This window comes from Eucalyptus grandis, chromosome 8, assembly GCF_016545825.1.
Source record: "Eucalyptus grandis isolate ANBG69807.140 chromosome 8, ASM1654582v1, whole genome shotgun sequence".
Classification (NCBI taxonomy): domain Eukaryota; kingdom Viridiplantae; phylum Streptophyta; class Magnoliopsida; order Myrtales; family Myrtaceae; genus Eucalyptus; species Eucalyptus grandis.
Window position 1 is genome coordinate 23,542,921 of NC_052619.1, and position 66,038 is coordinate 23,608,958.

Sequence of the window (66,038 nt, forward strand, 5' to 3'; positions counted from 1 at the left end):
CCATTTTCTTCCTGCTTTGGATATTTTCTTATGATGATGACAATGAATTAACGCCATCTTCCAAAAGCTGACAAGTGTCCCTCTCTTGTGTACAGTTGTAGAAAGATATAGTGATAGAAAAGATGCAAACTTCCACCGTCATTTATTTTCTCCATTGAATCAGCACAGGGAAGAGCCATTCAGGATAGAGATGAATAGTTCCGAGTTTCTTATATATTCCATCTAAAATCTTAAACCTACCCATTATAATAAACTCCTTATTTTTTGGAATTTGAAATCTACTCTGCATAGTTTGGAACCTATAACCTTCCTTATCACATATTCCAAGTTTTACCCAGATTCCACTTATATGATTAATTGAATGATTGTAATAAATTATCATTTTTAATTATTATCACTTGTTGCTGCAGTCCACCGATTACAATTTATATTAAACATACAAAGAATATGAAATATTAATAAAGTAAAAATTTTAGTCATAGAATGGAAGTTTAGACTAGTGGTTTCAAATCATACACTAATCATTGAACGTTATTGAATACCACATGATAGTGCGAAAACATAAACAAAGAAATATATAAAAACTTATTTTAAGTTCTAAGTTATAGGTTCTAAGTTCCAGGTAACCTACCCATTAAAAGAGGTTCTCCAATTTTTGAAGTCTGGAACCTATTATGCATATCTTAGAACTTGAAATCGCATAAATTTTTACTATTTTGATTTTTAAGTTTTAGAGTAGGATTTTAGAACCATGTTTACCCCTTATTGGAGGACAGAGAGAATTTTTTATACTACTCTGCTGGCCAAGATGTGATGGATGAATGCGAAATATTGGCATGGATTCTTGATGAGTACCAAAAGTCAACATCGGTTCAATGTTGCCGTCTGGCATGGATTCTAGATGAGTCAACATCGGTTCAATGTTGCCGTCTGGCATAGATTCTAGATGAGTACCAAAAGTCAACATCGGTTCATTGTTAGTAAACCAAATAATGCGAGGTAGGAAGAACTTTAGGTGCTCCCAAGTTAAAACATTTTGTATGGTCCAAAGATCAATTTTGATTTTTTATAATGGGTCACAATATCGTTGAGCACAAAAATTTTGCCCTAGAGCATCTGGTACTTGCTCTAGATAAACGTATTGAAACTGGCTGTTCGCCGGATACTAAAACTAGATTACTGCATGACGCTTAGACTTTTAGTGGATGTTAGAGGAAAAGAAAAGGAACACAAGCTGCTTGTTGCTTGTTGAAAGATCCATTTGCAATCGATCGTATATCTTGTTTACTAATTCAGTACTCTGATCTTGTTACATCTTGCATCACTCTTCCTGTCTTTGAATTAACAACTTCCTGCGGAGTTTCTTACAGCAACTAAAACTTTACATTGACCGGATCAAAACTAATGATCCTTTTACTCCCAAATGTGGGTAGTTCGCACAAGTTTAAATGTCTCTAGCACTGGCCAACATCTAGTTGCAAATTTTTGATATGATCAAACTGTATTTGGAAAAACATGTGAACAAGTAAAAAGTTTATTATCACTTAATTATCAGTGGATTGTACTAAAAATACTATATTTCTGCTGCTTATGGATGAAATGACTCCAACAAAATTGCATTCATGAAAATGCTTAAGGTTTTCAAGTATTGATGGGGCAGAAGCTTTAGTGAATGCATTAGCATAACTTCAGATCAACTTTTATGTACACAGTTCAAATTTCCAAGCACTATAAATTAGAACTACTCACCAAACAAGTCGCCTTAATAACTGTATCCGCGTCAAAATCTGGAAAATTCCGACCTTCGAGGGCGTTGATCATCCAATCCATGAAATCTTGCTCTCTGTCGTCTTTGGGGCAGGACAATCTCTTCCTTCTATGCTCCTCTAGCCACCCCTGAGCTAAAACATCCAACTCTTTTGCTGTCTCGTCCATCGATCGTCTATAGCCACCTGAGTCCAACCAGCCAAGAGCTGGGATCGCATCTGACAACACGAGGACCCCGAACAGATCAAAAAACCTCCTGATCGACCTTTTGCACTTATTTGCCTCAGCCTCGTCACAGTCCGCGTTTGAACCACTGTATCTCTTCCCTCCTACCATTTTCACTGATATGTTGAGCATCAGGTCTGCTAGCCAAGACTTCATTTCCACTATGATCCCACTTCTGGGCTTACCCTTGTCGATCCAGGCCTTAAACAAGTCTTTAATTGCTGTCTCGACCTCAAAAACTCGTATGTGCTTCAGTGAGTCAAGCCGGTGGTTCGAGAGAAGCTCAGTCATCACAATCTTGCGCATCTCTCGCCAGTATTCTCCATAAGGACCGAAGCCTAACATGGCACCGTTGTAGCCCATGAGCCTCGTGGCAGTGATCACTGGCCGATCGGCAAAGGCCTTGTCATGGACGGTGAAACACTCCTTAGCTACTTCCCAACTGCTCACAACAATTGCTCGATGAGAGCCTAATCTTATGGCAAAAATTGGCCCGTACTTTTCGGCCATGGAACCCAACTTTTTGTGCATCAGCTCACTGCCGAACAGAAGAAGGTGGCCGAAAATAGGCCAACCACCTTTGGCTTCAGGCACATGGTCTTTGGACTTGTGTGAGCGGTAGAGAGAGATGGCCATCAGCAGGGCCGAGGTCAGAGATCAGAATTATCAGCAACTCAATCACGATTGCCATGATGAAGATTCCTGAAGTGTTGCAGCAGAGAGTTTATCCGGAAAAGTTTCCTTTTAAGAGCTCATTTGCTGCTTTCCTTGCAGTTTCTAATGCATCAAATTGAGTGCTCAAAATTTTAAAGTCCAATGTAGTTGTATATATTTTGAATGAATCCTTATCTCTTTATTGGATGCTTGGAGCGTGTGGGGACAGAAGCCAAAAGTCAGCCTAAGCAACTTAATTATCGAGCACCACCAAAATATCTGCCCGCTATTAAATAGATCTTCTGTGGCGTGATGATCATCACTTTGACTTGGTTGTTCTATGCGGCTTCTGCTAAATTATCTTGTTCACTCGCGACGGAATACCGTGGAGTCAGGTTTACTTCGCTGTTCAACCTGATCATTCCTCGCATATCAGTAATGTTTGTTAGACACTGATACTCGGATACATTCAATTCTGGTATGGTCCTGTAGTGATGCTCTTCTTCCAGATCATATAATTTTGACCTTTAAGTCCTAGGAATCTTTCAATTTTCATTTCGAAGTGACATACGCATCCTCTGGTTCATCCTATGTGTGACGAAATAAAGGGCCTGAAAAAGGATTTCCAACTTGTGTATTGCTGCGATGAACACACAAAAAAGACGAGGACCATTGCAGAAACTAGCCTTTAAGCAAACCTGTGCGTTGAACATATCCACCAAAAACACAGAGCTACATCCTACTCTCGCAGCGTTCATGATCTCTCCGACAAACCACACCCTTATTACATTGCCAATATAAGTGCAAAAGAAAGCTACTCGAAGATTCTTGTATTTTATAAAGTCATTTGACATTACACTCGTACCCCAATCTCTCTGAGGAAACAATTAAAGGTGAAGAGGTCCGACAACAAAAACTGTTCCATTTCAATCCAACTTTTCTGTCCAAATGACTCGTCCAATCCAATACAGCTCAACTGTGTGAGGCTTTGAAACACACTCAGCCTAAAACAAAAGAAAAGTCACCCTGCTGAAATGGATACCGAAATGTAAAGGCCTTAATCAAGAACGCACTGTAATCAAAAGCACTTATTCGAACTATCTCCAAGAATCTCATTTCAGCATTTCTCATTTAGTAAGGCCTCACTCAATCTGCATTTGTGTCGAGGACACCTTAAACGCGATATCTTTGCCATCAATCAACTCGAACAAACAGGTATCTCTAGACTGCAAGCTACTGTTCTTCGCAATCCAACATCTATAGTCCTCCCCAGAAAATCAGGTAGGCGCACGATTCTCGCAGCCACAATTGATCTGCATACCGAAACTTCACAACCCCAGAAAAGTAATAGTTTGTCTTTTAGAAATACCCTCCTACAAATGTTTATACAGTTCTTGATGCCATGAAAATTTGCAAACTAACAAAATATGAACAAAAACGATTATTCAAGTAATTGGCTTCAAGTTTACTGCTGTAATTGAGTCTTTGTTCTGTTCCTAACTGCAATTCTTAGTAGCCTCTTAGGTGGGAACACGAACATTTAAGTTTGATTTTCAAGAGAGCTTGTGGCTCTCTCATGACAATGTGATAACCATAAAGATCACAAATTCTCCAGCTCGTCTCTTTCATAAACCGTCTGATCAAGGCGTAGAATGATGATGATTTCAAGTGGGGTTGTCTTCATATTCGACAAGGCAGGGCTCTCCATCATGTCCACTGCTTCGTCCGAGACTGTGCTGATTTCCAAACTTTGCAGCAAGCTAGCCAGCACCAAGTGCACCATGTGAAGAGCCAGTGAGGTTCCGGCACAGGACCTCCTCCCCGTGCTGAAGGGGATGAGCTCGAAGTTCTGACCTCTCATGTCCACATTCTCATGTGTCATGAGGAATCTCTCGGGCTGGAACTCGTTCGGGTTGGAACAGACACGCTCATCCCTCTGTATTTTCGCGATGTTGAACGGCAAACGCGTGCCTAACCGACGACCGAGTATAATAGCTTTTGTAGAAAATGTGCAGACACAGGAAATTTTTACGGAGATCTCAGGAGTGAAGATGCAGGTCGAAGTCCTTGAGGAATTTTGGCAAGTTGGGAATTGGACTCAGCCTCTTGAATCAATATAAAAAAGGTTCAAATTCCAAGATTAAAGATGAAAGAGACGAAAAAGTTTGGAATTCGGCATAGTTATACTGCCCACATCCATCCTAGTGACGTGGGTAGTTGTGTATATATATATAAAGAGATTCCATAGGCTATATATTTTAAATTAATCTAAACCTTTGACAAAATCTTGATATTATATGGCCTAGGTTTCTTTTGCTGTACCTGATCATGATACTGTGTAACAACGTGGTACATTTTTGACCCGTGATAAAAGACATGGACCACACGCTTATTTCATAAATCGGCCTGGTTCATCATGTCGATTCTAGAGTATGTTCCTTCGTGCCAAAGAGATCATACTATAAATCAAGGTCCTATATGCGATCTGTTTCCTCTGAAATGCGAGGGCCATGTACCAGTGGGAATGCGGAAGCCGGCAGAGAAGGTGCACTCTTCCGTGCAACTTCTGAGAGCAATCGGCACAGGGGGATACAAACGCAATGTCTCCTTGACGATGGCTTGGAGGTAGGTCGACTTCTTCACATTGGACTCTTCCATGGGCCTGCTCTTGCCGACATAGGTGTCCAGCTCTTGTTGCGCCTTCTTCAATGCACGGCGGTCGTTCACTAGCGGCAACAGTGCCCACATGAGCGCCGTCGTTATAGTATCGGTCCCCCCTATGATCATCTTCTATATTAAAAAAAAAAAAGTATGACCAACTAAAGTGCTTTCACATAAAGGATGGAATCAAATATGATTTGATATGTCATATCTCCTACTCAAATGATTTAAACACAATATTTGTAAATGAACTTGCATCAAACTTGATTAATATGATAAAAAAATTCACACTGATCCCATTTGAAAGCTTGAAGAAAGAGAGGACAAACATAACAAATCTTTGATTTAAGTAAGTTTTTTTTTTTTTAATCTTTGATTTAATCTTCGGTGGTTGCTAAAGTGATAAGCATGTTTGTCTCTTCTGTTCACCTTACTCAACTTCCAAGAGTATTATAAATAAGAAATGAAAAACTATCTCGTATGATTTTCGGTTTTCCTATTGAAGATGCAAAATGTCATTGCTCCGTTGGCGCTTAGTGCCATTTTATTTTTGCTTTCGATATTTTAATATATCTTGAGCTAGCTGATCTTTGACCAATCTCCTCTGTGCAATGATAAAGATTTTATGCTGACAATGATGATTTGACGCTGTCTCTCAAAAGCAAATGCCGGTCGTCTCTCAATGTTAAGATGTAGACAAATATAGTTATACAAAAGATGCAAACTTTGACTGCTAAACCGCCACCACAGATCAAAGGGAAATGTAATAAACTATTGCCAGTCTATCCTGGATTGAAGGTGAGCATACAATATAGAACATGCGAGTGTAAAGGTATAACAGTCGACTTATCTTAGTATACTTAGCATCGCTCTTCATGCCCCTGAATTTACACCTTGTAGAGTTTCTTACGGCAACTAAAAATTTATACAGACAAGATCGAAATGAATGGTTCTCTAGATCCCGTAAGTAGGTAGTTCATACAAGTGTAAAAGTAATTCCATTTTCTGCTAACATCCTTTGCAAAATCTAGATATGATCAAACTATATTTGGGAAAACACGTGAGGATGAAATAAGTTTATTGTCATTAAATTATATGTGGATTTTGCTGAAAGTGCTTTACTTCAGCTGCTTATGGGTAAAATGACAGCAGCAGAATAGCATTCATGAAAATGCTTGAAGTTTTCAGGTATTGATGGGGAAAAAGCATTGTGAATGCATTAGCATTACTTCAAATCAGCATTTATGTACACAGTTCTAGTTTCAAACATTATAAGGTAGAATTACTCACCAAACAAGTTGCCTAAATAACTGTGTCAGCGTCGAAATCAGAAAATTTCACACCCTCGACGACATTCAGCATCAAATCCAAGAAATCTTGCTCTCTATCACCTCTGGGGCAGGACAACCTCTTCCTTCTATGCTCCTCTAGCCACCCCTAAGCCAAAACATCCAACTCTTTTTTTGTCTCCTTCATTGATCGTTCATAGCCACCTAAATCCAACCAGCTGAGACCCGGGATCGCATCAGACAGCATGAAGACCCTCAACTGATCAAAAAACCCCTGCTTGACCTTTTGCACCTCGTTGCCTCAGTGTCATTGCAGTCGGCATTCGAACCAAAGTAGCTCTTCTCCCCAACCATTTTCAAAGATATATTGAGCATCAAGTCTCCCAGCCAAGACTTCATTTCCACTAGGACCCCCTCTTCTGGGCTTACTCTGTCTGATCCAAGTCTCGAACAATTCTTTTATTGCCATCTCAACCTCGAGAACTCGTATGTGCTTCAGTGAGTCAAGCCAGTGGTTTGACAGGAGCTTGATTGTCACAATCTTGCGCATCTCTTGCCAGTATTCCCCATAAGGAGTGAAGCGAAACATTGCACCGTTGCAGCCCATGAGCCTCATGGCAGTGATCCATGGTCAATTGGCGAAGGCCTTGTTGTGGATGGTGGAAAACTCCGTAGCCACTTCCCAACTGCTTACAACGATTGCTCAATGAGAGCCTAATCTTATGGTGAAAATAGGTCCATACTTGTAGGCCAAGGAACCCAACTTCTTGTGCATCAGGACCTTGCTGCTGAACAGAAGAAGGTGGCCGAAAATAGGCCAACCGCCTTCTGCTTCAGGCAAATCGTGATGATCTTCGGACTTGTGTGATCAGTAGGGGGATGACCATTAGCAGGGCCAAGGTTGAGATCAAAATTATCAGCAATTCAATCAGAATTTCCATGAGGAATGATTCCTGAAGTATAGCAGGGCAGTTTATAGCGGAAGAAATTGTGTTTGGACTTTTCAAGTGCAATGGACTTGTATATATTCTAAATGAAGTGGTCTGATCGTTATTGTTTTCTGGAGGCTTGGAGTGTGTGGGGACAAAAGCCAAGAATCAGCCTAAGAATAGACTGTTCTGAAGCAAATAAATCATTGACCACCACCTAAATAACTGCTCTATTAAGTAGATTTTCTGTGGCATGATGATCATAAGTCCCTAAATTGCTTGTTTTTTGCTACTTTTGCCTCATCATCTTGATCAAATGCAACGAAATATCTGTGCTGTCAGGTGTACTTCATCATTCAACCTGATGATTTCTGTCCTATCAATGAATTTCTATATGCAGATTAACTGGAAACTGTAGCTGCCTCAGATTGTTTATTACTCATATAAGTACTTGATTTCTGTTCTGTTTAGTTCTCTGATAGTTGCATACAATCATTTCTGATATGATCAAGGAGAGACTCTCATCTTTGAGATCATGTAATTTTGACCTGAAGTCCAAGGATTCTTTGATTTTTATTTCGAATGGACATACAGGTCCTCTGTTTCGTCCTAAGATTGATGGAATGAAGGGCCTGTAAAAGGATTTCCAACTTGTAGATTGCCAATGGACAAAAGAAGAGCATACGTAGGACACTGCAGAAACTAGCTTTAAGCGAACCTACGCGAAACTACTTGAACTGCTTCTTCCCCTTGAGAGATCATTGGTATGTTCTCTGTTTGGCAACTCATTCATATCTTCCCTGAAGTGCATTTCAAACTCCACCCGAAACAGAGAGCTACAGCCAACTTTCAGTGTGCAAATTAGCTCTCGTACAAACCACGCTCTTATTACATTGTCTGTAAGAGAGCAAAAGAAAAGTACTCTGAAATTCTTGTAACTAGACACCCAAGAATGTAATTTGAAATTCTATATCAGTCATTTGACATCACAGTTATATCCCAAGCTCTCTGATGATACAAGTACCAGCGAAAAGGTTTGACAACAAAAGTTGTTCCACTTCAATTCAACTTTTCTGTCCAACTGACTTGTCCAGTCTAATGCAGGTCAGCTGTCTGAGACCTTGAAGCACACAAATACATAACAAAAGAAGGGTAAACCCATCTGAAATGAGTATGAAGTGTTATGGCCTAAATCAAGAGTGTATTAAAATCTAAAACATTCATTTGAACTATCTTCAAGAACCACATTTCGCATATCTCATTTACTAAAGCCTTGCCCAATCCATGTTGGTGTCAACGGATACCTTAAACACTATATTTTCACTGCCAATCCACTCGAACTTATAGTTATCTCCAGACTGCAAATTATTGCTCTTTACAAAAATAGTCCCAACTTCCATAGAATCCTCCCTGGGAATATGGATACTCGCACAATCCCCCTGCCACAATCGATATGCATACTGAGGTTTCACGGTTTGCTTCCCAGTTTTGATGTAACTCTTAATAAATTGTGAAGGTATGCTATGTGCTGAAGAAAATTAAAGCGAAATTTGGATAATAGCTACAAATGATAATTGAACATATGGAACTTATCTTCATCCACAACCACAGTAACGGGAATTGAAGTCTTTGAAACCAGGGAAGATGCAAGCAAGACCCTTTCTACGAGAAAATAATGCATACTCGTATAATAGCATCCTCAACTTGTCCTTTGGAACTTTGCCTTTATTTGAAAGGACTTTTTAACGAGTGTTCCTGGGGCAATTCTTAAGCAAGAAGTTAAGGAAAAATTCACAGTTTTCCATACACTGTTTTCTTGTATTGAAGTAGTCATTCTCTTGAAAATTGAAAAGTTGCTAATTAAGCACTTTTAACAAATGTCACGGGACACTCGTTAGCAAGATCTTATTAAAGAAAAGTGCCGAATAAGCTTGAGGATTGCTGAACTATTGCCTCCTATACCGGTATTCCATTATTAATTGAATAAGGTGGCTGCACCACCCTAAACAAACTAGGGAAACTATCAGAAAAAGAATCAGGAATTATCCTATCTCAGTTTGGCATGGGTCAACTTTTCTGAAACGCAGCCTGGCTTAATTTGATGATGGTCATCGAGATCATTGCTTTTGATTGTTGATTTAGTCGTCCGATTGCTCTTCATGTGAATAACTTTTTTTTCACTAATATTCTACCATTATTGGGGTAATGAAACAATTAAAGGATAATAGAAAAACCCAGGTTCCCGTGAAATGCATAAAATATAGTCTATAAAAACATCTAACCAAAATTCAATAAAGTCCATAGTAAAAGCGGCTCCAGAACACCACTTTGAAGCGAACATGAGCATCCATGTAATTCGGAGTCTCTTCATAATAATGTACTGGCAATAGTAAAAAGATCACAAATTCCCCTACTCGCCTCTTTCATAAACCTTTTGATCAAGGCGTGGGATGAGCATGACTTCTGTTGGAGATGTGTCTCAGTGCTGCTGATGTTTTGTCGTTTTTCTTTGTTTTTTTTTTTCTATTCAATCAAGTTTCTTTGTTAGCTATTTTTTAGGAAGTGGAACAAGATATTTGTGTGCGGTTATGTTTTGCACGTTTGTGTGCGGTTTCAAAACAGGTTCTTATTTAGCTTGTACTTGACAGTTCTTTTTATTAACGATGTATGAAGTTCAATGTTCTGCTTCATTCCTTCTCTCTTGGTGTAACAGAGAAGTTTATGCTTTTTAGTTGATTATATTAGCAATAACAGTGGTATCAGAGCATCTGTGGGATCTTAAGAGACTATGAAGTGAGGGTAAGTGAGTGAAGATTGCTTCCAATCTGCAAAGAAAAAGGTTGATGGAGGCATGATCTTGTGGATTCTCTGCAATGGCTGCTCTAGTCTTTACTGGGGAAAATTATCAAGCTTGGGCTGTCAAGATGATAGCATTTTTGGAGGGTCATGATCTATGGAGGCTGTGGAGAATGATTATGAGGTTGCTCCACTTCCAAACAATCCGACCTTGAATTAGATAAAGTACCATAAAGAGAGAATCACAAGGAAGGCCAAGGCAAAGTCTTGCCTGTATGCTGCTGTCTCACCCCTATTTTCACAAGGATCATGAGATGTGATTCTGCAAAGGCAATATGGGATTTCTTGAAGGATGAATACGAGGGAGATGAGAAGATAAGGAGCATGAAGGTGTTGAATCTCTTGAGGGAGTTTGAGAGACAGTAGATGAATGATTCAAAGTCAGTGAAGGAATATTCTGATAGGCTGATTGAGATAGCTGAAAAAATTAGAGTCTTAGGGACTGACTTGAAGGATGAAAGGCTGGTTTAGAAGATCACGGTGTCTCTTCCAAAAAAGTTTGAAGCCACCATAGCTTCTCTAGAAAATACAAGAGACTTAGCTGACATAAAGCTTGCAGAATTATTAAATGCCCTATAGGCACAGGAGCATAGAAGACTGATGAGAAGAGAAGAGCCTGTAGAGGGTGCGCTGCAAGCTAGAGTGAAGTCCAATGATGGAGGCAAAGGGAAGAAATGGAATCAGTCCAAAGGAAATGCTGGTGACTCCAAGTTTGTAGCAAAAGAAGGAAATTCTAGTGGGTCTGGCAAATGGAAGAAGAACAAGGAGCCTTGTCAATACTATGGTGGAACTAATCATCAGTCCTTTAGATGTTGGAGGAAGCCTGATGCTAAGTGCAAAAGATGTTGTTGGAGAAAACTTAATTGAGTATTTTGAAGTTGATAAAACGTTTCCATCAGTCTAGTCTAAAGACTTGCAGACTCTTTCATCAAAGTTTGAAGACCTCCGGACTGTCAGACTCAAGACTCAAAGTCTATCTTCATTAACAGTTTCTAGACCGTTGAAGAAGGCTTATCCGAAACGGAGTATCCGTTGAAGAAGGCTTATCCGAAACGGAGTATTTCGTTAAGGATTTGATTCTGTCGACTAAAGAAGATCTCTTGGTTGGATATAGCATGTTGAAATCCATTATTCAAATTAAGATTCGAGGATTTTGGATCCGTTGATTGACGAAGTATACTTGGAAGGTTCTACTTATGGAAACCTAGATCCTGATTGTATGTGCGAGCATGATTGGTGGGCTATCGTCATGTTCCTTAAATAGCTCGAAATGTTTCTAATTGATTCTGTCCAACGGGTAGATTTGAAGAATTCTTTTGGTAAGTGCCAACGAGTGTGATGGCATGAAGGAGTATATAAGGAAGACGTTCCAGTTGTTTGAGGGGGTGTGCGATAGAAGAATTCCAAAGTCCGAAGCTCCTTGTTCTTTGTCAATTAAATTGATTAAGCGAAATCTTGTACACAAAAGAGAGTTTATATCTTTGAGAGACCTTGAGGAAATGTAGCAGAGTCTCTACACTATGGAATTAAGGAAGAGCTTTACTGTAATAACTCTTTTGTTTCATAGTGAAATTTAGCTGGTGGGCTATCAGTGCGGAAGAGTGGACATAGGCTTGGATAAGCCGAACCACTATAAACCCTGTGTTCTTATTCTCTTCCATACGCTCTTTTACTTTGATTGTAACTCGATTTGTTTACAAGAGTCTAATTTGCTTTTCATAATCTATTGTTGATTTAAGTTGCACACTTCACTTGGGGAAATTTGTTTCTACACCTACTCACCCCCTCTAGGTGCTTGTACTAGCTTTCATAATTGGTATCAAAACTTGTGTACTCACTTAAGTTGAAGTATTTTACTTCAGAGTTAAAGATTCATGGCTAGTATGTTGGCTCCAGGACTGGTTGAAGGGAAAAGAAATACCAGACCGCCTTATTTTGATGGAAATGAATACAACATATGGAAAAACAAGATGAAGGCATTCCTAAGATCAAAGGATCCTCTGGAATGGGATGTGGTAGATAAATGAATCATTCCTAAAGCTGCATCAGTCTCAGAAAGAGAAAAAGAAGCCGTTGAGTCTAGTGAAATGACTTAAGAAGAGATAACAAAAAGACAAGTTTTTGATGTAAAAGCAATTTATTCTTTATATTGTGCATTATCTCCTACTGAATATAACATAATATCTTCTTGTGAAACAGCTAAAGAAGTCTGGGATAGATTACACATCACCTATAAAGAAACTGATCGAGTGAAAGAAACCAGAATCAACATTCTGCTCGGTTAATACGAAGCATTCAAAATGAAATCAAGAGAATCTATCACTGACATATTTAATCATTTTATAGAAATCGTGAATGGTCTTAAACATTAAGGTCAACCAATTTCTGGACCCATGAAGGTAAACAAGCTACCGCGTGGACTATCCAAGGATTGGAATCACATAAAGACCTCAATAAGGAAGACACAAAGAATCATGCCACTCTCTGTTGACAAATTGGTTGGGACTCTTCAGTCTTATGAAGTGGAGCAAATCAACGAAGATGAAGATCCTAAATGTAAGAAATCCATTGCATTAAAATCTAATGACGATTATGATGTCACAGATTCTGAAGACGATATGGATGATGAAGAGTTTGCTCTCATGATAAGAAGATTCAGAAAACTAAACAGAAAGGGGAGAAGATTCAATTCAAAGAAACAAAGTTTCAAAAGTAACAGACTAAGTCAGTTGAGGATGATGAATCCAATAAAGATGTAGTCTGCTTTGAATGTAAGAAAAATGGATAAATCAGACCCAACTGTCCCATTCTGAGGAAAAAGAAAGGAAAAACCGAGAAATATCGAAAGGCACTTAAAGCAGAAACTTGGAGTGATACAGAATGTGAGCAAAGTGATAATGATTATGCCAATATTTGTCTCATCGCACAATCAGACTCAAGTTCAAACTCCGAGATAGACTCAGATTCAGACAGTGAAATCGAGGTAAGTAATTTGAAAATCCCTAATAAAGTCTTTAAATACATTGATGAATTGTGTCTTAGTCTCAAAACTTCTCTCAAAAGGATTTCCAAACTTAAAAGATAAAATTTTGCCTTTGAAACAACAGGAAAATGTTTGGAAAGAAAATGTCAAAAGTTTAGACAAAAGTGTTACTACTTTGAAAGAAAATGCAGACAATCTTTCAAAAGAAAATGCATTCTTGAAAAATGATATCTCAAGTATTTCTAAAAGATTTTTTTATAGGATTTGAGAAACTTGAAAAAAATTCTTTCAGCACAAATACCTTACTTCAACAAATAAGGTTTAAGAATGACTGCTGAAACCATTCCTCTAATTGATTTTCCTAAAGTAAAGGAAAGAATTAAGCAAAGACCTACAAGAGATTCTTACAAAAATCATTTCCAAAAGGTTTTTGTAAAACCGAGGTCGTAGTGCTCTTAAATGTTCTAAGTGCAATAGCTAAGATCATTTTAAGAAAGAATGTCCCATGGTTTGGAAACCTGTTAAGAAGGTATGGGCAAAGACCATATATTACATTAACACCAATGGACCCAAGAAAATGTGGGTACCAAAGAAAACTTGAGTCACTTTTCTAAATGCAGGTCACTATCAAGAAAAATGTTAAATGGTACCTGGATAGTAGATGCTCAAGACATATGATAGGAGATTCAAATTGCTTCATAAAACTTGTACAAGTTAATTGTGGAAAAGTTTCTTTTGGAGGAAATAGCAAATGAAGAATTGTGGGATACAGAACTGTAAAGATTGGAAGCCTCACGATCAGTAATGTTTCCTTAATGGAAGGACTCAACTACAATTTGTTGAGTATCAGTTAGCTGTGCGACACCAGTTTCAAAATCAACTTTCAAGAAGGAATATGTTTAGAAACCAGTAAAGACTCCTCTCAGTCTTTCACAGGTCGAAGACATGGGAATATCTACCTCTTGGATATCAAACCAAATAAAACTCAATGTCTAATATCAATTCAAGAAGAAACAAACTTATGGCACAGAAAACTTGGGTACATCAACATGAAGCAAATAGTCAAAATCTCAGCAAAGAAGCTTATTCGTGGACTACCCAATCTGACATACCAAAAGTTTGATCTATATACACCACGTGTGTTGGGAAAACATGTAAGAAACTCATTCAAACCAATAAATCAAGTATCCACTAATTGTGTACTGTAGCTATTGCATATGGATCTTTTCGGACCAATCAAAACTCAGAGCATTTGAGGTAAGAAATACTGTTTAGTAATTGTGGATGATTATTCACGATTCACTTGGGTATATTTCCTAGCAAGTAAGTCTGAAACCTTTTCTTATTTTATAAAGTTTGCTAAAAAGGTCCAAAATGAGAAATTGTATGTTATTTCAAGTATATAGACAGTCCATAGAGGTGAATTTGAAAATCAAGACTTTACAAAATTCTGTGATGAATCTGGTTTTCAGCATGTGTTCTCTTCACCATATACTCAAAGCAAAATGGAGTCGTGGAAAGAAAGAATAGTTCACTTCAGGAAATGACTAGAACTCTTTTAATTGAAAGTAACATATTTTTCGTTTTTGGGCTGAAGCACTTTCTACAACGTGTTATATTATTAATAGAGTTTTTTTAAGGCCTATTATAGAGAAAAACTTCCTATGAGTTATTCAAAGGAAAAAAACCCATTGTTTCATATTTTCATGTGTTTGGATGTAAATGTTTTATATTGAAAAATGCAAATGATTGAATTGGTAAGTTTGAAGAAAAAATCATATGAAGGTATTTTTCTTGGATATTCTATCACAAGCAAAGCTTACGAGTTTACAACAAAAATACTCAATCTGTGGAAGAATCGATGAATGTCAAATTTTAAGACTTTATGCAAAATCAATCGATTCACACTTATCTTTAAGATTCTGAACCTGCTCCAGACTCTACAAAGTCTAAATCTCCAGAAGCAGCTCAAACTTCATAAGACAAGCAACAAATGATCAATGAAGATTCAAATGAGGAAAAAGATCAACAGTCTGACAAATCAACCAGCAATTAGAAGCATAAGTCCAGTCATCCCAAAGATCTTATTATTGGTGATATTAATGAAGGAATTCGCACAAGATCCAAAAGGCATGAAGAGTCTAGTGATGTGGCTCTTATTTCTGAAATAGAACCCAAAAGCATAGAAGAATATTTAACTAATGAAAGTTGGATTGAAGCCATGCAAGAAGAACTTAGGCAATTCAACATCAATGATGTCTAGGAATTGACTCCTAAACCGAAAGGTAAATTCATCATTGGAGCAAAATGGGCTTTCACGAACAAGATGAACGAGAAAGGAAAAGTCATAAGAAACAAAGCAAGACTCGTGGCCAAGGGATATACGCAAGAAGAATGGATAGACTATTATGAGACTTACGCACCAGTAGTAATGTTAGAAGCAATTAGATTATTAATTGCTTTTGCTTGTCATAAGAATTTCAGGTTATTCCAAATGGACGTCAAAAGTGTTTTCCTAAATAGATTTATCCAAGAGGAAGTCTATGTGGAATAACCACCCGGTTTTGAAGACCCAATGAAATCAGACTCTGTATTCAGACTGAAAAGTGCTCTTTATGGTTTAAAGAAAGTACCTCGAGCTTGGTACGATAGACTAAGTAAGTTTTTAATTTAAAATGGCTTTATCAAAGGTAAAGTAGATACTACATTGTTTATCAAAAGAAAGCAAAGTTTTCTACTTGTTCAAATTTATGTTGATGATATTATTTTTGGATCTTCTAATGAAAATCTATGCAATAAATTCTCTAAGTCTATGTAGGATGAATTTGAAATGAGCATGATGGGTGAACTAACCTTCTTTCTTGGGCTTCAAGTGAAACAATTGAAGGAAGGAATCTTTATTCATCAAGAAAAATATGCTAAAGAACTTGTAAAAAAGTTTGGACTAGAAAATTGCAAAAGACTGATATACCAATGTCAAGTTCTTTGAAGCTGAACAAAGATGAAGAAGGAAAGAAAGTTGACCGAAGTTATACATGACTATCCTTGGTTCACTTCTTTATCTAACTGCTTCTAAACCAAACATTTTGTTAGTGTTTGTATTTGTGCTAGATTTTAATCAGACCCTAAAGAATCTCATTTAAGTGCCGCAAAGCGTGTTATGAAATATATTGCCTCAAATTTAAATTTAGGTCTCTGGTATCCTAAAGAAGGAGACTTCACTCTTCTTGGATACTCAGACGCAAACCTAGCTGGATGCAGAGTTGATAGAAAGAGTACCTCGTGCACCTGTCAACTACTTGGAAACAAGATAGTATATTGGTTTTCAAGGAAGCAAAGTACAGTAACTCTTTCTATGGCAGAATCAGAATATGTAGCTCTTGGAAGTTGTTGTTCACAAATTCTGTGGATAAAACAACAGCTAAGAGACTTTGGAATTGAAGATTCATGTACTGAGATCAAATGTGACAACACCAGTGCAATCAATCTCACAAAGAATCCAATTCTTCACTCAAGAGCAAAACATATAGAGATTAGATATCATTTCATTAGAGATCATGTTCAAAATGGAGAAGTTTCGATTCAGTTTATTGATTCAAAGAATCAATTGGCGAATATATTTACAAAGCCTTTGGAGAAAAATCAATTTGAAGTTATTCGTTCCAGACTCAATATCTTAAAGTCTAAGGAAGTTCAGACTCAGGACTGAAAGTCTAAAGACACTCAGACTCAGATGATAAAGATTTACAACTGTAAGTTACTTCTATTTTAGAAACTTATCTCTCGGATCAAATCTTGAAAATGTACGATCATTTATCCGAAATTGATTGATGTTATTTCCCAATTTTCATGATTATTACAATCATTCCTTTTCGAAAAAAAGTTATTTTTGAAATGATAGTTATCTAATTTTTGAAAAGGCAGTTATTTTTAAAAGGCATTTTTATATTTTCTTTTTACGACGTTCCGTATGCCTCGCTTCGACTGCTTTATATATTGTTGGTGCTTTTTCATTTTACACACAAAAACTCTAAGAGAGCACAGATCTTCCACTTATGTCTTCTTCTCTTGTTTAATCCTCGAAAATTTTTCATCCTTCTTGGGAAATAAGCTTGGAATCTCTCAAAGACTGTGAAAGATGTCGTCTTAAAGAAAGTCTTCGAGGATCGCGAACAGGGGACCACGGCAAATGTGTGAGGGGCCTACGCACTTTGATCTCACCGAGGAAGAAGAATCTCCTAGACAGCAGCAGAGCCCACAACATTCTCAGCAGCGTCCATCTCCTCCATCTAGACCTTAAAGTGTTGCACATCGAGAAGATGAAGAAATCATCGAAGATGCAGAACCCGTAAGAACTCATAAGCCCACTTTTACATATAAGCTTTATTGTGCTTTGAAGAGGAGTGGTACTTCGTTGAACTATATTGATGAATTTCTGAAAGACAAAGGGTATAGAAATGAAACTTTCTTTTTACGTACAATGGAATGATTGGGAATTTGCCCCTGCGGGGTCGGCGGAAGAAGCATTGGCAAATATCCCAAGCGATCAACGTGTTGGAGGGCTGAGTCAACCTGATGGGAATGATGATGATAGGATGTACAGTTAGTTTAAACCTAGAATGGGTGTTGCGGCAAAAATCCGAAGCAAAAGGACAGACTTGTTTCGCTCGAAGGAACACTAGCAACTGTACTCTAAGTTGCTAAAGCGTGGTGTGATAAGCCCTAGAAGTGTGGACTTTGATTTTCTTGACTCTCCGAATGTCAATCTGCGAGAAAAATTCAATATTCTTCAACTCGAACAGTTTTGTTCTAAAACGACAAAGGCTCATGTTGAACTTACTCTTACTTCTATTCGAATCTCGGTTTCTTGGATGTGAATAGATTCTCTTTCAGTGTTTGAGATCGGGGACTATGTGGTTGACATGAATACATTGGCTGATGTGATTGGGGTTGAAAGAAGGAGATATCAACCTATCAATGTATCTGTTGCTCGTGCAACGATAGAGCTTGTTCGGGGATAGAACAACGGAACGAAAGATTTCCTATTCGAGGATGAATGCGTCCAACATTTTGCTTCACAAGATAGTGATTAACTACCTCAGACCAAAATCAACTTCAAAGACCGACATTTCAAATTCGGAGGCAAAGCTGATGTATGCCATCAATGTTGGCAAAAAGTTATCTCTTCCACACATTATTATGTTCCACATGTACAGAACAATGGTGAAGGACAAGGGTCAACTTCCTTACTCAGCACTTGTGACCAAGTTATTCAGACATTTGAACGTTCATCTTCCCCGGATTCTTTGTGTTCGAACATGTGATCAAATGGTGGTGGGATTGAGAATGGTCTCTAAAATGCGTCTGAAGGAACTCAACAAGGCTTTGGAGCAATTCAAGGTGAAAACCCCTGTCAAGACTCATCCCAGTCTCTTCGGCTGCAAAGCGGAAAGGGAAGGAGCCCATGGTTACTCCATCCAAGAAAAGAAGAGCACTCATCATTGAGGATGAAGATGATGAGGATGCTATCACCATTTCTGTGATAGCATTGAAGAACTTGAGTCGTTTTGTTCCAGAGACAATGGAGAGACAGGAACAAGACAAGGATGAGATAGAACAGAGGACTGGAGAGAGAGAAGAATTGGAGAAAGAAGCAGAGAAGGAAAGGATTGAGGAAGAAGAAGAAGAGGGCAAAGGAGAACAAGCAAAAGCAGAGCATGAGGAATATTTTTCTCCACCTGAAGGCATTGAAACAGGGGGAGATATTGAGAAAAGGGGTACGTCCTCATTTCCTGCCACCAGTGAAGGAGTAAGTCGTTCTCCAGCAGATCCAGAGGACATCTATGCCTCTCAATTTCTTGAGGAGGGACATGATGTTTCATCGTCCAATCTGCGTGACCATGCTGATTTGCCATCATCTGCCAATACACCGTCTGATCGTGCAGAAGCCAGTACTCAGACTGATAATTCAGCAGATTTTCGCAGAGTGCTTGATGTTCTCTTGGAGATGCGAAGCCAAATTTATGCTCTGGGATGCGAAGTACAGAATTTGCAAAATGCAGGTCAAACCTCTTCAGTTTCTTTGCATGATCAAATCCATGCCCTTGCTCTTCAAGGTCAAGTAAATGCTAAGGGTGAAGATGCGTCGCAACTGAAGGAGGATTTGAAAAAGCTGGAAAGGATTGTCCAGTCAATGGAAGATTTCCAACTTGTTCGTGTTCCCAAGCAATCTTAATTCCATTCTCTTTTCGTCTTTACCTTTTTAATGATGAGAAAAATGGGGAGAGATGTGGTGCAGATTTGACTTTGAACTTTGAACGCTTGACTTTTGTGACAATTATGTTTGATTGACTTGACTTTTATGTTTGGATGTTTGGATTTGGACTGGATTTGAATTTGACTGTTTAAACGTTTGTTTATCTTAAGCACTATTGATATCTCATGGCTTTGCTCATTTACAGAACTAACCTACTTTCTGTGGATGCAGATTCTAATGTTATCTTTACTAAGCCATTTATCTTTTGTGAGATATCCATGTTTGCTTGAGTAATGTTTTGCAGGTCAAAGTTATCCAAATCTGTAGGAAAGTTTTGTCACCATAAAAAATGAGAGATTGTTGGAGAAAACTTCCTTTAGTATTTTGAAGTTGATAAAACGTTTCCATCAGTCTAGTCTGAAGACTTGCAGACTCTCTCATCATAGTCTGAAGAATTTCGGACTGCCAGACTCAAGACTCAAAGTCTATCCTCATTGATAGTTTCTAGACCGTCAAAAAAGGCCTATCCAAAATGGAGTATTTCGTTAAGGATTTGATTCTGTCGACTAAAGAAGATCTCTTGGCTGGATATAGCATGTCGGAATCCATTATTCAAATTAAGATTGATTTGGGGATTTTAGATCCGTTGATTGGCGAAGTATACTTGGAAGATTCTACTTATGGAAACCTAGATCCTGATTGTATGGGCGAGCAGGATTTGTGGTCTATCGTCATGTTCCTTAAATAGCTCGAAATATTCCTAATTAATTCTGTCCAACGGGTAGATTTGAAGAATTCCTTTGGTGAGTGCCAACGGGTGTGATGGCATGAAGGAGTATATAAGGAAGACGTTCCAGTAGTTTGAGGGGGTTCGCGATAGAAGAATTCCAAAGTCTGAAGCTCATTGTTCTTTATTAATTAAATTGATTGAGCGAAATCTTGTACACAAAAGAGAGTTTATATCTTTGAGAGACCTTGAGGAAGTGTAGTAGAGTCTCTACATTGTGGAATCAAGGAAGAGCTTTACTGTAACAACTTTTTTGTTTCATAGTGAAATTCAGCCGGTATCAACATTAGTGCGGAAGAATGGACGTAAGCTTGGATTAAGCCGAACCACTATAAACCCTGTGTTCTTATTCTCTTCCCTACGCTCTTTTACTTTGATCGTAACTCGATTTGTTTACAAGAATCTAATTTCTTTTTCATAATCTATTGCTGATTTAAGTTGCACACTTCACTTGGGGAAATTTGTTTCTACACCTATTCACCCCCCTCTAGGTGCTCGTACTAGCTTTCACAGATGTCACAAGTTTGGTCACATGGAAGCGATCTGCAAAGAGAAAAATTACCAGCAAGCAGGAGAAGCACAGGTAGTAGTGAATGAGACTGAGGAAGAACATTTGTTTATAGCTTCCTATTATGGCTCTTCTGTTGAGAATGATGCATGGCTGGTGGATAGTGGCTGTACCAATCATATAACTGGCAATTTGAAGTTGTCTAAGAGTCTAGATAGATCAGTCAAGTCCAGAGTTAGAATTGGCAATGGACAGTATATTGAAGTGCAAGGGAATGGTACAGTGGCTATTTAAGGAAATCATGAGGTGAAGCTAATCAGTGATGTCCTCTTTGTGCCAAAAGTTGACTAGAATCTGTTAAATGTTGGTCAATTAGTTGAGAAGGGCTATAAGGTGAAGTTTGAAGGGAAGGAATGTCTTATTGATAATGCAGATAGCAAAGAAGTGCTGAGAATGCCAATGAGAGACAAAAGCTTCATGTTCAAGCCACATGAGATGCAACAAATGGCTTTAAAGTGCAAAGAAGAAAATGTAGATCTATGGCATAAAAGGCTTGGGCATGTTCACAAGAAGAACATGTTGTTTATGCAGAGGAATAGCTTGGCAGATGACTTGCCAAGTTTGGAGGAGGAATTTCCACAATGTAGAACTTGTCTTCTTGGCAAGTAAGCCATATTTCTTTTCAAAGGAGGAGGCTGGAGAGCATGTGAGAAGCTGCAATCATCCACATAGATTTATGTGGACTTATGTCTGAGTCATCTCTCAATGGTAGCAGGTATTTCATTACTTTCACTGATGACATGACTAGGATGAGTTGGATTTATTTTCTGCGAGCCAAGTCTAAAGTTGCTGATGTGTTTGTGAAGTTCAAAGCCTTAATTGAGAATCAGAGTGGAAAGAAAATTAAAATGTTCAGGTCTAATAATGGTTCTGAGTATACAGCTCATAATTTTAAGTTGAACTGTGAGCAACCAGACATTGTGCAGTAGTTCACTGCTCTCTATTCACCTCAATAGAATGGGGTCAGTGAGAGGAAAAACAGAAGCATTATGGAGATGGCTAGGTGTATGATGTAGGAGAAAATGTTACCTAAGAAGTTTTGGGCTGAGGCAACTAATACTGTAGTGTTCATGTTGAATAGATTGCCCACAAAGGCCTTAGAGAGGTCATCTTTTGAAGTCTAGCATGGTGTTAGACCTTTTATGAAGAATTTGAGGGTTTTTGGGTGTTTGTGTTATACTCATGTTCCTCAGGTCAAGAGGGACAAGTTGGATCAAAGAGTTGAGCTTGGAATCTTCATTGGGTATAGTCTCCAATCAAAGGCTTACATAATTTTTCACCCTATGACAGTGAATGTAACTGTGAGTAGGGATGTTTTTCTAGAGGAAGATGAGTGGAATTGGATGGGAGAAAAGAATGCAGGACAACAGCAATCTGCAAAACAACAACCTGCAACAATTGTAGAGGTTGATAAAATTGTGGATGGAATGGAAGATAGTATGGATGATCTGCCAGTAAGAGGCACAAGGTCACTTGCTGAAATCTATGAAAGAAGCAATGTGGCAGTGCTTGAACCATCTAACTTTGTGGAAGCTAGGGAGGATCAAAGGTGGATTGCAGCAATGCAGAAGGAGTTTGCAATGATTCAGAAAAACCACATATGAGAGATTGTTGACAGACCATCTGATAAGAATGCGATTAGGGTTAAGTGGGTGTTCAGAACAAAACTTAATCCTAATGGTTCTGTCAATAAACACAAAGCCAGACTGGTTGTGAAAGGCTATGTGCAAATATGGGGAGTAGACTATTTTGAAACATTTGCTCCTGTTGCAAGGCTTGATACAATCAGGCCCCTATTAACTGTTGCAGCAGAGAAGGGGTGGCCTATATTTCAGTTAGATGTCAAATATGCATTTTTGAATGGAGAGCTCGAGGAGGAGATTTTTGTTGAACAACCTGAAGGCTTCAATATCAAAGGGCAAGAAGAGAAGGTATACAGATTGAGGAAAGCTTTATACGGACTGAAGCAGGCTCCAAGAGCTTGGTATGGGAAGATAGACTGATATTTATAGGATTTTGGCTTTGTAAGAAGCTTGAGTGAGTTCACTCTTTATGTTAAAAGGGTGCATCACAGTGTTGTAATTCTGTCACTCTATGTAGATTATTTATTGGTGACAGGGAATGATGTGGAACTGATAGAGAGGGTGAAACAAGGTTTGTTTGTAGGTTTTGAGATGTCGACTTGGGAAAGATGACTTATTTTTTGGGTCTAGAAGTCAAACAAGCTTCACATGAGATCTTCATTTGCCAGAAAAAATACATGAAGGAAATTCTGAAGAAGTTTCAGATTTAAGATTGTCGAAATGTAAGCACTCATATGGCTGCTAAGGAGAAGCTGTAGAAGAATGATGGAACAGATGCAGTAGATGCTTCTATGTATAGAAGTTTGATTGGATGTCTCATGTATCTTACAGCAACTAGACCAAATATTCTATTTACTGTGAGTGTTCTATCCAGGTTCATGAGTAGTCCTAGTCAGTTACATTTGATTGCTACAAAAAGGGTTTTGAGATACCTCAAATTAACATTGTTCTTTGGTGTGAAATTTAGGAAAGGTTGGAAGTTTAAGTTGCAGGGCTTTTCTGATAGTGATTGGGCTGGCTCAGTGGATGACATGAAAAGTACATCTGGGTACTGCTTCACTCTTGGTTCCGTTTCTTTCTCCTAGTGTTCCAAGAAGTAGGAGATTGTAGCTTAGTCCACTATAGAGGCTGAGTTTATAGTAGCTACTACAGATGCAAATCAAGCTTTGTGGCTAAAGAGGATAATGAAGGATTTGTAGTTGAATTCTAGTGATTGCATTGAAGTTAATGTGGACAATCAGGCTACTTTAGCAATATCACATAATCCAGTTTTCCATGGCAAAACCAAGCATTTCAAAGTCAAATTTTTCTTTCTGTGTGAGGTGTAACAAAGTGGTGAAGTTAAGTTGGTATATTGCAGATCTGAAGATTAGCTTGCAGACATGTTCACAAAGCCATTTCAGGTTGGAAGATTTGAGCTGTTAAGAGAAAAAAAAAAGGAGTTTGCAGCAGCAACCGATCCAAGGAGGAGTTTGTTGGAGATGTGTCTCAGTGATGTTGATGTTCTGTCGTTTTTCTTTGTTTTTTTTTATTCAGTCAAGTTTATTTATTATGCAGTTGGTTTGTTAGTTATTTTCTAGGAAGTGGAACAAGACGTTTGTGTGCGGTTATGTTTTGCACGTTTGTGTGTAGTTATGTTTTGTACGTTTGTGTGCGGTTTCAAAACAGGTTCTTATTTAGCTTGTACTTGACAGTTTTTTTTATTAACAATGTATGAAGTTCAATGTTTAGCTTCATTCCTTCTCTCTCAGTGTAACAGAGAAGTTTCTATTTTTTAGTTGATTATATTAGCAATAACAATTTCAAGCGGGGTTGCCTTCAAATTTTACAAGCCTGGGCTCGGTCATGTCCACGGCTTCATCTGAGATCGTGCTGATCTCGAAACTTTGCAGCAAGCTAGCCAGCACCAGGGGCAACAAGTGAAGAGCTAGTGAGGTTTCGGCACAGGACCTCCTCCCTGCGCCAAAGGGGATAAGCTCGAAGTTTTGACCTCTCATTTCCACCTTCTCATGGGTAGTGAGGAACCTCTCGGGCTCGAACTCGTCCGGCTTGGGCCATACATGTTCGTCCCTCTATATCTTGGAGACGTTCAACAGCAAACGTGTACCTAACCGATGACAGAGTATAACAGCTTTCGTAGAGAAAGTGCAACCACAAGAAAATTTTGTACAGATCTTAGAAATGAAGATGTAAGTCAAAGTCCTATAGAAATTGGGCAAGTTGGGAAGTGGACTTGCCCTATTGAATCAATGGACAAGCTCAAGCTCCAGATGAAGGACGAAAGAGATAAAAAAAATAGTTAGGAATTTGACATAGCATAGAGACCCTGTAATCCACCGTTACGACGCTTACATCCATCAGGGTGACTTGGATAGTTCTAATTTGAATTGTTAGCTAATTATCCAAATCAATGGCGATGAATGTAGACACTGGTAAAAAAGTTCTATAGGCTATATATTTAAAACTAATCCAAACCATTTCGACAGGATGTTGATAGTATATGGTCTGGACTTCTTTCGATGGAACCGATCATAATATTGTGTAACAACTCGATCCATTCTTGATCAATGATGAAAGACATGGACTGTGCACTTGTTTGATAAATTGGCTGGATTTATCTCGTCGATTTCAAAGTATGATTTTTTCATGCCAAAGAGACCATACTATCAATCAAGGTCTTGCGATCGATCTCTAGTAGTTAAAAAATGTGCGTGAAAGAAAAATTTCAAAGTCTGAAGTTTCCTAGTTCCTTGCTATTTCATTCACTAAGCTCAAATTGTGAGAGACTAGTAAATATTCTTCATTGTGAAGTCGAGATCGCAAGACTGTAAAATCTCTTTTGAATTCTTAGTGAAATCCAGCCAATAGGCTGTCGGCGTGGGAGAGTAGACGTATGCTTGATCTAAGCCGAACCACTATAAATCTTGTGTTCTTATTCTCTTCTCTCAACTCCTTTATTTTGATCAGTAACTTTATTTATTTGTTTAAGTTTAAAACTGTTAAAGTCTGAATTCATCTGTGATTTTCTATAAGCAATTATTGCTTCTGAATCTTGCGAGAATTTTTATTCACACCTATTCACCCCCTCTAGATATTATTACTGGCCCTTTCACATTCTACTCTTAGTGTGGAAATGATCTCTCGAACAAGCCACCCTCTTATTACATTGCCAGTGTAAGTGCAAAAAAAAGCTATTCAAGTAACTGGCTTCAAATTTATTGTAATTGAGTCATTGTTTTATTTTTTACTTGCAATCCTAGGAGCCTCAGATTGCTTGATAGTCAAAGTACTTGGTTTTGGCTCTGTTCAGTTTTCCGATAGTCGCACACGTTCAACTCTGGTATGAACCTGTAGAGATGCTCTTCTTCTGGATCGTGCAAATTTGACCTTTTAAGTCCTAGGAGTCTTTCGATTTTCATTTCGAGGCGACATGTGCGTCCTCCTGTTCATCCTATGTGTGACGAAATGAAGGGCATGGGAAAGGATATCCGAATTGCGTATTGCCGCAATAGACACGAAAAAAATAAAGCTTTGCAAAACCGGTTTCCAGCGAACATGTGCGGAACTGTCCGAAACTGCTTCTTCCCCTAAAGAGATCTTCGGTGTGTACTCTATTTGGCGACTCATCAATCATATCTTCGCTGAATCGTGTTGACATATCCGCCAAAAACAGAGAGCTACATCCTACTCTGTCAGTGTGGAAATGATCTCTCGGACAAGCCGCACTCTTATTACATTGCCAGCATAAGCGCAAATGAAAGCTACTCGGAAATTCTTGATACCATGAAATTTGCAAACTAACAAAATATGAACAGAAACGATTATTCAAGTAATGGCTTCAAGTTTACTGTAATCGAGTCTTTGTTTCGTTCCTAACTGCATTCTTAGTAGCCTTTTAGGTGGGACACGCACATTTAGGTTTAATTTTCAAGAGAAAATGGAGCTTGTGGCTCTCCTCATGATAATGTGATTACTATAAAGATTACAAATTCTCCTGCTCGTCCCTTTCATAAGCCTTCTGATCGAGGCGTGGAATAAGCATGACTTCAAGCGGGGTTGCCTTCATATTCGTCAAGCCAGGGCTCTCCGTCATGTCCACGGCTTCATCCGAGACCGTGCTTATTTCAAAACTTTGCAGCAATCTAGCCAGCACCAAGTGCAACATGTGAAGGGCCAGAGGTTCCGGCGCAGGACCTCCTCCCGCGCCGAAGGGAATGAGCTCGAAGTTCTGACCTCTCAAGTCCACATTCTCATGTGTCGTGAGGAACCTCTCGGGCCGAAACTCATCCGGATTGGACCATACGCGCTCGTCCCTCTGTATTTTCCAGACGTTCAACAGCAAACGTGTACCTAACCAATAACAGAGTGTAAGAGCTTTTGCAGAAGAAAGTGCAAACACAAGAAAATTTTGCACAGATCTTGAGGAATGATGATACAAGTTAAAGTTACAGAAAGTTTGGCAAATGGGAAAAGTGGACTTGCCCTCTTGAATCGATGGCCAGGCTCAAATTCCGAGTTCACAGACGAAAGAGATACAAAATTCGCATTTTTACAGAGACTTCATAAACCATCATTAGACAACTTACATCCAACACAAGTGTGAGATTTTGCTGGATTACTGCAAACTACTCAAAAAAATTAAGTTTTGAAAAAGCAAATGGGGTGGGAAAAGATTCAAACTCAAGACTTTAGCTTTTATATCATGTGAGATTTTGATGAAACGAATGCTAACTATTGTAAAATTTTAATATATTAGATGAAAATGTGATTTATTATTTAAATATGTTAACAACGGGAATGTGGGTAGTTGTAATTTGAAAAATTAATTAATTGTACAAATTAATGATGGTGAGTATAGCTTATATAAAAGAAGACTCCGCGCACTGTACATTTAAAACTAATCCAACTCTTTTCCACAGAATCTTGATAGTATAAGTTCTAAACTTTTTTCGTCGGTCCGGAATTGTGATATCGTGCAACGACGCAGTTCATTCTTGATGCGATGATGAAGATATGGACCTCATGCTTATTTAGTGAACTGACTCAACTTCTCAGGTCAATTTTAGAGTATGTTATTCATACCAAAGGTGTCATGCTATATATCCACGTCCAATGTGAGACCGATTTTTGCTCAAATGCAAGGACCACATACCTGCAGGAATGCGAAAGCCAGACGAGAAGGTGCACTCTTCCATGGACCTTCTAAGGCCGTTCACCCGTGCCGGTGGATATAAACGCAGTGCTTCCTTGACGATGGCTTGGAGGTAGGTCAAGTTTTTCACATCGGACTCTTCCACGGGCCTACTCTTGCCAACATGGGTGTCCAGCTCTTGTTGCGCCTTCTTCAATGCACGACGGCTGTTCATTAACAGCGATAGCGCCCAGGTGATAGCCACCGTCAAAGTATCGGTCCCCGCTATTATCATGTTCTACAACCAAGAAAATGTGGGATTAACTAAAGTGCTTCAACATGAAAGGGTTGAAGATGTCGGATGATGATGGTGATATGGTTAGGATCAAATGGGATTTCGATGTCATATTTCCTATTTAAACCATTTAAACCATTTACACAGTATTTATAAATGAGCTTGAATCAAACTAGGTTCACGCTACACAATTTCACCTTACTCCAATTCCAAACTATCCCCTCCCAACGATGATTACTAATCAGGTGAACAAGCAGTCTCACGTATACCGCATAGAAAAACCGAGAAAGAATCTTTCTGAAGCGGCAGTACCTATTGCTTTGGCTCCTTGTGCCGTTTTCTTTCTGCTTTGGATATTTTCTTATGATGATGACAATGAATTAACGCCATCTTCCAAAAGCTGACAAGTGTCCCTCTCTTTGTGTACAGTTGTACAAAGATATAGTTATAGAAAAGATGCAAACTTCCACCGTCATTTATTTTCTCTATCAAATCATTATAGGAAGCATCATTCAAGATAGGGATGAACGGTTGCAGGCTCCATATACATTTCACCTGAAATTCAAAAATTATCTGCTATAATAGGTTTCTTATTTTTTTGAACATGAAACCTACTCTGCATAGTTTGGAACCTATAACCTATTTTATCACATATTCCAAATTTTACCCAAATTCCACCTATATGCTTAATTGAACAATTGTAATGAATCATCACTTTTAATGATCATCACTTGCTACTGCAGTCCATTGATTACAACTTATATTAAACATACGAAGAATATGAAATATTAATGAAGTAAAAATTTTAGTCATAGAATGGAAGCTTAGACTAACAATTTGAAATTATACATTAATCACCGAACGTTATTGAATACCACAAGATAGTGCGAAAAGATAGATAGAGAAATATACAAAAACTTGTTTTAAGTTCTAAGTTATAGGTTCTAAGCTCCAAGTAACTTACCCATCAAAAGAGATTCTCCAATTTTTGAAATCTAGAACTTATTTTGCATATCTTGGAATTTGAGACTGCGTAGGTTTTTACTAGTTTGATTCTTAGGTTTTAGGGTAGGATCTTGGAACCATGTTTACCCCTCATTCGAGGACAGAAAGAATTTTTTATATCACTCTGCAGGCCAAGATCTGCTGGATGAATGCGAAATGAAAAGAAAACTATCGGCCGTCTGGCATGGATTCTTGATGAGTACAAAAAGTCAAACATCAGTTCACTGTTAGTAAACAAAATAATGCGAGGTAGGAAGAACTGTAGGTGCTCCCAAGTTAAAACATTTTGTATGATCCAAAAATCTGTTTTAATTTTTATAATGGGTCACAATATCGTCTTTTTCCAAATCCGATGATCGAGATGGCTCCAAGAGCACAAAAAAAATCTGCCCACGAGCATCTGGTATTTGCTCTAGATGAACGTATTGAAAATGGTTGTTCGCCGGATACTAAAACTAGATTACTGCATAACGCTTGAACTTTTATTGGATGTTAGCGGAAAAGAAAAAGAACACAAGCTGCTTGTTGAAAGATCCATTTGCAATCGGCCGTATATCTTAGTTTACTAATTCAGTACACTGATCTCAACACATCTTGCATCACTCTTCCTGTCTTTGAATTAACAATTTCCTGCAGAGTTTCTTACGGCATCTAAAAATTTACATTGACCGGATCGAAACTAATGATCCTTTTACTCCCAAATGTGGGTAGTTTGCACAAGTTTAAATGTTTCTCTAGTACAGACCAACATCTACCTGCAAATTTTTGATATGATCAAATTGTATTTGGAAAAACATGTAAACAAGTAAAAAGTTTACTATCGCTAAATTATCAATGGATTGTACTAAAAATACTATACTTCTGCTGCTTATGAATGAAATGACTCAACAAAATTGCATTCATGAAAATGCTTAAGGTTTTCAAGTATTGATGGGGCAGAAGCTTTAGTGAATGCATTAGCATAACCTCAGACAAACTTTTATGTACACAGTTCAAGTTTCCAAACACTATAAATTAGAACTACTCACCAAACAGGTCGCCTTAATAACTGTATCTGCGTCAAAATCTGGAAAATTCCGACCTTTGAGGGCGCTGATCATCAAATCCATGAAATCTTGCTCTCCATCGTCTTTGGGGCAGGACAATCTCTTCCTTCTATGCTCCTCTAGCCACCCCCGAGCCAAAACATCCAACTCTTTTGCTGTCTCGTCCATCGATCGTCTATAGCCACCTGAGTCCAACCAGCCAAGAGCTGGGATCGCATCTGACAACACGAGGACCCCGAACAGATCAGAAAACCTCCTGATCGACCTTTTGCACTTATTTGCCTCAGCCTCGTCACAGTCCGCGTTTGAACCACTGTATCTCTTCCCTCCTACCATTTTCACTGATATGTTGAGCATCAAGTCGGCTAGCCAAGACTTCATTTCCACTAGGATCCCACTTCTGGGCTTACCCTTTTCGATCCAGGCCTTAAACAAGTCTTTAATTGCTGTCTCAACCTCAAAAACTCGTATATGCTTCAGTGAGTCAAGCCGGTGGTTCGAGAGAAGCTCAGTCATCGCAATCTTGCGCATCTCTCGCCAGTATTCTCCATAAGGACCAAGGCCGAACATGGCACCGTTGTAGCCCATGAGCCTCGTGGCAGTGATCACTGCCCGATCGGCAAAGGCCTTCTCGTGGACAGTGAGACACTCCTTAGCTACTTCCCAACTGCTCACAACGATCGCTCGATGAGAGCCTAATCTTATGGCAAAAATTGGTCCGTACTTTTCGGCCATGGAACCCAATTTTTTGTGCATCAGGTCCTTACTGCCGAACAGAGGAAGGTGACCGAAAATAGGCCAACCACCTTTGGCTTCGGGCACATCGCGATGGTCTTTGGACTTGTGTGATCGGTAGAGAGAGATGGCCATCAGCAGTGCCCAGGTTGAGATCAGAATTATCAGCAACTCAATCAGAATTGCCATGATGAAGATTGCTGAAGTATTGCAGCACAGAGTTTATCCGGAAAAGTTTCCTTTTAAGAGCTCATTTGCTGATTTCCTTGCAGTTTCTAATGTATCGAATTGAGTGCTCAAAATTTTAAAGTCCAGTGGAGCTGGATATATTCTGAATGAATCCTTATCTCTTATTGAAAGCTTGGAGTGTGTGGGGGACAGAAGCCAAAAGTCAGCCTAAGCAACTTAATCACTGAGCACCATCAAAATATCTGCTCTTTTTTGAATAGATCTTCTGTGGCGTGATGATCATCACTTTGACTTGGTTGTTCTATGCGGCTTCTGCTAAATTATCCTGTTCACTCGTGACGAAATACCGTGGTTTTTGGTTTCCTATTGAAGATGCAAATTGTCATTGCTTTGTTGGCACTTAGTGTCATCTTATTATTTTTATTTTTTTTAAGTTTTCCTAATGTGAACTACATTAATTGATATTGTAATTTACTGTTTTTACAGTTACCGTAAAATAGGGTTGGTTTAAGGTGAGATAGAATATTTCTTAATTAGTCTAATATGGGATTGGCTAGTGTGGGCTGAGTTGAGCATGTCCCATAATAAGAGGGTCTAGTTGGAAACTCTATAAATAGTATTCAAGTATCTCCTTTAATCTTAATTCTCACATGTATCCTCATATAATGAGCGTTTACCTAACGCTAAAGGTGAGGGAGCCGTCTCATTGAGCCAGTGATATGGAAGGCAATAGAAGAGAATGACTTGATGCGTGGATAATCCCTTTTCTACTTCCACTTTAAAGTATGATGGATCACAAAATAGATACGTTAATCTTTTTACTCAATTATGCATGTTCTTATTCTAGTTATGAAGATCTTGAGGTTGCGCAATTTGCGTCCAATATGTGATATCAGAGCAACCATAACCCTAGAACTCGAACGCATAAATTTTTTTCCCTAATTTGTGATTTTCGAGATTTTTCATACAATAAAAGTAAAATTAAATCACAAATTCGAATTGAGCTCGACGAGATGAGCAAATCCGTGGGCAGCGCGTCTCTGGGGGTGGCCCCACATGCCCCCACGCACCGCTAGGGGGTCGGAGATGTGCTCCATGCGCGGGGCATGGCTTGTGTGTGCAACGCATGCGCAGTGCTAACGTCATGATGACGTCAGCGACCCGGACCCAAACTCGACCCAGTCAACCAATCGGACCGGGCGATTGGACTGGACGGTCGGACCGGTCTTTTGACTGGCTTTTTATGCCCGCGCGTGGGCTCCACGCGCCACACACTTAGGCAACGCGTACGGGCGCATGGAGCATTGGATCGACGCGTGGCTTGTGGCGTTAGGTTCGTATGATCCTCCTCTATCTTGTTGTGTATTTATTTTAGATGTTTGATGATTTTATGTTTGTGAAAATACATACAAAGCCCTAAATATGTGTATTTTTAGTGTATTTTTGCGTATTTTTATTGTATTTTCTGTGATTTTTGGAAATACAAGTGTTGGGTTACAGGTATGTTATCACATAAACATAATAATTGTGTGATTCATTAATAAAAATTAAACTTTATTGTGAACTAAAGCTGGCTTAATGAGATACAACCATTATAAGATAGTACTTGTATTATGTATTGAGGTAATGAGAAATAGTAAAAGTCAAGAAACTTTTGTTGCTCATGCATACTACTTTACACGCTAGTAACTTTTGAATGATTGACGTCTTAAGAACCTGTGACCAAACTGATTGTACTAATTAACACATCTGCTAAATGTGGGTAATGCATGTCAGTTAAGTCATTGCATATTGTATATAAACTCATCTGGTCACTGGTTAATGTCCATTAAATTGAATATTTTTTTTTAGTTAAGGAGTATGATAACATTTACATAGAGCAATAATATATATTGTTAAAGTTTAGATACATGATTCTTTGGTTTGACTCAATTAATAGGCTACTAGTTAATTACAATAATAATTTGTTACTTAAAAATTGGCTAATAAATCAGTTGTTGATTTTGGAGTCATTTTTTGCCTTATGAAACTTATGAGTGATAATGAATCAGCTGTCAGGCTTGTCGATTTGGTATACCTTGTATTATTATTGATGTTAATTTGTGAGAAATTTTCTATATCAGCATTATTTTTATGTTGTTCTGATAATTTATAATCGAGGTGCATAAGAGATATTTTTTCTCTGTTATGAGAAGTTTTTTGTGTTGCTGTGATCGGTGATCTCATTGGAATCTGTCTTTCAGATTCGTTATATATATATATATATATATATATATATATATATATATATATATAAATTAATTTTTATTAATGAATAAAGCAATGTAATTAGCATGATATGTGATTTCAGTGATATACTGCCGCTATCACTAAAATTAAAATCACATGTATATGGTGTATGTGAGAAGTAAAATTTATATCCCAGGTATGAGAGAGTTTCAAGGATTTAATTAGTAGTGACCGCCAAAGTGGCATGCTTGATTGGGTTTGAGAAATATCGGTCTCGTATAATGATTGTGATGTCTCCTGAGTTAATACGTGGTCATACTCCTAAAGGAGGTGATTGTGTATTGGTTATGAAGAGATGCATGATGATGTGGTGGATGAGTGACTGATTCTTGTGGTTCATATGCCCAAAGGTGATGAATTCACAAATATTAGAAAATATTTTCATAACCACTATCATGTGGGGAGTGTACAACTATATGTCATTTATTCTGCCCAAATGTGATTATATGATTATGCGTGTAACTCTCTAGATGTGTACTTGTACATCAAGTTACACGGTACTCACATTATGCTAATTATATACATTGCTTGTTTTTTTTTTCAATCATATTTTTTTTTGGTGACCCAGGGAACCCCCTCACGGCCGGCAGCCGGAGAGTAAACCACAGGGAGGCAAGCAGGAAACTACCACCCATGCACCCCGAGCAAGGCACCACATAGTGCTTCAGCCTCCCTGCTTCACAGGGGCTTCGAACCTGGTTCTCCTCGGTGGAGAACACAAGCTTTACCCTCTACGCTGCAACGGTGGGTGGTATTTTTTTGTAATTAATAACTCAATTATTATTGAGTTTTTTACTACTTCAAATTTTAAGTAGTTGACATATGATTTGCTGCTTGGGAAAAGAGCAATAAAATTTATTTATTGTCCATGAAGCGTTCCATTCATGAACACTTGAAAAGTGGTTTGCCTGCGGGCTGCACTGTTAGGCAGATGATGAAAGCTTTAGTGGCTTGAATTATGTCTTCTTTAATATCAAAATTAGGACACATCTGCAAAGATTGTGTTTAATTCCTAATGGCATATATATCTCATATATGGTTGAAGAGGTTGTTTCCAAAAAAATTTTATTTAATGAATGATCTCACACATATCTAAAGAAAAAGTAGAAAAGTTGACAATGTTGATATTCCGTCTACTCTTAACGGTTATTTAAAGACTTATATAGATTATTGTGGAAGTAAAATTATTGAGGTAAAGAATAAATCGATTAGAATTTGTCTTAAAGGTTGTCGGGCTTAATAGTGACCGTGAATATTTTGGTAAGTATGACAATGCGAAATAGCTTAAAGGGTCATTTGTCATATACTTGGTAGATTCTTGGGTGGTAACTTAATTACTATAATTGAAAATTCTAACAAAAAGATTTGGCCGGAATGCATAAATGCACCATATTAAACATGGTGATGAGTATGATTAGTAAGATTAATTTATCCGATCTTCTGTGGGCTGATATTTTGAAAGCAACATTTTCACATACAAAAGTTGTTTCATAAACTTCTTTTGAGTTATAAAATGGATATAAATTATTTGAATCATATGAAATTTACAGGTGTCATGCAAAAGTGATGTTATCTAATCCAATATTAAGTGCGTTGGAATTTAGATCCACTCAAAATTATTTTGTATCTTACCCAGATTGTTAAAAGGGGTATCAATTTTATGACCCTAAAGAAGGTACAAGTATTATGGAATCTCCTGTACCGTATATTAAACTTGTTGAGATTTAAGGTACTATTCTTAATATAGTTTATGATGAAAAATTCTCAAACCTCTAGAGTGTAGAATGAAGTGGTTGTAACTTTACTCAGGAGATTTGTTAGAGAAAGACGATCGGTTATTTCATGAAACTATATAATCAATTTGTGAGAGTATGATTCCAATATCTACTACATGATTGGTTTAGCGATATATATGAATGTTGTTTCTTATTCTTAATTAAGTATGTGATTAGATGCCATAAAATACGATATGCAATTTATGAAACATCATAGTGTTTGGAAACTTACTGACTTGCTTAAAGATCACAAGTTCATTAGTTGCAAATAAGTGTACAAAACTAAAAGGATTTCAAAGAAAAATTGTGAAATTTAAAACCAAATTGATAGCTAAAGTTTTCATTCTGAAAGAGGGGTGGATAGTTAGTGAAGAAATAATTATTTCTTTATAATATTTTTTTAAAGATTCTTTCAAAGTGAACATTGCATTAATAGTTTTTTTTTTTTTTATATGGAGTTACATCAAATAAACACAAAATCTATATAGTGCAATCGGAAGATTTTGCAGCACATGTTTTAAGTAAACTTGTGTGTAGGCTGAAAAGTCTTATTTATGGTTTTAAGCAAGTTTTCAAATAATATTATTAAAAAGTAATTCAATATATATACACTATAAGGTTAGTGGGAGGAAATTTATTTTTCTCATATTCTATGTACATGATATTTTGCTTACAAGTAGTGACCTTGAGACATCTTTTATCATTTGCACTGAGGTCTATAAAGGATTATTTTCGCTATATATATATATATTGGATTTTATTAGATTTATCTCAGAGGACATTTGCTAATTGTATTTTGGAAATATTCAATACACATCATTGTAAGTTAGGAATTGCTCCTGTTGTTAAGGGTGATGGACTGAATCCATTACATTATCTTTATTTAGATATTGAGAAAATCTAGTTAAATGGTGTACCTTGTGTCAGTACACTTAAAAGTATAATTGTCGCGACCAATTTTTCGGGTGTGAACCATCTAGGGTTTGGCTAATGGATTGTTAAGCCTAGACTTAACTCGGGCTCTCCCAAGCCCATACCAATTCGCGACTTAGGTTCAAGTTTATAACATGCAAATGATTTTTCAATTAGGAGTCGCCACTAATCTATTTTTGGTGGGTCGATTAGAAACCCAAGTAAAGTAACGGGAGTTTTACTTTACTCCTACGAACCAGAGATTTATGAGTTCGGGGACTTGGTTACGCTAGATTTCTCTAACGCCCTTTCGGTACCTTTCTCTTTTATTTTGAAAAAATGTTTGGCAGGCAGCTTGAATTGATTTTAAATTTAATTCTCTAACATGCAAGGCGATCATGCGGGTGCGCAATCCATCAATTTAACACCCAAGAAAGCAAATAGAAAATGCAGGACTTACCTCGTAGCAACGAAAGTATCTGCAATGTTAATTCAAAATCCACATCAACAACCCTAGATATGGTTTCTAATTAACACGCAATTTCTCTTTTTGTTTTCACTTAATTAATGAAAATTATGCAATGTGCAATGCAATATTAACTAAATGACTTAATTCTAATGTCATGCAGTTTCTAATTAAATGGACCTAGCAAAAATACTAAATGACATGCATCTCAATGAATCTAATTCTAATGATGTGCATATGACATTTTTTTTGTATTTTTCATGAAATTCGAAATTTGGTGAAATGTGAAAATTACCTAACTAGATTGAGATCCTATTTAATTTATATTCGGCATTATGTTGAGCCATATCCTAATTTAAACTAAAATATTATCTTAATCTAAATAATCCTAAAATGCAATATATCTAAAAATGCCTAAACTTATAATAAATTAAAAAAAAATTATCTAAATTAAACTAAGTGCAATTCAACCCTAATATGCAATGACATGCAAAATATGCCCTAATTCTACATGACAAGTGTATGATGATTTTTTTTATTATTTTATTAATTTTCGAAATTTATAATTGCCAAATAATTAAACGTGCAACTCAATTTAAAATCTAGCAACCTAAATTGATTTTTTTGAATTCTTTAAATTTGAAATAAAATTCCTATTCTAAACATGTAAACCCTAAAATATGCAATATTCTAACTCAAACATATCTCAAGATAAATCAAGTCAAGACAGACTATACATTATTCAGATCACGGGATAATATCTCGCTAATAAAATCGATAAATTGATCTTAAGCCTTAAAGATCAAAATATCAATTTTACTCCCGCTCGATTAATTATTTCATCTAAAGCCTTATAGATGAAATAAAAAAACTTAGGCGCGGTTGCGAATTAGGCAACAAATCCTAATTGGGGTGCACTTATCACTCAAATTTAGGAATCATGCAATATTCTCAATCGAGTTGAATCGTAGAATATTCAAATTGAAGGCAAACGAGATAATTACCTAATTCAAATTATTGTACAAGTAAGCTTCCCAAATTGGAACCGGCAAAAAGGATCTTTGATGATGGATCGCAAACCGTGGTCGATGATGGTTCATGGTGCTTAACGGGGCATGATCGATGACACGCATCCAGTAATCCGGAGAAGAACGGTGGCCAAATGTCTTCTCACTTGGTCTTCTTTTGTTCCTTCTCCATATGAACGTATTGGAAGCTACTGGGGACCACCTTTAAAAAACTAGCTAGCCACCTGGACGCCTGCAAAGACAAATCTATAAACTACCGAGATAGACCGAGCAAGAAAGGAGATAGTCAGTATTGAATCTTTGTCGGATGTTGCGATTAGGGATAATGAAACTTGGACAACGACTTCGTCAAGAACCGCAACAGGACACGGGCGCAAGTGCAGGCGTGGCCGGACTTGTGAATTTCGGCGCAAGTGCAGCCGAAGCAGCAGCTTCTCAGTGTGATTGTCGCAAGGCTATTGGTTGGTACGGGTGCCGTTCGTCGTTACGTAGTTGGAGGGAATCAGCGGTCTGGCCTCATGGTGGATCAACAATGGATCGGCGATGAGTGAGTCGCGGTGTGCTTGCAATGCTATCTTGGTGGAGTTCGTCACGGCGCTGCGGTGAATGGCACGGCAGCAAGGCGCCACGACTCACGTTGGCTTGAGACAGTGGCTGAATTTTCGGCGACTTTGCCGACAAATAATCTCCATCGAGAATTTCAAGTCACGATCCTTTGTCTCCAATCCCCTACGATGCTTCTTGATCTTTGATGGTACGCTAGTCAACGACGAGCTGAGAGCTGGAGACTTCTAGATGCACCTGGACAACGTCTCGTCTTGACTTCACGCCGTGGCTACGGGACAAGATGATCTCACCAGGAAGGCTGCGACGTGCGCGTGAAGGTGAAGTCCGGACAGTTGCAGGGACGAAGCTGCTGTGCGAGGAAGGCAAGGAAGAAGAAGACCCTCTTTTCTCTTCTTCTTCTTTCTTCTTTTTTTTTTCCTGCTCTGCTGCACGTCTCTCTCTCTCTCCCTTGTCACTGTTCTTGCTGCACCTTTTTTACTTTTTCAGCAAAAGCAAGACCCTTTTGACTCTTACAAAACCCTAAAAACGAAGGGGAATTTTTCTCTTTTTGGCTTCCGTTTCTTTTTGCCGAGCAATCGAGATGAAGAAAACCCTCAATGTGGCCGTATGTATCAATATCTGTGGCCTCCTCAAACAAATTGCACGCGAGGTATTATATAGGTCTAAAAATGTATCTCTACGGCATATATTTTTTCCTTTTTTGTTCGCGCATGATACCCCTAAATATATCATTGAAATATATCCACCTTGTGCAATATTCCCCTTTTGTATTTTTCACATATTCTATCCAAAATTTTCCTTTTCGTTCGAAGATGCATAAATGTGTGAAGATTCTGAACGGAATATGCGAAAAATTTTGCACTCGCCGTCGGTCCAACAAAAATGTTCCTAAACTATATGCCATGTGATTTTATTTTTTTAGGGATAAAATTAACCCCTAATTTTTAAATGTCTAAATGGGTCGCCAAAATTTAGGTGTCAACAATAATGTATGCTCAAATTTATACTAGACTAAATATTGTCTTTGTGACAAGACTTCTAAGCAGATATTAGTTAAATCCATGACGTGATAACTGGGTTGTTGCCAAGAAGGTTTTAGGTGCTTAAAGATGACAATAGATTATATACTAATTTACATATATGTTCAATTCTTGCAATCATTAAGGTATTTAAATGTACACTTTGGTAGCTGTTATGATGACATAAGATCAATAACATCATATATATTTATGTTAGTAAGAAGTGCAGTAAATAAAGTTCTATGTCATATTCTACTATGTAAGCAGCGTTAGTAACATTCTTTTAGATTGTTACTTGGGCTATTATGCTTCGGAATCTCATAAAGGAGTTGACCGTTTTAACTTTATAAATAAACCCATACGGTTGTATTGAGACAATAAATTTATAATATTATTTATTAATAACAGAAGTCTCAATGGGTCTAAATATATGACAGTCAAAATTTTTGACTAAAAAAAAACGGTACAGAAATGTGACATAATAATATAATATATTTTCACAGATGATATCGTTGTAGATCCACTAATTAAAGGCCTACGCCCATGTGTATTTGAGCGACATGTCATTAGCATGAGCCTAGAATCATCATGAAATGCTGTTATTTAGTGAGAACTATTTTGGCTTTACTCTGATAAAGGTTTTATCTGTATTCGTTACACTTTGTAACGGTTTGATATGTATCAACTTTTGTATTCAATAAAATACTTTTAAATATGTTGTTATTATGTTAAATACATATTGATAAAGTCTCAAAGTACTGTATAAACTTTAAGTGAAGGCTAGGGACATCCAGTTATTAGCCTTGTGCATATGCCTTGTTATACATTAAAAAAAAAAAAAAAAAAAAAAGCTAACCGTAAGGACAAGGCATATGTGGGTTCATAGGAACCATAAAGACATTCTCTAGTGGCACAAGTTTTTTTTGTGTTGCCTAAGGTAAGAGAATTGTGACTGACAAATGAAATCTCTCTATGAGAAATGTTATCCATTTGTCACACTACCATATTAAATCCATATCAATAAAGTTGAGAGCACTCGTAACCATGGAAGGTTTTGTGTGTATACATGCAATTACTAGCATGATTCGATATTTAAGACTTTATGAGATATGATTGACTATTAAGAATTATATATGGACCAATGTGCGTACATACAGTATGATTTCAATTAATATAACTCAAGTGGGAGAATGTAAGAGTTTTCTTAATGTGAACTACATTAATTGATATTCTAATTTACTGTTTTTACGGTTACCGTAAAACATGGTTGGTCTAAGGTGAGATATAATGTTTCTTAATTAATATAATATGTGACTGACTAGTATGGGTCGAGTTGAGTATCGCGCATAATAAGAGGGCCTGGTTGAAAATTCTATAAATAGTGCTCAAGTATTTCCTCTAACATTAATTCTCATATGTATCCTCACATAAGGAGCGTTTACCTAACCCTAAAGGTGAGGGGGCCACCTCATTGAGCTAGTGATACGGAGGATAATAGAGGAGAATAACTTGATGCGTGGGTAATCCCCTTGATGCGTTGATAATCCATTTTCTACTTCCGCTTTAAAGTATGATAGAACCCAAAACAGATACGTTAATTTTTCTACTCAATTATGCATATTCTTGTTCTAGTTATGGAGATCTTGGGGTTGTGTAATTTGCATCCAACAATTTTTGCTTTCGATATTTTAATATATCTTGAGCTAGCTGATCTTTGACCAATCTCCTCTATCCAATGGTAAAGATTTTATGATGACAATGATGAATTGACGTTGTCTCTCAAAAGCAAATTCTCGGTCGGCTGTCGATGTTTTTTTTTTTTTTAACAGGGTCGGCTGTCAATGTTAAGATGTAGACAAATAATGATCGGAACCGGTGCATAGAAACGCATCGTTTCCTTGATGGCTTGGAGGTAGGTCAAATTCTTCACGTCGGACTCTTCTACACGCCTGCTCTTGCCGACAAGGGTGTCCAGCTCTCGTTGGCTTTTTTCAATGCGTGGCGATTGTTCACTAGCAGCGATAGCGCCCACGTGAGCACCACTATCAAAGTGTCGGTCCCAGTTATTATCATGTTCTATAATTAAAAGGAAATGGGATTAACTCAAGTGCTTCAACATCAAAGATTGGAAGATGTCAGATGACTGGTGATATAGATTAGATCTAGTATGATTTTGATCTATCATATCTTCTATTTGGATGATTTGAACAAGTATTTGTAAATGAGCTTAAAACAAACCAGGTTCAAAGGATCAAAATTTCACATAAATAGCATCTCGAAGGACAAACTTAAATTAAGCTTGTGAATTTTTTATTCAAATAATTTCTAAAGAGGTAAATGCTTTTGTCCTTCTAAATTAAATCCTAATTCATCACGTTACTCCACTTCCAAGAGTATAAATCTCATGGTCCGTGGAATGGAGAACTATAATGTGGATTTGATATCTTTACTGAACAAATTGTTATGAGAAAGTTTAAGTCCAAACCCATCATTATATTAGTTGAATAACTTTCACTCAAATCACTCAAAAGCTTAAAGCTAATGAATTATGGATCACTTAGAAAATATTAACCGCTTCACATCATACAAATTCTCTTTTGTAAGACTTTTTCAACATAAGAAAGAGTTCAAACCTTTTGGTCTTCCTAGTCGATAGATTCTTACATAAGAGATAAGAAGTTATTTGGCGCTTTGTGCCATTTTCTTCATACGTTGGATATTTTAGTTGATCTCTGGCTAATCCCCTCCATCTACTGGAATAGAATTCATGGTGATAATGATAGAATCAACGTGTCTTTCAAAAGCAGCCAAGAGTTCGTCTCTTTGTGTTAAAACAATAGACAGATATTATTATACATGAGAAAAACTTTTGACTGATAAATATGTTCTCGAGTTAAGTGACATTTTCTTCCGGATGAAAGCGAAATGTAACTGCCAGTCTATCCTGGACTGATGGTGAGGACAAACTATGACATTCGTGCAGCAAAAGTAAGCAATCCTATACTCGGTAGGAAAATTGATGGGCACCAATAAGTCACAATATTGTCTTTTCCTAAATCTGATTGTTCCAATCACTCCTTCAGCAGAAACAATACCTTTTCATGAGCATCTAGTATTTGCTTTAGGTAAATATATTTAAAAGGTGCATTTTTCTTTACCAGATATTGGGATTGAATTACCAAATGATGTTTAAAGACCCGTTTGCAATCAACAGTATCTCTTAGCTTACCATTTTAATAGCATACTAATCCTAATATCTAGCATCTCTATGCTTACAGCTTGCTACGAAGTTTCTTACGGCAACGAAAAATTTATATTGAGTAGATCGAACCTAATGATTCTCTAAGTGCCGGAAGTTTAAATGTATCTCTATTACTGGTCCAGATCTATTGAAAAATCTTGATGCCATCAAACTGTACTTGGAAAAACATGTGGACAGGAAATAAGATGGACAAGAAATAAGTTAATTGTCATTAAATTATAAGTGGATTTTGCCAAAAGCACTGTACTTCCGCTACCCCAACAAATTGCTTTCATGAAATCAGAGGCATTAGCGAATGCATTAGCACGACCACAGAGCAACTTTTATGCACAGTTCTAGTTTCAAAACATTATAAGCAAGAATTACTCACCAAACAAGTTGCCTTAACAACTGTATCGGCATCAAAGTCTGAAAACTTCACACCTTCGATGACCTTCAGCATCAAATCCATGAAATCTTGCTCTCCATCGCCTCCGGGGTGGGACAATCTCTTCCTTCTACGCTCCTCTAGCCATCCCTGAGCCAAAACATCCAACTCTTTTGCGGTCTCGTTCATCGATCATTTATAACCACCAAAGTCCAACCAGCCGAGACCTGAGATCGCATCCGACAACACGACGACTCCAAATAGATCAAAGAACCTCCTGATTGACCTTTGGCACCTCTTTGCCTCGACGTCGTCACAGTCAGCGTTCGAACCGCAGTATCTCTTTCCTCCTACCATTTTCACCGATATATTGAGCATCAAATCTCCTAGCCAAGACTTCATTTCCACTGGGATCCCATTTCTGGGCCTACCCTTTTCGATCCAGGCCTTGAACAGGTCTTTTATTGCTGTCTCGACCTCGAAAGCTCGTATGTGCTTTAGTGAGTCAAGCCGGTGGTTCGAAAGGAGCTCGATCGTCGCTACCTTGCGCATCTCTCGCCATTATTCCCCGTAAGGAGCGAATCCGAACATGGCACCATTGTAGCCCATGAGTTTGGTGGCGGTGATCATTGGTCGATCGGTGAAGGCCTTTTGTCATGGACAGTGAAACACTCCTTAGCCACTTCCCAACTGCTCATGACGATTGCTCGATGAGAGCCTAATCTTATGGTGAAAATTGGTCCGTACTTGTCGGCCATGGAGCCCAACTTTTTGTGCATCAGGTCCTTGCCGCTGAACAGAGGAAGGTGGCCGCTATAAGCCAGCCGCCTTCAGCTTCAGGCACATCATGATGGTCTTTGGATATGTGTGATCGGTAGAGAAAGATGGGCAATAGCAGGGCCAAGGTTGAGATCAAAATTATCAGCAATTCAATGAGAGTTGGCATGATGAACGATTCCTGAAGTATAGCAGCAGAGTTTATCTGGAAAGTTTTCCTTTTAAGAGTAGAGTTACCGCTTTCCTGGTAGTTTCTAGTGGAAAAAAATTACTGTGTGGAATTTTGAGTCCAATGGACATAATATATTCTAAATTAAGTGCTCTTACTCCTGGTCTTTATCTGAATTTTTGGTAGAGGTGGGCGGTTCCAAGATTGGTGTAGGTTCCACTTGAAACCTATCCATTGGTATCAATGAGGGCATTGTCCAACATATACAAGAAGCCATCTGCATCAAACAAAGTATGTTTAGTGCGTCATTTTTTTAATCTAAAGATGGACGAATGTGCTTTTGTGATTTATCTTATTAACAATTCATCGTGATCATGACTTAATTTAGTTTGAAGAAAATCAAATTTAACAATAAGATAAGAGCTTTGATTTTGTTATCTTCTCTACCTGAAAATTTGAGTGCAACTATTACTATAATTAATAGTTTGTCTAGTTAAGAAAAGGTTGAAGTTTTAAAAAATCTAAGATTTGATTCTTGGTGAGGATATTTGCACCAGAAAGTTGGGCGAATCTTTGTGCACTACCTTGAATATTTGAGGTGAAGGGAGAAGCAATCAACAAGGTCAAAATCAGAACCATGGTAGATCGAAATCTATAGGGAGAAGCAAGTCGAGATCTTGTGGTGAAATTATTTATAGAAATACGGAATAAAAGATCATTGTCGACACCTATTTTTTTTTTTTTTTTTAACTTTTAGGGGTCGGGTCAGGCCGGATCCGGCCTTGGCCCGGCCCGGCTCTCTTGCCTTTCCCCCCGTGCTGGCCCCGGGCCCCTTTTCTCCTATTTTCCTTTTCTCCCGCGGCCCAAGCCGTTTCCCCTTCGGCCTGGCCCGCGCTAGCCTTCTCCCTCCTCCAGCCACCTTCGCGCGTAGACCTGCAGGGAAAGGAAAAGCAGCACAGGAAAAGACAGGAGCAGCAGCAGAGGATGGGAGCAGAGAGCAGAGCAGAGCAGCAGCGGAGCCGAAAGGAAGAGCAGAAGGGAGAAGGAGACGGCACCGCAGGGGAAGAGAAGGCACCAGGAACGCACCGCAGAGAAGGGGAGTGGACAGAACCGGACAGAGGGGAAGAGGGAGAGAGCCGCGGGCGAGATTCGAGCGAGAGCGAGAAGTAGAGAGGGTGAGGCCGTGAGTGAAGGGCTTCCCCGGTAGCCATCGTGCTTGGAACTTGGCCGTCGACCCTTTCCGACACGCGCCTCTCCTTACGGTAGGTCTCGAGCGTTTCTTTTTCATTTGTGTCGAGTTGCGTCGGCTTCCCGAGGATCCCGGTTCGGAGGCATGCGAGGCGACCGGACGTAGTCCGACCTATCGAGCTCGGCCTCCATACGTCGCCGTCGAGCCGGGTAGGGCCACTCCTGCGACCGCCCTTGTTTTCCTATATACCGCGAGTCCCCTGCTTCTGCCCCGTTTTAGGCGACGTCGGGCCGACGCTCGCGGCAGTTCGGCTCGCGCGAGCCCCGGGTCACGTTGCCCTTGAAATTTGTGCCGGTATCCCTGGATGTCATGCGTTGAGGTCGCCGGCGTAGGTTCGAGTCCTCGTTTGGGCCGGGAACCCTCACTCAGTAGCATATGCCGACTGTTTGTCAAAATGCCTGAAGGAGACCTGAATTCCGTTTGTTGGTTTTGGCCATGAGACTTGTTCTTTTTTGTTAATCCATATGCGTGCGGGGCTTTTACTGCGCCTTTATTTCTGATTTCGAGCATGTTTGAAGTCTGGATGCGGGTTCGAGTTTTGCAATTTGCTTAACGTGCTCTCTTCAATCCACTGTGCGTCACACGTGCTCGACAAAGCGTTCGAACCAAGTTCGTGTAGATTTACCTCCGATTTCGACTTGCTTCGAATGTGTAATGATGGGAATCACTTGACGGTAATCCATCATCAACCTCAACACACGTTTGTGTTTCTTTTTTGTTGTTTTTGTCGCCATGGCTCAATAGGCTTACTTCTTTTCTTCTCGAGTCTTGTTCAGTGCTTCTGTGGTGTTGTGTCGGAAAAGGTTGGTGAGGGAATGGACCGAAGACTCTTGATGGTGAAGTGTATCATTATTGGACTCGGGATAGAATGAGTTCGGATTGTGGTTGAAGTGCCGGCGCTTTGTGAGATGATCTGTGATCTTGAGCAGTTCTGGGATTGGAGAATCGGTGAGGAGGGAGCATCCAAGAGAAGTAGACTTTGGGCTCATTTAGGTTCTAGCGAGCCTTGGCCTCGGATTGTTTTTTTTCGGTGAATTTCGGCTTAGTTTTTATTACAGGAGCAGTCAGTGTTTTGTCCTTAATTCGGCTTGATTGGGTTTGTTTTCAGCTGAGTAGTCCTGGAGTTGGTCTTGTAGTGGCCGGATTGGGCTTGATTTCAGTAAAAGCCCGTTCCTTTTCTAGGCCTTTGGCGTCCGTGGTTCGACCTGAAAGTCCACAACAGCCCAGGTCGTTATTTTCCAAATTAAAAACTTATTTTTGTTATTTTTAAAATCAAATATTATAATAATAATAATAATAATAATAATAATAATAATAAAAATAATAAAAATAAAAATCATGTTCGCAATTGGACAAACTCCTAGGGATTTACGGTACGGTGTCAATGTGTCATTTTAGGCGGATTATCAATTGATTGAGCACTTTCATTATATCGATTTTTGATTACCATTGGCCTAGTTAGGAATGGTATTTTTCTTATTTATTAGTATTAGGTGCTCATTTTGTCTTGTAGTTTATTTGATGCTTTCCTTGGTTGTTAATTGTTATTTTAATGATTGCGCATCTGCATGATCACTTCACATATTAGCAAACTGGTTTAAAGTTAATTCAAATTGCCTAACAAAAATGAATAAGATTAGATACCGAAATGGCTCTAATTGATTAATTAGTATAATTAAGTCATCGACCCTAGATTCTCTAGTTACGTAGGAAGTGAGGTACACTCATATACCTTTCTCACTTGGTTTCTCACTAACCCCAATAGGTGGTGACTCATTATTGCGAAATTCTTAAGAATACCCTAATGTCGCGTGAGGTATGGACTTAGGAGAGTCCGTGCCTAATCATGGGCTTAGGTATGTCCTTTAAACAATATCCCTAAATCTATTTCCTCCCCCCGAGAGGTAGGTCACGACAATCATCTGAGAAGAGATTGTAGAACCCCAAAGAAGAAAATTCAGTATCAAAATCAAGAGGAGGAGAAATTTGTGAATGCAACTTTTGAAGAGACCCTTGCTTATGATGCTTTGACTTTTAGTGTTAACAGTCTAATTGAATCTTGGATTTTAGACTCAGGTGAATTATTTTCACTCTACTTCGTGTAGAAAATTAATGCACAATTTTGTTGTTCAAAGTTTGGAAAAATTTATCTTGCTAACGATGAATAAATATTATGGAGAAGGGTGAAGTTCCCACAAAAACTACTAATTTGTTCCTCACATTAAGAGAAATCTTATCTCTATAGGGCAATTAGACAGTACATGATAAAGACTTATTTTTAAGGAAAACTTGTGGAAAATTGTTAAAGGTTCTATGATTGTCGCATGGTGAACAAAGTTGAGAACACTATACATGACTAGAAACAAAAGCGTTTACCGACTTGGAAATTGATTCCCAATTGTGGCATCGCTTGGACGCACAAGCAATAAAGGGGACAAAGGTTAGCATCAAAGAGAAAATTACTTGATCTAAAGTCCGTAGATATTAATCCATGTGATGATACTGGAATCTTTGGGGTGGTTGTTTTGTCCCTTTTAATGTATGAGTCATGCATTGATTTAAATTGTGGTTTTTGACTTAAGTGGGTGGAATGAATATAACCTCTTTTGGTGAGTATACAGCTTGCAATAATTATTGCTATATAGATATTGACCACTATCTGAAAAATCTCACGAAAATATAGCTCTCAATCTTAAAAAATGGTTTGACTTCCCAGCTATTGAGAAATCGAAATAGTTTTGGACCCAACGAACTTTTTACAACATTTTATAGGACAACAAATTTTTATAACATTAATGACGTGGATGCTAGCAAGTGTTTCGGCTACTGCTGATATATACAAATTTTAATAGTATTAAAATTTTTCAAATTATTTATTTATTTATTTATATTTATATTTTTCCTTTTCCTTTTACTTTTCTTCTTTCCATTCTTCTTTGTGTCCCACTATAATTAGTAAGGGACGTTAGAGCTCACTTGTGGCTAGCGAGTATCGCGGCCTTCACTTGGCCTCGCTAATCGCAAGCGAAGGTGGCCTTGCCCGTGGCTAGCGACGCCATGTTAACCAAAATTGGCCTGTGGCCAGCTTGCCTTACTTCACTACACTTATGCACTTGGGCACAATCAAAGGTCGAAAATCTATGCCTCCTTCGCCTATTGTTTGCTTCCAATTTCCTTCTATGCTATTGAAAATCATGACTACCCTAGTTTTGTGGGAGCAAGGCCAACCATGCTAGCCATGGGTGAGGCCGCCTACACCCACGGCCACTATGGCCTTGCCCACATCTGGGCAAGGCCGAGAGAGGGCTGCGACCCTTGTCGATGGTTGACAAGGGCTTTGTGGCCCTCATCCAGTGGCTGGCAAGCTCCAATGACTCTGGCCATAGTGGGGAACAAAGAAGGAATGAAGGAATGAAGAAAAGGAAAAAAAAGATAATTCGAAAAAATAAAATATTATAAAAATTGTCCACATCAATGTTAGCCGGCATCCATGTGAGCTAATCAGCCAAAATTAGCTCAATAGATTGAATTGACACAATTACAATATGTTTAATATTTTTTGGTAATTTCTGATATGGACCACTATCTCTAAACTCTCACGAAAATATAGCTATTAATCTTTTAAAAATGGTTTCATTTCCCAGCCATTGAAAGGTGAAAATAATTTTTAAACCCACCGAACCTTTCACAACATTTCATAGGACAACAATGTTTCTAGAGCTTTATGTGGTTATATTTCTCACCACAACACATATGGGTCGAAGCAAGGATGGTTGCATGAGAACAAAGAGGGTTAGATTTCATTTCCAGCAATTGACGCCCTTCATCAACGCCAGGCGAAGGTTAGACCCTCTCCAAAACCGAGATTCAATGGATGAATTATTTGTACAAGAAATGCTCCTGGTTAGGATTCATCGCACAATCGCCAAAAAAGAAAAGAAAAGAATAGAATAGAACATTAGGAGACTACTGGCCCTGCCTTAAGCTGTTGGGTCAACAATTCTACACATACAAAGATTGTGAAGCGAAAACAATTGAATCTTTTTGTTTCTAATTTTTTTTCCGTTGATGTCGGTATTTTTGTTTGTTTGCAATACAACGGAACCAATTCTTGTCATTTTGTTTGATTTGAGAGAAGAATAATGCTAGTAGAACGATAATCAGTACGTAAAAGTAGTATTTTGAGTGATGCAATAAACTGTAAATGGATATGAAAATGAGTAGGTGATGGTTACTGAGTTGCAAACTGCAAGTTTGATATCAAATTTTTTTTTTTCTTTTTATCATTCTCTCTTTTTTGCCCGAAGAGAGAATCGAACAATTTCTGAGCCAAACTATTGCTGTCATACGACCGGATACGAGTTAAAATGAAATTGAAGTGATTATTTCGCCTGACACACAAGTCGAACTCACAGCGGAGAGAAATCGAAGGTTTTGGAAATCGATTAGTTATCGAAATATTAAAACTTATTGCATTGCTTCCGTAGGATGTCAACTTTTACATGGGGTGCAAAAATAGTGATTCGCACGGTGCTCCCTTTGTTGAGGCTCAGCATTCTCATTATTGTTGTTGTTGTTTTTTTTTTTTTTTTAAAGAAATATTTCATTTAATTTCAGGGATATACAATTAAAAAACGTAGTCCAACTATAAACCAAAACAAATTCCATATAAATCCTAAATAAAACCAGCTCTAGATAAGAAGATGTATCACATTATTACATGCTTAAAGGTTACATACTCAAAGAATAGATTTGTGACATTTTTAAACCAGAACTGGATCAACGAATCTATCTTAAGTAATGAGCAAAGACTGATATTTTCATATGTTATTTTGGTTTTATTTTTTGGTGATGTGCGCATAAATTCAGTGTTCCCAACATCACCACTGTTCTGAGTAACAAGGTTGAATGTGCACATATTTGACACCTATGAGAGCAAAACCTTCGCGTAACTCCTTCGATATCCTTTGAAACTAGACTTGTTCACCAACAATACTCGAGGAAAGCGAAACCTCGAAATCATATACGCAAAAAATCTCAAATCTAAACTAGATTGTGATAGAAATGCTCTCATAAAGGGAGAGAAAACTTTTAGATCTAGACTAAATCAGAAGAGAAAATCACCTCAAAACAAGAAAGGAAAAAAAGAAAAGAAAAGAGAGAACCTAATCAGCTAAAGAAAAATGAATAATGAAGGGGAGGGAGAGATCTAGCTCAAATCTTCTCTTCCATGGAGACTGAAGAAGAAAGTTGTGCGAAGATAAGAGGGAGAGAAGAGAACCCTAACGAAGAGATGGCACAGTTCAGTTGTTACGACTTCTTGTTGTTTCATTAGGCATTTTTTTTCTATGGTGGTGTCAGAAAGAAAGGTGGACCACCGAATAGACCTTGGAAAGGGCAATTTTAGGAATATAAAGTTAACAAAATTCATTGGTACTTTTATAATTGTTTTTGGGCTTTAGGTTTGACAATTCTAACTTTCAATTGTCGTATTTTCATTTTATTTTTTAATCATTAATAGCTTTTGATCTGACTTAATTTGAAGCATGTGACATTATATACGCAAATACTTCTTATATCTACTAATCGTGAAATAGTTGGCACATACTTTTTCCTCACGGTTGAACATATTGAAATCTAGATCATGCATATATAATCGATGTACGTATATCTAAAACTATTATCCAACAACTAGTAAGCAGGCAGAATTTTGCTGACCATTAGGGCAACGCAGTTCAAATGCAATCCATCTGCAAACAATGCCAGATCAAGCACTCTGTTGCACAGGCCTAGGAACTTAGCATTCAAAATACATTTCATGGTTAAAAATGTGCAATCCATCGGCATATGGAAAGAACTTATACGCATATTCTCATGCTATGTAAACTACCATGTCCAAACAGCAGCTGGCTTACATTCCCGGGACGCTGCATGAGAGGGTCGACCAGTCATCATCATTAGTATAACTTAATCGATGCTGTACCTGAAGATGGAGACTTTGAGGACTATGAGGTCTGAATCGAGGAGCTCAAATATGCAGATATCTCCTACTTGAAGAGCATTGTCCCTTGCGAAATTGAACCACCCCGCAGAGATTTTGCCCTTGAAGCTATTGGAGTTGGGCTGGGGATAAATGCGAAGCTTGACAGACCATGTCCTGTAGCCAACTCTCAGAGTCCCCTTTAAGTGGCTGTGTTCTAAGTACCTCCTAACGAAGCCAGCCGGTACAATCTGGGAGCAGACTATCTGTGTGTTAGATAAATTGAAATCCACGAAAGGCTGTGAGATCGGCTCTATTTGGTCCATTTAGTAAACAAAATAAACTGGAGTACGTCTACGCAAGTGTTTGGGGCGAACGACTATTCAGTTTTTTGGGATGATGGACAGTTCGGGTGAAATTTGGCTTGCAATTTCGAAAGAACTTGTTCTTTTATATATGGCATGTGTTTACTAATAAAACAAATGTACTTGATATTGTCACTGACCGGAGTAGATCTGCGCAAGTGTTTCGGGCAAATGACTACTCGGAAAGATGGGCAGTTCGTGCGGAACTTGCTTGCAGCTTCAATAGATGTTAAACCTACAGGAGAAAATTTTCCGCCGGTGCCTTCCCCATGGCCGTCACTGCATGCTTTGGGGAGTGTGATCATTTGCATGGCTGAATATTAGACCAAAGCATCATAGTGAAGACAGTCTACATATTGTTTTTTGCTATGTTAATCTTCTACATTTGGATCTGAAGCTTTTTTACCTGGTTCAAGCTCAAAACTTTTGTCTGCAGATTGATCATGAGAGGCAGGTTCTTCGTTTTTGGCCTGGCCATACTCAGATGCAACAGGCTCGCCCGAGCTTTTTTGGAGCTTGAGTTGGGAAGCTTCTTTTGTTTGAACTGATCTCGCCCATAGAGGCAAAAAGGAAAACAAGGGTGGCACATTAAAATCCAAAATCACAAAGACCATAATGGATCGTGGCCATTTGGGGATGAAGAGAGTTTCATTAAAAAGTTATCCAAGCTCAAGGTTTGGACTAAACAAATTAGTTCCAACTCTTGGTAATTGCATAAACACCCTCTAAATCATTAGATGACCAATAAAACAAATTTAATGTGCAAATTGTTTGTCACCTACCAAGTTCAATTGCATCATGGTTGGCCCGGAAGATGACAACTCTGAATGAAACTTGGCCAACCTTCCTCGTCAATTCGAACACACAAGCATCACCCACCTTGAGATTATTGTCTTGCACAAAAAGTTTCCAGCCACTGTTGATTTTGACTTGTGTTTTTCGGCCGTATATCCCAAACTTGTACCGGGCCAACCAAAATCTCTCATTGGATACATATAAATCTATGTCTCCACCGCTTCTATAACTGGGAATATGCTTCATGAAAACTTAGCCGGTGCATTCTGGAACATGGAAAGAAGTCGAAATACTTCTATGAAGGATATGGCAATGGAAATTTTTCATATATTTTAAGTAATGCTAGATATGTTAAGGCTGATTTTTAAAAATTGGTACAAGAAATAGTATGAGTGCTTAAATAAGTGAGGCCATTTTCCTCAATAGCAGTATTATGTAGCAAACGAATGACCCATATAGACCTGACTGTTCTCCTCAAGACCACCCAAGAATTTTAACCTCAGAGCATCTCACTGACAACTTTTGAATGATGAGCAACATAATAACAGTAGAGAAAGACTTTAGTCGCCTAAACTCATTTATGACGGCAAAACCACATCGTATTTTTAACCAAACTAACCATGATTTTACTTTCCATCAGCATTTGTTGCATCGTTTATTAGTTGATACGTATTAGTAAAGAATCTTAATGCCACTGTTAAAATCAAATGATGATTCAAATAAAGCTCTTGACTCTTTGGCATTAGCTAGAACCTACTGATTTTATTCCCCTTACCAGAGAGTGGCGAATGAGAGATGGTTGCATCAAAGTCAGGAAGAACGGATTTGGAGATTGGAAAGAAGCAGCTCTTTTTAAGGCCTCAGATTTTTCACCGCCTCTGAAGGGACGTTCCCTTTTCCAGCAGCTAGAATTGAGGCCTGCATTGACATCGCAGACGATATTGCTTGCACCACCTGCAATTTCAAACATATGAATACAACATATTAAGGATCGGTTAGAGATGAGTTAGATATAGTGCCTTTTGGTTGCAGGAATTGCTTTGTCACCCTGAAATCCTGTTATAACTAGAACTATCTGTGTCACCCTTTGACCTTTGACAGACTTCTATAAGACAACGTACGTTGTGTATGTTCCACTTGCTTAAACGCTGACTAATCATCTAGCAGGTCATTTAGTAGGTAAATCCCGTGCATTAAGATAAAACTTTTGTTACTACAAAAATGTTAAAATTGCTTCATAATGTTCAAATAAAAAGTGCAAAGTCATGAGCTACCTCCAACTGCCTGCTTATACAAGCACTCGTTTGTTTTTTTCTTCTTCGAAGGTGGAGATAATAATGTTAATGAAGGCAGCTCTTTACTTTGGATTCGGAGTGGCCGATCAAAATGATCCTCAAATACCTCAACTAACGTGTCCCCTTCATTTTCTTCCCTTTTTGGCAATTCAGTAATAATGGGGTATTTAATCTCCGAAGCACTCTTGTCAAATATAACCACGCGAAACGCAGAGCCTCCTTCGTATCTGAACACTAGGAAATGACCATGCTTGATGGCGTAGTGCTTCACGAAGTCTGGCCATCCCCTTCGGAGCCAAACGCCGTCGGTTCTCCTAACCAGTTCCACTTCCCAAGCCTGACCACTGGGTACCTGGAGGAAAACCAAGTCCGACAGATTGCTCCCATATTTTCTCACGAATTTCTTTGGAATTCCCTGTTGCATGATGAGCATGGAAGCATAAAATTCCTGTGACAAGTGCTAACCCTAAAAGACAAAATATTTAACTGAAATTGGGTGACTAAGCCATGTTGCGTACTTAAATTGTGCGATGGTTGAAGAAATGAAGATCATTCCATGCAAAGACCCTTTAAGAGAGAGAGAGCGAGAGAGAGAGAGAGATTACGAGTCTTCCATTTTGAAGGGCATCAGAAAGAATAATCTTGAAGAAATGCGGAGTCTGGGACTCAAAGTGTCTTCCTCCCACCATCTCTTAAGAGTTTACGTTCGCGCATGTATGTGTTTGAAAGAGAAGGTCTGGTGAGTGGCAGTGCATGACGAAGGGGGTTTTGTATCCTTCTTTATAATTTCGTCGTATTCCAAGAGAAGGAAAGACAAATACTGTGAAGCGCAAGGCAACATCAGCCATGAGTCAATTGGCTGCTTCACCTGTTTAACGTCAAAACTGATGACCTACGTGTTGCAGGATCTGAAAGACTCCGCCCATTGTCATTGTCATACTAGTTTTGCGGTCACGGACTTGACCAGAAACCGAGGAGGTGTCAATTGGCTGCTTCACCTGTTTAACGTCAAAACTGATGCCCTACGTGTTGCAGGATCTGAAAGACTCCGCCCATTGTCATACTAGTTTTGCGGTCACGGACTTGACCAGAAACCGAGGAGGTGTCAAGTCCCAAGTTCTTCCCCTCTCGCGTTGACTCAAGCTCTCTCTTTTCATTGGTAACTAGAAAGACCCCTGCGCATTTTGCTGCAGCAAAAATAAATTCTTATCCTCGCGACTCGTGAAAGTTTGGCTCTATCCGTGCCTCCACATTGACTTAATATTAATGAGACATTGTGCAATTGCCTCTAATGTATAATTTTCGATACATTAAGTGATCAAAAAGTGTACAGTGTCTATTATTTTACATGCCATAATAATTTTGCAGATAGATAGAAGTAAAAACATAGCTATAAAAGTATAGAGTTTTAAGGATCATGCGACAAAGTAACGTTGCTCTATACAAATTACACTATTTATAATTTGTGAAAAAGTACTGTTGCTCTATAATTAATGAGACATTGCGCAATTGTGTCTAATGTATAATTTTCGATACATAAAGTGATTAAAAAATTACACTGTCTATTAATATACATGTCAAAATAATTTTTGCATATACATAGAAGTAAAAACATAGTTATAAAAGCGTAGAGTTTTATGGATGATGCAACAAAGTACCATCACTCTATACAAAGAAGCAAATTTACATTTACAAAAATATATCACGCTTGAAGTTCAAATCTTTTTCAAGTTATACTACTTGTCCTCCTATAGTAAAATGAGTTTTTGTTTGATTGTGATCTACAGCCAATGTTTCTAAAATTCTCTATCTTTCACCAAAAAAAGATTCTTTCTTTTCTCTAGATATTATTTACCTTTCTTAGAATCCTTAAAATTACTAATTGTTATATAAAATAACCATGTTTTATCTAAGTGACATGACAATTTTTTTTTCTCAATTAAGCAACCTACTATAAAATTTGAAAATTAATTTATAAAATATTGGTAATCAACTCAAATAAAAGTCGGGGTTATTGATAACTTAATCGAAAGCCACTAAATTGCTTGAATTTGGGATTAGGAATTTTATGTAAGAGATGGCAAATTTAAATAGAATTTAAGAAACATAATTAAAAGCTAATAAAATTTAAGAAAAGTTGGTAATTAAAAGAAAAAAAACCATAAATGAATAATAAGATTGTAAATGCATAATACTAGCAAATCAACAAGAAAAATTACTTCTGATTTCGAAAACTCGTCAAGGAAAAGCATGTTTCCAAATATTCTTTTACTAAGAAAATGAGATAAATAAAAGTATCTGAACAATTAAGTTACATTTGGTGGTAATGCTAATTACCTGAGGCTTTATGTTGTTGATATGACTGAAAAATATCAGATAAATGGATGTTTGGACTCATTGAACAGAAAATAGAACAATTTCCATGAACTTTGTAAAGCAATACGAAGAATGCCCATCGACATTTAATGTATCCAACTAAAAATTAATGAGAAGAATGTAAAATAGACTAACAACCAACTTTCACTAAAGAAACAGAGCCTTACCCATGTGCAACGCGCATGCGTTTTGCTAGTTTAGAATGAATTATGCGATATTTTTTAGTTTTGACTAAATTATAGCATTGTTCTTTTGGAAATTACTTCAACACTATCTCCAACTTTTGACCCAAAAAAAAGTAATAGCTCGCTTGCCCTGAAGGCAGCTAATTGTTTTTCTTCCTAGTCCAATGACTATATAAAATGAAATAGTAAATCTATTTCATACACAAAAGGGATGCTATGATTGTTTTTGCCGAAATACTCTCCAACACCAATATTGAAACAATCCATTGATGCGATGAAAACTTGCAAACTAAAAATATGACTAAAAACGATTAAGCAAATGGATTCAAATGTAATATAATTGAAGTCTTTTTTATGTTCCTAATTGCAATCCGTAGTAGCCACTTAGGTGTAAACATATACATTCAAGTCTGATTTTCAAGGGAAAACGGAGCTTGTGGCTCTCCCCATAATAAAGTGCTAACGATAGTCAAGAGACTCCACTTTCTCTTACTCGTCTCTTTCATAAACCTTCTGATCAAGGCGTGGAATGAGCACAACTTCAAGCGGGCTCGCCTTCAAATTCGTCAAGCCAGGGCTCTCGGTCATGTCCACTGGTTTGCCCGAGACCGTGTCGATTTCAAAACTTTGCAACAAGCTGGCAAGGGTCAAATGCATTGTGTGAAGAGCCAGCGAGGTTCCGGCACATGACCTCCTCCCCGCGCCGAAGGGGATGAGCTCGAAGTTCTGACCTCTCACATCCACATTCTCATGCGTCGTGAGGAACCTCTCGGGCTCGAACCTGTCCGGGTTGGACCATACGCGCTCATCCCTCTGTATTTTCCAGGCATTCAACAGCAAACGAGTACCTAGCCAATGGCGCAGTATAATGGCCTTGTTTTTAGAAAAATGTGCAAAGACAGGGAAATTTTGCACAGATATTAAGGAATGAAGATGCAGGTCAAAGTCTCAGGGAAACTTTTGCCAAGTTGGGAAGCGGACTTGCGCTTTTGAATCAATTGATGGATTCAAATTCTGAATTTAAAGACGAAAGAGATAAAAGGTTATTGTATTGTGAAGTTGTACAAAGACCGCAACTCATTGTTACACAACTCATATCCATCATGTTAGCGCGAGTAGTTGGAATTTGTAAAATTTACTAATTAGCAAACTCAATAGTGATGTAAATGAATTGTATAAAAGAAGATACCACAGGCTGAATAGTTAAAATTAATCCAAAATTTTTTTCGACAAAATCAGGATAGGATATGTTCTAGACTTATGCTTAACCTGACCATTATCTTGTGTGACACCGCAATCCATTCATGACGCTATAAAAAGACATGGACCGCATGCTTATTTCATGAATTGGCCCGGTTTATCACTTTAACTTTAGAGTATGTTTTTTCATGCTGAAGACGCCAAACCATATATGAAGGTCCTATATGCTATCGGTTTCTACCAGCATGCAAGGGCCTCATACCTGCAGGAATGCGGTAGCCGGAGGAGAAGGTGCACTCTTCCATGGAACTTCTAATACCAACGATCGGAACCGGTGGATAGAAACGCATCGTTTCCTTGACGATGGCTTGGAGGTAGGTCAAATTCTTCACGTCGGACTCTTCCACACGCCTGCTCTTGCCGACATGGGTGTCCAGCTCTTGTTGCGCTTTTTTCAATGCGTGGCGATTGTTCACTAGCAGCGATAGCGCCCACGTGAGCACCACTATCAAGGTGTCGGTCCCAGCTATTATCATGTTCTATAACCAAAAGGAAATGGGATTAACTCAAGTGCTTCAACATCAAAGATTGGAAGATGTCAGATGATTGGTGATATAGATTAGATCTAGTATGATTTTGATCCATCATGTCTTCTATTTGGATGATTTGAACAAAGTATTTGTAAATGAGCTTAAAACAAACCAGGTTCAAAGGATCAAAATTTCACATAGATAGCATCTCGAAGGACAAACTTAAATTAAGTTTGTGAATATTTTATTCAAATGATTTCTAAAGGGGTAAATGTTTTTGTCCTTCTAGATTAAATCTTAATTCATCACGTTACTCCACTTCCAAGAGTATAAATCTCATGATTTGTGAAATGGGGAACAGATTGTTATGAGAAAGTTTAAGTTCAAACCCATCATAATATTAGTTGAACCACTTTCACTCAAATCACTCAAAAACTTAAAGCTAATGAGTTATGAATCACTTAGAAAATATTAATCGCTTCACATCATACAAATTCTCTTTTGTAAGACTTTTTCAACATAAGAAAGAGTTCAAACCTTTTGGTCTTCATAGTCAATAGATTCTTACATAAGAGATAAGAAGTTATTTGGCGCTTTGTGCCATTTTCTTCATACGTTGGATATTTTAGTTGATCTCTGACTAATCCTCTCCATCTACTGGAATAGAATTCATGGTGATAATGATAGAATCAACGTGTCTTTCAAAAGCAGTCGAGAGTTCGTCTCTTTGTGTTAAACAATAGACAAATATTGTTATAGAGGAGAGAAACTTTTGACTGGCTAAATATGTTCTCGAGTTAAGTGACCTTTTCTTCTGGATGAAAGCGAAATGTAACTGCCAGTCTATCCTCGACTAATGGTGAGGACAAAATATGACATTCTTGCTGCAAAAGTAAGCAATACCATACTCGGTAGGAAAATTGATGGGCACCAATAAGCCACAATATTGTGTTTTCCTAAATCGGATGATTGCAATCGCTCCTTCAGCAGAAAAATATATATTTTCATGAGCATCTGGTATTTGCTTTAGATAACTATATTTAAAAAGTACATTTTTTTTACCAGATACTAAGACTGAATTACCAAATGATGTTTAAAGACCCGTTTGCAATCAGCAGTATCTCTTAGTTTACCATTTTAATAGTAGACTAATCCTTAATATATCTAGCATCTCTGTGCTTACAGCTTGCTACGAAGTTTCTTACGGCAACTAAAAATTTATATTGACTAGACCGAACCTAATGATTCTCTAAGTAACGGAAGTTTAAATGTATCTCTATTACCGGTCCAGATCTATTGAAAAATCTTGATGCCATCAAACTGTATTTGGAAAAAGATGTGGACAGGAAATAAGATAGGATCAAACTGTATTTCAAAAAACATGTGGACAGCAAATAAGATGGACAAGAAATAAGTTAATTGTCATTAGATTATGAGTGGATTTTGCCAAAAGCACTGTACTTCTGCTACCCCAACAAATTGCATTCATGAAATTAGAGGCATTAGCGAATGCATTAGCACGACCACAGATCAACTTTTATGCACAGTTCTAGTTTCAAAACATTATAAGCAAGAATTACTCACCAAACAAGTTGCCTTAACAACTGTATCGGCATCAAAATCTGAAAACTCCACACCTTCGATGACCTTCAGCATCAAATCCATGAAATCTTGCTCTCCATCGCCTCCGGGGTGGGACAATCTCTTCCTTCTGTGCTCCTCTAGCCACCCCTGAGCCAAAACATCCAACTCTTTTGCGGTCTCGTTCATCGATCGTTTATAACCACCACAGTCCAACCAGCCGAGACCTGAGATCGCATCCGACAACACGACGACTCCAAATAGATCAAAGAACCTCCTGATTGACCCTTGGCACCTCTTTGCCTCGGCATCGTCACAGTCAGCGTTCGAACCGCAGTATCTCTTTCCTCCTACCATTTTCACCGATATATTGAGCATCAAATCTCCTAGCCAAGACTTCATTTCCACCGGGATCCCATTTCTGGGCCTACCCTTTTCGATCCAGGCCTTGAACAGGTCTTTTATTGCTGTCTCGACCTCGAAAGCTCGTATGTGCTTTAGCGAGTCAAGCCGGTGGTTCGAAAGGAGCTCGATCGTCGCTATCTTGCGCATCTCTCGCCAGTATTCCCCGTAAGGAGCGAATCCGAACATGGCACCATTGTAGCCCATGAGTTTGGTGGCGGTGATCATTGGTCGATCGGCGAAGGTTTTGTCATGGACAGTGAAACACTCCTTAGCCACTTCCCAACTGCTCACGACGATTGCTCGATGAGAGCCTAATCTTATGGTGAAAATTGGTCCGTACTTGTCGGCCATGGAGCCCAACTTTTTGTGCATCAGGTCCTTGCTGCTGAACAGAGGAAGGTGGCCGACTATAGGCCAGCCGCCTTCGGCTTCAGGCACATCATGATGGTCTTTGGATATGTATGATCGGTAGAGAAAGATGGGCAATAGCAGGGCCAAGGTTGAGATCAAAATTATCAGCAATTCAATGAGAATTGGCATGATGAACGATTCCTGAAGTATAGCAGCAGAGTTTATCTGGAAAAATTTCCTTTTAAGAGTAGAGTTGCCGCTTTCCTGGTAGTTTCTAGTGGAAAAAAATTACTCTGGAATTTTGAGTCCAATGGACATAATATATTCTAGATGAAGTGCTCTTACTCCTGGTCTTTATCTGAATTTTTGGTAGAGTGGGCGGTTCCAAGATTGGTGTAGGTTCCACTTGAAACCTATCCATTGGTATCAATGAGGGCATTGTCCAACATATATACAAGAAGCCATCTGCATCAAACAAAGTATGTTTAGTGCGTCATTTTTTTAATCTAAAGATGAACGAATGTGCTTTTGTGATTTATCTTATTAACAATTCAACGTGATCATGACTTAATTTAGTTTGAAGAAAATCAAATTTAACAATAAGATAAGAGCTTTGATTTTTTTTTTTTTTTTTTTTTTTTTTGGGTAAGATAAGAGCTTTGATTTTGTTATCTTCTCTACCTTAAAATTTGAGTGCAACTATGACTATAATTAATAGTTTGTCTAGTTAAGAAAAAGTTGAAGTTTTAGAAAATCTAAGATTTGATTCTTGGTGAGGATATTTGCACAAGAAAGTTGGGCAAATCTTTGGGCACTACCTTGAATATTTGAGGTGAAGGGAGAAGCAATCAACAAGGTCAAAATCAGAACCGTGGTAGATCGAAATCTATAGGGAGAAGCAAGTCCAGATCTTGTGGTGAAATTATTGTTGACACCTATTTTTAGCAAATCTAGGAAAATAAGGAAAATAAAAATTGCATTTTGAACAAATAAAAGGAAGAAAAAATAAAAATGGGGAAGATTGATTTGATTGATTATGCATGGAAGTTTGAAATTTTGATGAGCATTCGGATTTTGTTAAATGTAGAAATAATTTAAAATTCAAGTGAATAAGAGGCAAGAATTTTGCAAAATGGAAGAAATGAGTAGGATCGGGCGATTGCGAAATCATGCTCGATTTGCAGGATTGATTTAATGCAACATAAGATGGAAAGCCGAAAGTTATAAAATGGCCATCTGAAAATCACTATAAAAAGAGCCATAATTTTCGTGAGCCGGGGAGAAAATTCAGAAAATTTTCAGAGGTGTGAAAAATTGAGAGAGATTTCGTGAAGAGAGTGCGGGAGAAAGTGAAAAGAGAGAAAGAGAGAAAAAAGCTTTCTCCGCAGTCAAAAGAAGTCCTTTTCTTTTCCCTTCTGACAACCTGCAGAAAAAAGAAGAAAGAAGCACGAACGTGAGAGAAAGAGTAGGAGAGAAAAGAGAAAAGCAAAAACAGTAAAGGTTGATTTGACCTTTACTGTTCATCATCTTCCCCAAATCCACTCCTCACCCGCGCGCTGCAACTCGCGGAGACCCGACGCCGGAGCTTCGACGAAGCCCGCCGCTCCTAACGATCGCCGAGCGCCACCCACCACTGCACCACCGCCGCTCCTGACCTCGCACCGCGCCCCGACAACCGCGCTCTCACCTTCGCCGACGCCGCGCCGCTGCAACACCCCTGCTCTGCCCGCGACGCCGCCCATTGATCTCCAAGCTCCGCCGCGCCTCCGCCAGACGCCGTCGCTGCCCCGCCCGACGCCGCCGCGTCTCTGCAACCAGCGACCAGCGCCGAGCACGGCCCAGCCAACGCCTGCAGCTCCGGATCCACTGCTCGACGTCGCCGGAGCCAGCACCGTCGCTGCTCGCCTCAGCTCAACGCACCCCAGCCGGAGCCGCGCCACCGCGACACCAGCCACCTCCGCGACCCGAGCGCCCCAACTCCACCTCAACCCGTGCCGATCCACTCGACGCCGCTGGTTGCCGCGCCAAGCACCTACAACGTCGGCACCATCCTTGCTGCTGCACCACCAGAGCCCGACGCCTCCGCCTTGCCTCGCGCGACCCGCAAGCCCCTCGCCGCCGACGTGCCACTCCCGGTGCCTCGCCGAACCTCCGGTCAGCCATCCTTGGCTGGACCCCACGGCTGCCAAGCCCAATAAAAAAAAAAAACAAGAGAAAACACATTAGGTAGTTTTCTTTATTTTATTTTATTTAATTTATTTTACTTTTATCTTGTTTTTTTAGTATAATTAGTCTTTAGTATATGATCGGAAATTCAGCATATTACCGGATTCGCAACCGCGCAGGATTTTTTATTTCATCTATAAGGCCTTAGATGAAATAATTAATTAAGCGGGAATAAAATTGATATTTTGATCTTTAAGGCTTAAGATCAATTTATTGATTTTATTAGCGAAATATTGTCTCTTGATCTGAACGATGTGTGATATTTCGATGATTTTGAATGAATTGTCTCGTCTTAATTGCCTTGTTTATCTCGAGATATGTTTGAATTAGAATATTGCATGTTTTAGGGTTTACATGTTTAGAATAAGAATTTTATTTAAAAAATCAAAAAATCAATTTAGGTTGCTAGATTTTAATTTAGGTTGCATGTTTTAATTATTTGGCAATTATTAATTTCGAAAATTAATAAAAACAACAAAAATCATCATGCATATGTAATGTAGTATTAAAGCATATTTTGCATGTCATTGCATATTAGGGTTAAATTGCACCTAGTTTAATTTAGATTTTTTAATTTGTTATAAGTTTAGGCATTTTTTAGATATATTGCATTTTAGGATTATTTAGGTCAAGATAATATTTTAGTTCAAATTAGGATTTGGCTCAACCTAATTCCTAATATAAACTAATTAGGATCTTAATCTAATTAGGTAATCTTCACATTTCATCTAATTTCGAATTTCATGAAAAATACAAAAAAAGTCATATTATTTAGGAAAAAATACATTCTTTTAGGAAAGAAAAAAAAATGCAATATGCATGTCATTTAAGGATTGTTATTATTGTTATTAGATCCATTTAATTAGAAATTGCATGACATTAGAATTAAGTCATTTAGTTAATATTGCATTGCATATTGCATGATTCTCATTAATTAAGTGAAAAATAAAAAGAAATTGCGTGTTAATTAGAAACCATATTCGGGGTTGTTGATGTGGTTTTTTTAACTTAACATTGCAGATGCTTTCGTTACTTTGAGGTAAGTTTTTTTTTGCAATTTATTTATTGTTTATCTGGGTGTTAAATTGGTGGATTGCGCACCCGCATGATCACCTCACATGTTAGGAAAATAGATTTAAAATCAATTTTAGCTGCCTGCAAAAACATTTTTTGAAAATAAAAGAATGGTACCGAAAGGGCATTAGAGAAATCTAATGTAACCAAGTCCCCGTACCCATAGTCTCTGGTTCGTAGGAGTAAAGTGAAACTCCCGTTACTTTACTTGGGTTTCTAATCGACCCACCAAAAATAGATTAGTGGCGACTCCTGATTAAAAAATCAATTGCATGTTAAGAACTTGAATTTAAGTCGCGAATTGGTATGGGCTTGGGAGAGCCCGAATTAAGTCTAGGCTTAATAATCCATTAGCCAAACCCTAGGTGGTTCACACCTAAAAAATTGGTCGCGACAGCTTGGCGACTCCGCTGGGGATTTGTGTTAAAACACTTAGTGGACTTAGGCCAATTTTCTTCTTTTTGAAAAATGATTTTTGTTTGGCTGCGAGGATCTCAGGTACGTCCCTAACATTTAAGGTGTTAAATGTTTTTGCGGATGAGGAGATATGAGGGGAGTAGTCTTTGCTAACCCTTGTCTTGCAGGTTGGAGTTAGAGATGAATGTTTAAATTCAAGTTATCGAAGTGTTGCTTGATATAAACGTAGTGCATGCTTTGCATTTTTCACTACACTTTTGCACACAACCTCGTCGGACTCCGGGCTGCACTAGGATACATAGGATGGTATTGAGTTGGATACGACTTCGACCGCGAGACCGCGTAGTAGAGGTTGCCCAACTCAATCCCGAAAGTTTTCTTGGTGTCAAGAATGTTTACCTACGCCGCGAGGCTGCGTCGCATTGGGGTATCATTCTTGATCGAGCGGAGTTAGGAGGACTTGACTTGGTATGCGAGGCCGCAACTAAGTCATCCCACCCTTTTAACTCCACTTTGCTAAGCCTGTCTAGATAGAAATCGAGCCCCACACTTCATGCGCTTGTCTATGTGGTTGCTTTAATCGTATGGTAAAGTAAGCTCACTATCCTTTACTCTTGCAATTTATTTATTTACGTATTTGGTTGGTCCATGACTTAGGCTGGTCGAGTCCTAATCTATAAACAAATGGGAAAATCCGACATTCGATTCGTGCCAGCACCAAAGGCTGAACTCAAATCATGGTGGGATCGTCTAGGCCACGAGGGCCAAAGCTATGTAGAGAGCAGACTCGGTCGCCTTGTTCCCCTCCTTGATGTTGATGTCCAGAGTGGCGTCATGCAAGCACTTGCTCATTTTCGGAGCCCCCAAACATCAACGTTTATATTTGGTAAGCACGAGCTGACTCCGACTCTTGAAGAATACGGATTGCCATAGGAAAACCCTTGGAATTGGAATTAATAAATCCACCCATCAAACTAGAACCAGAATCAATTTTGTCAGATTTTCTTAAGATGGATAAGAATTTGATAAAAAGAGTGCTGAAAGATAATTGTCTTGCATGTCCTTTTTCTTTCCTAGATCAAATTTTTGCTAGTGCTAACACTCTCTTAAAAAGTAGGATTTTCCTCCTAGCTTTTTTCGGACTTGTTATTTTCCCTCTTCGAAATGGCGCCATTAATCCTTCTATTGCATGGGTGGTCAAACAAGTATGTGCTAGGATTAGTTTTGTCAATACTATTCTAGCTGAAACATTTTTGTCACTCACCGGTTTAAGGAAGATGAAGATAAAACCTTTCGTGCACCAATTGAGCTTTTACAAATCTGGTTCTTTTCTCACATGAGTAAGATCAATATTCGCATGAATATTATTAATGTCACTGATTTCCATCATCCCATCGAAGTATTTAAAAATCATCAGGATCGAACTCTAAATCTTTCTTACTCAAAATGGGTCAAATTATTGAAAAATCCGAATACCAAGATTTTCCTATGGCATGCTAAATGGTTCAAAGTCTCCAAAGCACGTCTCTCTCATGGAAATGATGAACCGATCCCGCTATTGGGGATCACCGGTGTCACTTCCTATTACCACTCCGAGTGGTCCGTCAATATCGAGTTGTGCAAGATCTACCGCCCTCTCAAGCTGGGTTTGTTCCAAGCCCAATTCATGCTAAGGATGGCGATCACAAGAAGGAACTCCACCGTATCGAACAAGCTTGGATTGCACGTCGCGAACAAAAGTTGAGCTTACCTGAAGATGAGCTCGAGGGGAAGGAAAAGACTTACTACGCCACAGCTCGATACATCCGTCAGCACAAGATCCCGACCGAGTATCTCCCAAAAGTGCCAGATGTGACCGAGAAGCCCACTCGACAAGCGGAGCTTAATCATCACAAGAGGAAGATTGAAGAGCTTGAAGAGCAAGCCAAGAAGGATGCTAAGGAGAAGAGGCAATTACGTCGAGCGTTGGCTTCCCATATGTTTATAGATCAAGCCAAATAAAGTGGCTTGAATCTATTCGGTCTTTTACTTTTAAACTAATGTTTAGGAAGTTGAGTCGTTTACTTGATTAGTTTAAGATTTTGCAAGCTCTTTACATTATTAATGTCAAAAACAATTTCATTAATGAATAAAAGCAGTTAGACTTTCGTCATAGACCGACATGTTTTACGTGAAATGCTCATATGTATTCATATCACATTAGGTGGCAACGGATCCTCTATGCTCACCCATCATCACACAATTAAGAGCAAGAATGGCCGACCAAGGCGAGATGCGTGATCGCATGTCCTCCGTGGAAGATCAACTCAAACAGTTAGCCGTTTCCTTGCAGCTTTGTAACAGCCAGCTCCAATCCCTCCAAGTGAACCCAATTCCTCCACCTGCTCTCCCCGAGATAATAGTCCCGAGGCAAGCAAAT

At 38.4% G+C, this 66,038-nt stretch overlaps 5 protein-coding genes and 1 non-coding gene across 6 annotated transcripts in view; all 6 read right to left on the reverse strand.

Annotated features, from left to right (window-relative positions):
• The window catches only part of LOC104457242, a 4,738-nt gene extending 1,957 nt beyond the window's left edge, over nt 1–2,781 (reverse strand). The window contains exon 1 of the transcript XR_005545526.1: nt 1,750–2,781. This is a non-coding gene — a transcript (cytochrome P450 CYP82D47). The remainder of the gene's footprint in view (nt 1–1,749) is intronic.
• A 1,465-nt stretch (nt 2,782–4,246) lies between these two features.
• On the reverse strand, nt 4,247–5,394 carry LOC104416748 (cytochrome P450 82C3-like). Its single transcript, XM_010028097.2, has 2 exons — nt 5,163–5,394; nt 4,247–4,641 (listed from the first exon to the last, which is right to left on the reverse strand). Exons 1-2 carry the CDS (start codon nt 5,392–5,394, stop codon nt 4,247–4,249), a joined length of 627 nt encoding a protein of 208 aa, XP_010026399.2.
• Nucleotides 5,395–26,368: 20,974 nt separating this feature from the next.
• LOC104457244 (cytochrome P450 CYP82D47) lies at nt 26,369–31,482 on the reverse strand. Its single transcript, XM_010072182.3, has 3 exons — nt 30,018–31,482; nt 27,711–27,987; nt 26,369–26,908 (listed from the first exon to the last, which is right to left on the reverse strand). Exons 1-3 carry the CDS (start codon nt 30,957–30,959, stop codon nt 26,541–26,543), a joined length of 1,587 nt encoding a protein of 528 aa, XP_010070484.2. The 5' UTR covers nt 30,960–31,482; the 3' UTR covers nt 26,369–26,540.
• Nucleotides 31,483–40,636: 9,154 nt separating this feature from the next.
• Nucleotides 40,637–43,723, reverse strand: LOC104416750 (cytochrome P450 CYP82D47). The gene is made up of 2 exons (XM_018859914.2): nt 42,648–43,723; nt 40,637–41,091 (listed from the first exon to the last, which is right to left on the reverse strand). The coding sequence occupies exons 1-2, from the start codon at nt 42,831–42,833 to the stop codon at nt 40,957–40,959; spliced, it is 321 nt and encodes a 106-aa protein (XP_018715459.1). The 5' UTR covers nt 42,834–43,723; the 3' UTR covers nt 40,637–40,956.
• Nucleotides 43,724–50,519: 6,796 nt separating this feature from the next.
• LOC104430433 (B3 domain-containing transcription factor VRN1-like) lies at nt 50,520–53,963 on the reverse strand. The gene is made up of 5 exons (XM_010043187.2): nt 53,880–53,963; nt 53,254–53,689; nt 52,755–52,933; nt 50,823–51,085; nt 50,520–50,589 (listed from the first exon to the last, which is right to left on the reverse strand). Exons 1-5 carry the CDS (start codon nt 53,961–53,963, stop codon nt 50,520–50,522), a joined length of 1,032 nt encoding a protein of 343 aa, XP_010041489.2.
• A 2,168-nt stretch (nt 53,964–56,131) lies between these two features.
• LOC104430431 (cytochrome P450 CYP82D47-like) lies at nt 56,132–60,205 on the reverse strand. The gene is made up of 3 exons (XM_039299377.1): nt 59,150–60,205; nt 57,298–57,574; nt 56,132–56,683 (listed from the first exon to the last, which is right to left on the reverse strand). Exons 1-3 carry the CDS (start codon nt 60,089–60,091, stop codon nt 56,325–56,327), a joined length of 1,578 nt encoding a protein of 525 aa, XP_039155311.1. The 5' UTR covers nt 60,092–60,205; the 3' UTR covers nt 56,132–56,324.
• Nucleotides 60,206–66,038: the final 5,833 nt, after the last annotated feature.

Excerpts from the sequence above, each read along its gene's own strand:
- LOC104416748 (XM_010028097.2), bottom strand. The coding sequence starts at position 5,394 with ATGTGGGCACTGTTGCCGCTAGTGAACGACCGCCGTGCATTGAAGAAG. Across the intron at positions 4,642-5,162 it reads CGGCTTCCGCATTCCCACTG|CTATTATACTCGGTCGTCGG; the intron begins GTACATGGCCCT and ends TTTCTACAAAAG.
- LOC104457244 (XM_010072182.3), bottom strand. The coding sequence starts at position 30,959 with ATGGCAATTCTGATTGAGTTGCTGATAATTCTGATCTCAACCTGGGCA. Across the intron at positions 27,988-30,017 it reads TTATTAAGGCGACCTGTTTG|AACATGATAATAGCGGGGAC; the intron begins GTGAGTAGTTCT and ends TCTTGGTTGTAG. Across the intron at positions 26,909-27,710 it reads TGGCTTTCGCATTCCTGCAG|GTACACGTTTGCTGTTGAAC; the intron begins GTATGTGGTCCT and ends GTTATTGGTTAG.
- LOC104416750 (XM_018859914.2), bottom strand. The coding sequence starts at position 42,833 with ATGAACGAGACCGCAAAAGAGTTGGATGTTTTGGCTCAGGGATGGCTA. Across the intron at positions 41,092-42,647 it reads TTGTTAAGGCAACTTGTTTG|AACATGATAATAACTGGGAC; the intron begins GTGAGTAATTCT and ends TTTTAATTATAG.
- LOC104430433 (XM_010043187.2), bottom strand. The coding sequence starts at position 53,963 with ATGGTGGGAGGAAGACACTTTGAGTCCCAGACTCCGCATTTCTTCAAG. Across the intron at positions 52,934-53,253 it reads GTATAAGCAGGCAGTTGGAG|GTGGTGCAAGCAATATCGTC; the intron begins GTAGCTCATGAC and ends TTGAAATTGCAG. Across the intron at positions 50,590-50,822 it reads CTCAAAGTCTCCATCTTCAG|ATGGATTGCATTTGAACTGC; the intron begins GTACAGCATCGA and ends CATTGTTTGCAG.
- LOC104430431 (XM_039299377.1), bottom strand. The coding sequence starts at position 60,091 with ATGCCAATTCTCATTGAATTGCTGATAATTTTGATCTCAACCTTGGCC. Across the intron at positions 57,575-59,149 it reads TTGTTAAGGCAACTTGTTTG|AACATGATAATAGCTGGGAC; the intron begins GTGAGTAATTCT and ends TTTTGGTTATAG. Across the intron at positions 56,684-57,297 it reads CGGCTACCGCATTCCTGCAG|GTACTCGTTTGCTGTTGAAT; the intron begins GTATGAGGCCCT and ends GCCATTGGCTAG.